The sequence below is a fragment of the Saimiri boliviensis genome, chromosome 1 (assembly GCF_048565385.1).
Source record: "Saimiri boliviensis isolate mSaiBol1 chromosome 1, mSaiBol1.pri, whole genome shotgun sequence".
In the NCBI taxonomy this organism is placed as follows: domain Eukaryota; kingdom Metazoa; phylum Chordata; class Mammalia; order Primates; family Cebidae; genus Saimiri; species Saimiri boliviensis.
In genome coordinates, this window is record NC_133449.1 from 46,769,224 (window position 1) to 46,841,312 (window position 72,089).

A 72,089-nucleotide genomic window follows, 5' to 3' on the forward strand; every position below is an offset into this window, starting at 1 on the left:
GTGCGTGTGTGTGTGTGTGTGTGTAAAATCTCCCTCTGCCTCACTCTGATAAAGACATTTGTGATTGCATTTAGAGCCCACCCTGGAGCACAGGATAATCTCCCTATTCCCAAATCCTTAACCACATTTGCAAAATTTCTGCCATATAAGGTAACATCTATAGATTCCAGGCGTTAGGACATAGACATATCTTTGGTGGCTACTAATTAGCCTTCTGTACCACCCACATACAGAGAGCTTTCAATCAGCCTTGTAGTCTCTCACACTTAAATGTTAATGAGATCAAAAGATTTTTCACCTTTATTGGATATCTGAATTTCTTATTTATGAATTGTCTATTTCTGTCCTTTATCTGTTTTACTTTTTTGTTATTTTTCCTATAGATTGTTACGATAATTTTATAGATAATGCTATTAATCCTTTATCTGCTAGGAATGTTGAAAATACTTTTCCTAGTCTGCATTTGCCTATTAACTTTGCAGTTTGTTTTCTGAGATACAAAAAAATTTTTAATGTTATATAATTAAATCGAATATTTATTTTCCTTTGAAATTGCTTCCATTGCTATTATCTCAGAAAGTTTGCTTATCCTAATATTAGATATATACTCATATATTTTCTCCTGGTTTAATGGCTTTAAAAGTATCTAATTCTTTAATCAATATGAAATTTATTTTAATGTGTGCTATGAAGTGAGAATCTAACAGTTTTTCCAAGTTATTTAATAATAAGTTAACATAATATAACCTTTCCTTTCCCTACTGACTCATCATACCATCTTTATCAAATATAAAAATCTTGTATTAATATATTAATATATTCTAGGGTCTCTTTCTGAGCTCTGTTCAGTTATCTCAATTGTTTTTACAGATGTTTGCTATGTGGTCTTTTTTTCTCCCAAGTTGGTAATTACAAATAAATAACTACAGTGCATCAAACCATCCCAAAACAATTTTATATTTTCTTTCCTTTTTTTTTTTTTTGAGACTGAGACTCAATTGCCCAGGCTGGACTGCAGTGGTGCAATTTTGGCTCACTGCAACCTTTGCCTCCTGGATTCAAGTGATTCTGGTGCCTCAGTCTCCTGAGTAACTGAGACTACAGGCCCATGCCACCACACCTGTCTAATGTTTGTATTTTTAGTAGAGACAGGGTTTCACCACGTTGGTAAGGTTGGTCTTGAAATCCTCACCTTAAATGATCTGCCTGCCTCGGCCTCCCAAAGTGCTGGGATTACAGGCATGAGCCACCGTGCCCAGCCAATTTTATATTTTCTTGTTCTTTCAGATGATTTATATAATTATTAATTTTTTGTCACCCTACTGACTAGCTAATTATCTAAAAGAGTTCAGTTTTATCATCACTCATGGTCATGCATTTGGAAGTATTTAAAAGTAGAAAAGCATTTTCATATCCTTAAAAGGAAAGAAACAGAGATATGCTTCGTTTTTGTTAATACCATGATCTATTGAATATCTCTATCGATGTAATTATGTAATTCACAAATACTATGTGACAGTTACTTGCCTAGGTGCTAGGTATACAGGAAAGAAATCCCTGCCTTCATAAGCTTACATTCTAGTGAGGGAGAAAGATAAAAACAGGATAGGTACATTTTAAAACGTATTGTGTCTGACAGTGATGAAATGCTATGAAGTGAAAAATAAACCAAAGAAGGAGACAGCAAATTTGAATAGGTGACTTGCGAAGACCTTTCTGAGAAAGTGACATTTCAGTCAAGACCTAAAGAAAGTAAAGGAGATGAACATTTTCTTCTACAAGTTGCCACAAATTGGTTACTACTTTCTCATGTATCTTCAGATATACTTTATGTGCATCTTAAATCAATTGGATTAATCATTCAGAGCTTATCTACTACAACGAGCAAAATGTTAATTTTACTACAGCAAAAGGATTCATAGTACATTTTATTTTGAAAAGTTTTTACACTTGATTTTGGCTGAAAGGCAGAGAAGCGATATTTTGAAAAGTTTTTATGGCTACATAGTAGGTATATATATTTATGGAGTATGTGAGATATTTTGATAACAGGCGTCCAATGTGTAATAATTACATCAGGGTAAATGGAGTATCCATCACCTCAAGCATTTATCATTTCTTTGTGTTACAGACATGCCAATTACACTCTTATTTTTATTTTATTTTATTTATTTATTTTTGAGATGGAATCTCACTGTGTTGCCCAGGCTGGAGTGCAGTGGCGTGATCTCAGCTCACTGCAACCTCTGCTTCTCAGGTTGAAGCAATTATCCTGCCTCAGGCTCCTGAGTAGCTGGGATTACAGGCACCCGCCACCACACCTGGCTGATTTTTATATTTTTAGCAAAGATGGGATCTCACCATGTTGGCTAGGCTGGTCTTGGAACTCCTGACCTCAAGTGATCCACCTGCCTCGGCCTCCCAAAGTTCTGGGATTACAGGTGTGAGCTACCATGCCCAGCCAATTTAAAAATGTACAATAAATTACTGTTGACTGTAATCACCCTGTTGTGCTGTCAAATACTAGATCTTATTCATTCTATCTAACTTTATCTTTGTACCCATTAACCATCTCCACTTCCCCCTTCCCCATCCTCCACTACCCTTCCAAGTTTCTGGTATCCATCCTTCTGTTCTCTATCCACATGATTTCAATTGTTTTATTAATAATTTTTAGCTCCTACAAATACATGAGAACATGCAAAGTTTGCCTTTCTGTCCATGGCTTATTTCACTTAACATAATGACCTCCAGTTCTGTCCATGTTATTGCAAATAGCAGGACCTCATTCTTTTTATGGCTATGTAGTACTCCATTGCATATATGTACCACATTTTCTTTATCCATTCATCTGCTAATGGACACGAAGGTTGGTTCCAAATCTTGGTTATTGTGAACAGTGTGCTACCACAAACATGGGAGTGCAGATACCTCTTCAATATACTGATTTCTTTTCTTTTGGGTATATACACAGCAGTGAGATTGCTGGATCATATGGTAGCTCTATGTTTACTTTCTTGAGGAACTTTTGTACTGTCCTTCCTGGTGGTTGTACTAATTTACATTCCCACCAACAGTGTACAAGGGTTCCCTTTTCTTCACGTTCTCGCCAATATTCACTATTGCTTGTATTTTGGGTATAAGCCATTTAAACTAGAATGCAGTGACATCTCATTGTAGTTTTGATTTGCATCTCTGATGATTAATGACGTTGAGCACCATTTTTATACCTGTTAGCCATCTGTTTGTCTTCTTTTGAGAAGTGTCTATTCAGATATTTTGCCTATTTTTTTAAACGAATTATCAGATTTTTTCCTATTGAGGTTGGGCACGGTGGCTCATGCCTGTAATTCCAGCACTTTGGGAGGCCAAGGTGGGCAGATGGCTTGAGTTCAAGAGCACAAGACCAGCTTGGGCAGCATGGCAAGACCCCATCTCTGCAAAAAATACAAAAATTTGCTGGGTGTGGTGGCATGCGCCTGTAATCTCAGCTACTTGGGGGGCTGAAGGGGAAGGATTGCTTATAGCAGGGAGGTCGAGGCTGCAGTGAGCTATGTTTGCATCACCACGCTTCAGCCTGGGTGAAAAAGAAGACCCTGTCTCAAAAAAAAAAAAAAGACCTTTTTCCTATTGAGTTGTAAGAGCTCTTTATATATTCTGGTTATTAATCCTTTGTCAGATGGATAGTTTGCAAATATTGTCCCCCATTATGTGGGTCATCTCTTCACTTTGTTGTTTCCTTTGTTATGCAGAAAGTTTTAACTTGATGTGATCCCATTTATCCGTTTTTGCTTTGGTTGCCTGTGCTTGTGGGGCATTGCTCAAAAAATCTTTACCCAGACCAATGTCTTGGAGTTTCCTCAGTGTTTTGTTTTGATAGTTTCATAGTTTGAGGTCTTAGATTTTAAGTTTTTGTTTGTCTGTTTGTTTTTAACTAGAGACAGGGTCTCCCTATGCTGCCCAGGCTGGTCTCAAACTCCTGGGCTCAAGGGATCCTCCTGCTTTGGTGTCCCAAAGTGCCAGGATTATAGGCATTAGCCACCATACCTGGCAAGATTTAAGTCTTTAATCCATTTTGATTTGATTTTTGTAAACTGGCAAGAGAGAGGGGTCTAGTTTCATTCTTCTGCATGTGGATATCCAGTTTTCCCTGCACCATTTATTGAAGAGACTGTCCTTTCCCAAAAGTTCTTCCCACTCTTCCCTCCCCTCTCCTCAAGCAGGAGTCGCTCTATGGCCACAGCCACCCAGGCCTGTAGCAAGTACTGCCTGGATACCACTAATGTTCACTCAAGGCCCAAGGGCTCTCCAGCAAGCTTGTGGGGAATGCTGCCAGGCCTGGGTCTCTCCCTTCAGGGCAGTGGGCTCCCCTCTGGCCCAGCTGGAGTCCATAAATGCCATCCAGGGGCCAGGGCCTAGAATTGGGAACCCCAGGAGCCTATTTGGTGCTCTACTTCACTGTGGCCAAACTGGTACCCAAGCTGCTAAACAAAATGCCCTTTTCTCTTTCCTTTCCTCAAGCAGGAGTCTCTCCCTGTGGCCACCGTAGCTGGGAATGTGCTGGGTCACACCCGAAGCAGCACAGCGCTGTCTGGCTAAGGCCTGCAGTGAGTGTTGTCTGGCCACTGTTAGTGTTTATTCAAAGCCCAGGGGTTCTTTAGTCAGTAGGTGATAAATGCTGCCAGAACTGGGTCCTTCTCTTTAAGGCAGTGGATTCCCTTCCGGCCTGAGGTGTGTCTAGAAATGTTGTCTGGGAGCTAGGGCCTGGAATGGGGCACCTCAGGACTCTGCCTGAGGTGCCCTATTCTGCTGTGGTTGAGCCAGTATTCAGATTGCAAGGCAAGTCCTCTTTATTCTCTCCTCTCTTCAAGTGAAAGGAAGGAGTCTCTCTTGAAGCTGGAAGCTGTGCTGCCTGGGGATGGAGGATGGGTGCTACAAGCACTCCCTTGGCTGCCCCAGCTGGTGTCTCACTAGGTCTTATGCACCCTAAGTCTACTGCCTGTGACCCCAGCACAGCACCAGAACTTGCCCAGGAATTGCAGTCCTTGTGGCCTAGACTGCCTTTGAAGCTTATTTAGGACCTCAGAGCACTTCAGCCCACAGTGGTGGGGAGAGCTGGAACTCGGTATCTAACAGCTGGGATGGGCAATTCCTGTCTGGCTAGGGCTGTCTAAATGCTGCCTCCACAGGCAGCAGCTGAATTCTGCCCTGTGTTGATTTCCCTGTGACAGGCAGCACTGTGTTCCAATATAGAGTCCCACAATCACTGCGTTCCCTCTTCCCCAAGAGCAGATTCTCTCTTCAGGCCACATGGCTGCTGCCAGGGGATGGGGGAGGGTGGTGTCAGCATTCAACACTCTTTTCTACCCTGCCCTCTTCAATGCCCCTTTCCCTGATGCAATGTTAAAACCTGATCATTGTGGTATTGTGATCCCACACCTGCTTTTTGGTTCTTATAGAGGTGTTTTCTTATGTGGATAGTTGTTCAGTTTGGTGTTCCTGCTAGGCGGAACGATCACTGGAGGGTTCTTTTTGGCCATCTTGCCCCATTCCAGAAAGCACAGCGTATTTTAAACATCAAATTCATCATGAGTTAACTGTGTACATTATACTTACGGGAATAAAATATGTTGTTGGGAATCTTTGAACTGCTGAACGAAATGCACAGCTCCTATATTAAAAAAAAGAAAAATGATTTTCTGAATCTATTTTTTAAAGATCTTTTTAAAATTATTCCCTATCTTTCATTAAATATTTTAAAATGTTAATCTGCATATGAGGTGCATGAATGAAGTTTAAGAGCCATGAGTGTTGGCATATAGGTATGTAAACAGAAAGGCATGATAAAATGAGGGAAAGCAGTGTATTTAATAAGTGTATAGTTACCTGGAAGCATATTTGGGAACTGGTGCAGGAAGCACATTGTATTGCCCCGGAGAAAGCTGAAGTGACTGCACAGAATGGACAAGGACACCAACAGATTAACAGAGGTTGTAAACTCACTTCATTATCTTTCATCTATAATCTTTTATTTTATGACCATACAATATTGGATAATTCCTTCTTTAATAGTGGAAAAGGAAAAGGTATATTTCCAAAGGTGAAGCTTCAAAATATTTTAACACATATTCACTCTTCATGGTGAATTTTATAGACAACATGCCTGAGATGCTGCCTAGGAAAATGTCAAATTGATCACATTTTTTTCTTTTTCTTTTTTTGAGATGGAGTCTTGTTCTGTCACCCAGGCTGGAATGCAGTGGCGCCACCTCGGCTCACTGCAGCCTCCACCTCCCCAGTTCAAGTGATAGTCTGCCTCAGCCTCCTGAGTAGCTGGGATTACAGGTGTGCACCACCACACACAGCTAATTTTTTTATTTTTAGTAAAGAAGTGGTTTCACCATGTTGGCCATGCTGGTCTCGAACTCCTAGCCTCAAGTGATCCAATGCCTCAGTCTCCCAAAGTGCTGGGATTACAGGTATGAGCCATTGTGCCCAGCCACATTTTTTCTTTTTTTGAGATAGGTTCTCTGTCATCCAGGCTGGAGTGCAATGACATGAACATAACTCACTGCAGCCTCAAACTCCTGGGCTCAAGTGATCCTCCCACTTCCACATCCCAAGTAGCTGAGACTACAGGTGTATGCCACTGCACACATCTGTAACCCCAGCAGAGATTGTGTGTATGTGTGTGTGTAGAGATTTTTTTGGTAGAGATTTTGTTTTATAGAGACAGGGTTTCACTATGTTGCCCAGGCTGGTCTTGAACTCCTGAGCTCAAGCAATCCTCCCACCTCAGCCTCCCAGAGTGCTGGGATTACAGCCACTGTACCTGGCCTGATCACATCTTATTTTTATTTATTTAGAGACAAAGTCTTATTCTGTTGCCCAGGGTGGAGTGCAGTGGCACAATTATGGCTCAATGAAGCCTCGAAGTCCCAGGCTCAAGTGATTCTCCCATCTCAGCCTCCCAAATAGCTGGGAACAGATGTACACCACCGTCCTGGCAAAATTTCTTGGTTTTAAAAGAGATGAAGTCTTGCTATGTTGCCCAGGCTGGTCTCAAACTCCTGAGCTCAAGGAACCCTCCCTCTTTGGCCTCCCAAATCGGATGTGAGCCACCACGCCCAGCAGTGATCACATTTTAAATATACTAGATTCAACAAATCAATTCAACCGGGATAAAGAGCAGGACTAGTAATAGGGAATACAGTGGTTAAGAGAGATACAGCTCCTGACCAGCAGGAGTGAGACGCACCTACAGAAACAATTATAACGTAAACCACTGTCATCAGTGCTAAAAGACAGATTGAAGATATGGGGATAGGAAGCGATTAAACCCAACTCCATGACCTCAAGACGACAAAGGTGATGAGATTTGAGGGAGGCTTTTAAGAAAGGCAGGACTTCCTCCTGGAGCTAAAGCAAGGGTGTTTCAAGAAAGTGGGGCCTCACATCTAAGACTCTTTCCATCAGGAAATTGTTGCAAACAATCTGGGTGGCTCCATTACCCCCGGGTCTAGGAACATAGGCCTAAAGGTATGATATGAGAATGTCAGGAACTGGTTAAAATAGACCAGAAAGGCCAGGCACAGTGGCTAATGCCTGTAATCCCAACACTTGGGGAGGCCGAGGTGGGTGGATTGCTTGAGATCAGAGTTCAAGACCAGCCTGACCAACATGGTGAAACCCCATCTCTACAAAAATACAACAATTAGCCAGGCATGGTGGTGGGTATCTGTAATCCCAGCTACTCGGGAAGCTGAGGCACAAAAATCATTTGAACCTGGGAGGTGGGGTTGCAGTGAGCCAAGATCTTGCCACTGAACTCCAGCCTGGGCAACAGAGCAAGACTCAGTCTCAAAAAAAATAAATAAATAAATAAATAAATAGGAGGATATGTGAAAGGAGGGAAGAGAAGGAAGGAGAATGAGAAGCCAGGAGAAGATCCCCCAGACCTCCAGAGCTGGCAGGGAGGAGTTATATCATAAAATCCTAGGAAGAATATTTCCTGAAGTGAATAATCCCCTCCACCCCCTATTATTTTTACGTGAGATTTTAAGAAACAATACTGCCTTTGTTAAAAAGGCATCTACATCCTAGCACTACCTGGCACATGGAAGTTCACTACTGTATTTCGCCCCGCAGCTGTCTTTCCCATATTAGTACACAATTTTGATTGCAGAGTCAGCTTTTTGTGGAGAGCAATGATAACAGTAAATACAAATTTTATGGTGAAACAGATGCATTTTCCTGATGCACCTGTGCTTGCTGATTGCTCACTTAACACCACCAAGGAAACAAGGGTATTCTCGTGTCACTGTTGTGTCTTACAGAAGCACAGAAAGACAGTTTAAACGGGGCATTCTTGAGGGCCAGCACTGTCCTATTTCCTGATTTTGATGATGATTATATGGATGTTTGCTATTTTTAAAATGTACATATTTGCTTTATGCTTCTCTCTCTCTTTTTCTCTCTCTCTCTCTGACAGATATAAACAGGAGGAAAATAAAGATAACCGAAAAGAAAAAAAACTCTTAAAGCAGTTACGTATTTATACTCAGCAATCCATGTGAGAATTCCATAATGAAGTGCTCATGGAAAAACTCTTAGCATTAGTTAAAAAAATATATATTGGTTACCTGTAATGTCTATATTTGTCCTACTATACTTGGCATTTACCATACTTTGCTACTTAACATAGTTGAAAGGGGCACTGACTTCTTTTTCATAAAGTCTTGAATAGTCAGCTGCTTTATGTAGGAGACTGTTTTCCTCTATCTTGCTAAACTTGCTTCCATTTTCCCTGGGTCTAACGGGGTGTGTGTATGTGTGTGTGTCTGTATGTATATTTCTAATTCTAACACATGCTTTTTAGTTCTTCTTTTTTTCTTTTTTTAGGCAGGGTCTCACTCTGTCACCCAGGCTGGAATGCAGTGGCACAACCACAGCTCACTGTGCCTCACAAGCGATCCGCCCGCCTCAGCCTCCTGACTAGCTGGGACTATAGGCACATGCAGCCACACGTAGCTAATTTTTAAAATTTTTGTAGAGCTGAGATCTCACTATGTTGCCAGGGCTGATCTCAAACTCTAGGGCTCAAGCGATCCTCCCACCACAGCTTCCCTAAGTGCTGAGATTATAGGTGTGAGCCACCATGTCTGGCCAGTTCTTCATTTTTAAGGCTTAGAGAATCTAGACAAGATGCTGGTAAAAATATCTGATTCTCCTGGCCAGTGGTGGTGGCACATGCCCGTAATCCCAGCTACTCGGGAGGCTGATGCAGGAGAATCACTTGAACCTGGGAGGAGGAGGTTGCGGTGAGCCAAGATTGTGCCATTGTACTCCAACCTGGGCAACAAGAGCGAAAACTCCATCTCAAAAAAAAAAAAAATCTGATTCTCACTAATTAACATTTCAATCCATGCTAATTATGCACTCAAATTTTACAAGAGCTGGAATATGGCAGGATGATATTAGTGTGGATATATAATTCAGTTATGTTGCACCAACACCATTAATGTCAGAAAACTGAAATAATGTGGAAAAAGCCAACCCTACTTACTAGGCTCTTGGTGTGACTACATATACATATACATATACATATACATACACATATACATATACGTATACGACTTTATTTAGAACAGTTTTACGGTCATAGCAAAATTGCAAAAAGAGAGATTTACATATACCCCTTGCTCCCACACATGCATAACCTCCATTATCATCATCTCACACTAAAAAGGTACAGTTGTTAAAACTGATGAACCTAACTGACACATCATTATCACCCAAAGTCCATATGTTACATTAGGCCTCACTCTTGGTGTTGTACATTCAAAGGTTTTGACAAATGTGCAATGACATGCATCCACTGTTATAGTATCATAGAGTGGTGCCATGGCCTAAAAATCCTGTGTTCTCCCTGTTTATCCCACCCTCCCCCTAACCCCTGGCAACCACTGATCTGTTTATAATCTCCATAGTTTTGCCTTTTCCAGAATGTCATATAGGCAGAATCATACCATAGGCAGCCTTTTCAGATTGGCTTCTTTCACTTAGTGATATGCATTTATGTTCCCTCCATGTCTTTGTATGGCTTCATAGCTCATTTCTTTTTAGTGCTGAATCATATTCCATTGTCTGGATGTACCACAGTTTATTTATCCATTCATTTACCAGAGAACATCCTGGTTGCTTCCAAATGTGAGCAATTATGAATAAAGCTGCTATAAACATCCATGTGCAGGTTTTTGGGTGGGCATAAACTTTCAAGTCCTGTGGGTAAATACTAAGGAGCACAACTGCTGGATCTTATGTAAGAGCATATTTAGTTTTTTTTAAAAAATGGCCAAACTATCTTCCAAAGTGGCTATACCATTTTGTATTCTCACCAGCAATAAAGAGAGTTCCTGTTGCTCTGCATTCTTGCCAGCTTTGATGTTTTCAGTGTTTTGGATTGGGGCCATTTAGTATTTGTGTAGTATCTCATTTGCATTTCCTGGATGACTTATGATGTGAAACATTTTTTAATATGCTTTTTTGACATCTGTATGTCTTCTTTGGTGAGGTGTATATTAAGATGTTTGGCCCATTTTTAACTGAGTTGTTTTCTTACTGCTGGGTTTACAGAGTTCTTTGTATATTTTGGTTAACAGCCCTTTATTAGATATATCTTTTGCAAATATTTTCTGTCAGTGGCTTGTCTTTTCATCCTCTTGAATGTCTTTTGCTGAGCAGAAAATTTTACTTGCAAAGAAGCCCAATTTATTTTAATTATTTCTTTCATGGATCATGTCTTTGGTGTAAGATCTAAACTCAAGGTCATTTAGATTTTCTCATGTTATCTTCTAGAAGTTTTATAATCTTAATTTTTACGTTTAAATTTTGTAATCCATTTTGAGTTCATTTTGTGAAGGGTTTGAGGTCTGTGTCTAGATGCTTTTTTCTTCTTTTCTTATTTTTATTTTGGAGAAGGAGTCTCGTTCTGTTGCCCAGGCTGGAGTACAGTGGCATGATCTTGGCTCACTGCAACCTGCACTTACCTCAGCCTTCCGAGTAGCTAGGATTACAGGTACCCGCCACCACGTCCAGCTAATTTTTATATTTTCAGTAGAGATGGGGTTTCACCATGTTGGCTAGGCTGGTCTGGAATTCCTGATTTCAAGTGATCCACCCACCTTGGCCTCCCAAAGTGCTAGGATTATAGGCATGAGCCACCATGCCCAGAGCCTCTTCTTTTTTTAATGTGAATATCCAACAAATGGTGTTCTAGCACCATTTGTTGAAAAAACTATCTTGTATTTATTGTATTGCCTTTGCTCCTTTGTCAAAATTCTGTTGACTGTATTTTTGTGTGTCTATTTCTGTGTTCTCTATTCTGTTCCATTGATCGATTTGTGTATTATTTGCCAATATCACACTCTCTTGACTACTGTAGCTTTATAGTAGGCCTTGAAGTCAGGTAGTGTCAGTCCTCTAACTTTGCTATTCTCCTCCATCATTGGCTATTCTGAGTTTTTGCCTTTCCATATAAACTTTAGAATGTTTGTTGATAGCCACAAAATAACATTCTCTAATTATTATTGGGATGGCATTGAATTTAAAGATCAAATTGGGAAGAACTGACATCTTGACAATATTAATCTTCCTATCCATAGGAAATCTCTTCATTTATTGAGTTCTTCTTTTATTTCTTTCATCAGTTTGTTTTTTTCCTCATATAGGTCTTGTACATATTTGTTAGATTTATACCTAAGTACGTCATCTTTCGGCATCCTAATATGAAGGCATTGTGTGTGTGTGTGTGTGTGTGTGTGTGTGTGTGTGTGACTCTACCAGTAACATTATATTTCATAATGCAAATAATCCGTCTGTCATCATGAGTTTTGACACATGTAGTTTGAGAAGGAAGAGAAGTAAATTCATTTCCATCTAATCTTACAATTTCTAGCCAAATGTTTGGCTAGAATGGAAGAGAGAGAAAGGCATGCTTTTTGAAAGGTACTGTGTTTTAAAATTCAAATTCCACTTTTTCATTGCTGGTATATAGGAAAGTAATTGACTTTTGCATATTAACCTTTATCCTGCAAACTTGCTATAATCTGTTATTGGTTTCAGGAATTTTTTGTTGATTTTTTTGGATTTTCTACATAGACAATTATGTTTTCTGTGAACAAGGGCAGTTCTATTTCTTCCTTCCCAATCAGTATACCTTTTATTTCCTTTTGTTGTCTTGTTCCATTAGCTAGAACTTCCACTATAACCTTGAAAAGGAATGGTGAGAGAAGATATACTTGCCTTCTTCCTGATCTTAGTGGGAAAGCCTCTAGTTTCTCACCATTAAGTATGATGCTAGCTGTAGGTTTTTTATAGATACTCTTTATCAAATTGAGGAAGTTCCTCTGTATTTCTAGTTTACTAAGAATTATATTCATAAATGGGTGTTGAATTTTCTCAAATGCTTCTTCTGCATCTATTGACATGATTATGTGAGTTTTCTTCTTTAGCTCTTGATGTGATAGAATAGATTATTTGATTTTTTAAATATTGAGCCAGCATCACATACTGGGATAAAGCTCACTTGGTTGCGATGTATAATTTTTTATACATTGTTAGACTCAATTTGCCATCATTTTGTTGAGGATTTTTTACATCTATGTTCATGAGACATACTGGTCTCTAGCTTTTGTTTCTTGTAATGTCTTTGTCTGGTTTTGATATTATGGTGATTTTGGCCTCATAGAATGAGTTAGGAGGTATGTTCTTTGCCATCTATCTTCTGAAAGGGATTGTAAAGAATTAGTATAATGTTTTCCTTAAAGAATTTATTTTAATTGGATTGTAAAAGACCAAGACTTATTTTCACCATTTGATGCAAGTGATGAAGTCAGTTAGTAATCAGCATTTTCTAGAAACTCCCCTGCATCTTCACAGTGGTAGTATGCTACCTTTTTTTGGATTGACTGACCTTGTTCAGTAATGATTCACTGGCTATAGGCTAAGACAGTGTCACCATCTTCTCCCTGTCCCATTCACCGTAGATAGATTCTGGAACCATGCTCTGACTGGCACACTTTAAGCTGAATTCAGGTTGTCCTGAAGTTACCTTAGCATGTTGATTTCAAGCGTATACTTTAAACTCCTCCATGTATGTCACTAGATCCATGTTTCTAGTTGAAAATGTAAATGATATATTTCAATGGTAATGGACTTCTACTCTGCAAGGTAGAGTTGCAGAATAGGACAACCTTTCTGTAGGACTTTGGGCAATGCATCTGGAAAGACACAAGCTTCAACACATCCTTTCCTCAACAATTTCACTCTATGATTAACCACAGGGGATGGTTGAATATATTAGGATATGTCCATATAAAAGAACATTATGCAGTTATTAAAAATGATGTGTAGGGTGGGCACATACCTATCATTCCAGCACTTTGGGAGGCTGAGGCAGGAGGACTGCTTGAGTCCAGGAGTTGAGTTTAAAACCAACCTGGGCAACATAGTAAGACCCTGTCTCTACAAAATAAATAAACAAACAAATATGTAAAAATAAATTATGTGTAAAGAATACATGATGGTATGAAAAAGATTCATAATATATTTCTTTTTTTCTTTCTTTTTTTTTTTTTTTTGAGATGGAGTTTCGCTCTTGTTACCCAGGCTGGAGTGCAATGGCGCGATCTCGGCTCACCGCAACCTCCGCCTCCTGGGTTCAGGCAATTCTCCTGTCTCAGCCTCCTGAGTAGCTGGGATTACAGGCACGCGCCACCATGCCCAGCTAATTTTTTGTATCTTTAGTAGAGACGGGGTTTCACCATGTTGACCAGGATGGTCTCGATCTATCGACCTCGTGATCCACCCGCCTCGGCCTCCCAAAGTGCTGGGATTACAGGCTTGAGCCACCGCGCCCGGCGATTCATAATATATTTCTAAAAAGAAATTCTGGTTTCTGCAAATGACATCCTAGGTTATTTATTTGGGCAATTAACCTTCCCACTGCTGACAACTAGAAATGAAAGATATAATATTAAAAACAAACAAAAGAGTTCTCAAAAAGATATAAAAATGCCAACAATACAGTAGGAAATTATATAATCCTAAACTAAAAGTCAGCAAGAAGCCAAGGAGGTAAGTGGCCCAATTTTGTCTAGACAATGTTTGCTGGTCCAGGCTAAAGTCAGCAGAACACAGCTGAGTTTAAAGGAAATTCAGAGCCCTAGAAGAATCCAAGGGTCAAAGCTTGGGTCTATTAATGATATAGGGAGGAAAGAGTCTAGTGGGAGATACCCACTGGAATTTGAGACCCTAAAGGGTGCTTCCTGAAAGTAAACTCTCCTACCCCACTCCATTGCCAAACAGACTGCAGAGAGTAGCTTTGGTACTAAGCAAGAATTGGGAGGGAGAAGAAACCCACCCCTGAGAGATTATCACCATGGGCTGTCCCTTTCATGAATTCCAGTTCAAATTCACACTGCTAGGGTGATCCAAGAGGACATAAACACTGCATTTCGTGTTGTACCAGACTGGTAGCTCCCCTAAATATTAACAGAAGCAAAAGCAAACCTTAGGCCTTGGGGAATTCACAAAAAGAAATTTTCAAGAGTAGTGAGCAATACACAGTTAAAGATAATCACATACATGTAAGTAAACAAAATGAGTAAGGCCCAGTCAGATTTCAGGTATTTGAGTAAGCATTAATTCATTCATAGATTCAACCAATATTAATCATCAGACACTGTTCTAGACAGAGATAGAATAATGAGCAAAACAGATAAATATTCACGTCCTCGTGAAGCTTCATTCATGGGAGAAGACAGGTAACAAATAATCAATGTAAAACCCACATAAATTATATAATACACTTGATAGCTATGGATGCCAAGAAAAAAATATAAGAGCTGGGTATGGAAGATCTGAAGCATTGAGTGGTAAATTTAAATGGGGCTCGTTGAGAATATGACACTTGAACGAAGACTTGAAGAAGGACAGAGAGTAGGCCATGAAGATATCTTGGATAAGAGTATTCCAGAAAAAGGACGGTCAGTGAAGATACCTTGAGGCAGGAGTGTGAGTGGTAAGTTCAAGATACAGCCAGAAGGATAAGTGAGTCAGGAAGAAAGTGAGAGGGAGTAGTAAGACAAAGTCAAGAATGAAGCCAGTTCACAGTCTCCCTGTTGGCCTTAAGAAAAACCACTCAGAGATCACACTGACTATCACATTGCTTTAACCCAGTGATTCTGAACCAGGAGCATGGCAATGTCTGGAGACATTTTTGGTTGTTACAACTGGATGAGTAGACTGCTAATAATACTTAATGAGAAGAGACCAGGTACTACAATGCATAGAACAGGCCGCCCCCAACAACAAAGATTTATCCTGCCCAAAATGTCAGCAGCGCTGAGCTTGAGAAACCCAGGATTAGACATACAGGTGGATAAACCACAAAGGGAATTGGCCACAGTGACTCACACCTTTAACCTTAGCACTTTGGGAGGCCAAGGCAGGAGGACTGCTTGAGCCAGGAGTTTGAGGCCAGCCTGGGCAACATAATGGGATCCCATCTTTACCAGAAAGAAAGGAATTGGATATACAAGTTTGGAATTCAAGAAAAAAATCTAGGTGGCAGATATAAATTTGATAATCACCAACAAATAGATGGTGTTCATAGCGTTGAATGAGAACACCATCAAGGTATTGGATGAGATCACCATTCAGGGAATGAGCAGAGATGGAGCAGAGGTCTGAGTGCCTGGAGCACTCCAAGATGGAGATTAGGGAAGGGCAGAGATGGCAAAAAATGGCTGAGAAGAAAAACCAAAAACGATGATGGAGGAGGACGTGTAGGAGGTTTCAAAAGAGGGGAGAGTGGCTGGGTCCGTGACTCATGTCTATAATCCCAGCACTTTGGGAGGATGAGGCGGGAGGATCGCTGGAGCTCAGGAGTTTGAGACCAGCCTGGGCAGCAAAATGAGACTGCCTCTTCTAAAAATTTTAAAAATTAGCCAGGCACGGTGGCTGATATGCGCCTGTAGTCCCAGCGGCTTAGGAAGCTGAGGGGGAGGACCGCTCGAGCCTGGGGAATCAAGGTTACAGTGAGCTATGATTGTGCCACTGTACTGTAGCCTTGATGATAGAGTGTCTGAAATAAATAAATAAATAAAATACATAAAGGATGTATACAAAATAAAGCCACCCAAGAGAGTGGGAAAGTAAATGGACTACAGAAGTCCACTCAGTGCCCATTAGAGGTAGAGAATTTAGCATGAGACCAGTCATCTGGCTACATGGATGCAGATATTAATACAAAGAGAGACATACCCAGGGTTGTGGCTTTGCCAAACAAGTAAAAGATGAGAAGTTAGGGGCAAGGAAATTGACAGTGTATGCAGAGAGTAACTATAATGATTAACTATGGGATTGGAGCTTTGCAAGGAAAACGGGTTGAGAGGTATTGAAAAGGTGGGAGAATCAATAGACTGGGATTATAGCCTGCAGGGAATGGAAAAAATGTTAGGATTGGATATTAGTCAGAGAGGGGAATTCATGTAGAGATTGCAAAATTCTTGGTCTTGAAAAACATCTAAGGAGTGAGTGGCTGAGGTAGAGGAAAGTTCAAGAAACTGAGAAGCCAGGTTGTTGGAAGATCATCTATGCGTGTGCTGAAATTACAATATAAGCAGTGAAAAGAGTGACAGTGAAGGAAGGGGGCTAATATCGAGGAGTAAGGGGAGTAATTCAGGGGTCAGCGGAGGACTACAACACTAGGGGAAAAAGTAGGTTATAAAACTGTACATATGGAGAGAAGTGGTCCCATTTGTGTACATATATTCTACAATGAGGATATACTATTTATCTGTTAAGATAAAGGTCATTAGAAAAATTACAGGGCCACCTAAAATATTCTTTGGAAAGGGGCAAATATAGATAAGTGTATGCACACACACACACACACACACACACACACACACACACACATATATATATATATATATATATATATATATATATATATATATACATTCCTTTTTTGAGACAGGGTCTTGCTCTGTCACCTAGGCTGGAGGGCAATGGTACAATCTTGGCTCACTGCATCCTCCACCTCCCTGTTCAAGCAATTCGCATGCCTCAGTCTCCCAAGTAGCTGGGATTACAAACCTGTGCCAAGATGCCCAGCTAATTTTTATATTTTTATTATAGTAGAGATAGGGTTTCACCATGTTGGCCAGGCTGGTCTCGAACTCCTGGCCTTAAGTGATCCAGCTGCCTCATCCTCCCAAAGTGCTGGGATTATAGGCATGAGCCACTGCACTTGGCTCATGCCTATAATCCCTTAAGACTAGTAAGACTAATAACACTCTTCACTAGGGGTGAAAGGATAGAAAAACTAACCATTGGGTACTATGCTCAGAACTTGGGTGATGGGATCAATCGTACCCTAATCGGCATTATGGAATACACACGGGTAACAAATCTGCACATGTAGACCCTGAATCTAAAATAGAAGTTGAAAAAAAAAAGGCTCTTCAATATAGATTCTTGAGTTGAGTTACATGCTTCAGAATAAAGGTATTAAAAATGGTGAAAACTATTACAAATAAAAAGCAGCCACTGAAAGATACAAAATGGATATTCTGTGAAAAATTAACAAGTTTGAGAATGCTGTTCTAGCTTAATGAATAACAGTAATACATACTATATCTACCCCAAATTCAAATTATTCTACTGAGTTCTGCTACTAAAATATTGGAATTATGAATTGTACTGGTGAGTAAACAATGTTACATCTGAGTATCTTTCCCCTTGTGAACATATATATCTTTGAAATAGAAAATTAGAAAAACACTGAATTTTTCCAGTTTGTGGAGTTTAATCCTTTGTGGGAGGTAGAAAGGAAAGAAGAACAGGAAAACTATGTTTTCAGAAGTTTTATCCATCCTCTTGAGTAAGCCAAATTCTTTTGGTGTTTTAAAACTTTTAGTTTTGCATAACTACAACATTGTACACTTTCTCCTTTCAACACTGGGCCTTTGGCTGATTTTCAGGGACTCGTAAAAGCTAGAAGAGAGGAAGCAGAAAAGGAAATGGCCGAAGAGAATAAGAAATAAAGACTTGGCCGGGCGCGGTGGCTCAAGCCTGTAATCCCAGCACTTTGGGAGGCTGAGGCGGGTGGATCACAAGGTCAAGAGATCGAGACCATCCTGGTCAACATGGTGAAACCCCGTCTCTACTAAAGATACAAAAAATTAGCTGGGCATGGTGGCACGTGCCTGTAATCCCAGCTACTCAGGAGGCTGAGGCAGGAGAATTGCTTGAACCCAGGAGGAGGAGGTTGCGGTGAGCCGAGATCGCGCCATTGCACTCCAGCCTGGGTAACAAGAGCGAAACTCCGTCTCAAAAAAACAAACAAACAAACAAAAAAGAAATAAAGACTTTGCATTTGAGGTAGCCAGAACAATTTCACACGTAGCCTGGTTACCTGATAGCAAGCCGTAAACGTGCTAGTATAATTTAGAGTTTGTATGCCTCCACTGAAGCAAACAGAATAAGATTTACCCAATGAACATTTATCATTCTGTTCTGTTTCAAAGCTATAATTTGCAAAGTAGTAGAAAGGTCTACATGTTGGGTTTGACATGTGTTCAGCCTGTTGAAAATTTCGTGTCCACTTTAGTAATTACAACCCCTTGTACTTAATTCAACCTCCAGCTGCAATACATTTCTCTCAGGTTATCACAATAATATTATGATGAAGTTATGAAGATATGATACTATTATTAGCTTCTTTATAAATGGGAAATATTAATATACAAAGAACTGAGACAAGTACCCAAAGTCTCAAGTAACAAAGTCCAACTATCCCTTGAACGCTGTCCCTTGAACAGACCATGTTCCTGCCATTTCCATGCTTTCAACAATGCTGTACTCCTCCCTCAAAATACCTCCTTTGGATTCCATCAGTCCAAACCCTGCTCCTTATTCAAGGTGAGGGGCACATGAAAAGAGGACTAAATTTTGGTGCAGAAGCCCTCAGTTAAAAGTGCTGCTTCACCTACTTAAGTATTAGCTATGTGCCTTTGGACAAGTTACTTAGTCTCTACTCACCTTAGTTTTCTTGCATGTAAAATGGAGTTAATAATCTGTTCTACCTATTTCGGAATACTTAAGAAGGAAGCAACTAAGAGAATATACATGGAAGCCCACAGTAAACCATTAAGAGCCACATAAAAGACATGTATTAGTGAAGGTCCAGTTAAGTCCTACTTAAGCCACAGAGCTTTCCAGCCTTTTAATCCAGCCTACTTGAACTCTCCTTTGGCATTTTCAGTTCCACTAATTTATCTGAGCACTTGATAAACTCTGTCTTGTACTGTTGGCTTAAATACCTCTGGGTCAGGAACATCTTCCTTCCACAGAGCCTAGTGCAGGGCTAGGAGCACAGTAGTGCTCTTTATTGTCAATGCTACAAATGAACTGGTGAAGCTGAGGGTAGAAGCTGACCCTCCTGGGACCACGTGCTCACTTCTTTTCTTTTTTTTAATTAAAAAAAATATTTTTAGAGACAGCATCTCACTCTGTCACCCAGCCTGGATTGCAGTAGCATAATCATAGCTCACAGCAGCCTCAAACTCCCAGGCTCAAGGGATCCTCCTGCCCTGGCTTTCCAAGTAGCTTTTTTTTTTTTTTTTTTTTAAAGAGACGAAGTCTTGTTATATTGCCCAGGCTGGTCTCAAACTCGTGGACTCAAGCGATCCTCCTGCCTCAGCCTCCAGAGTAGTTGGGACCACAGGCATGCGCTACTACAGCCAGCTATTTATTTTTTGTAGAGATGGGGTCATTTCTATAAGAAAAGTTTTTAAAAGCCTCCCTGTGGTATGTAGTTATATTTATGCTCTAATATAACTCACTGAGAGGCAGGGTTTTCTCTTTAAAAGAAGAGGGATCACCACATATACTGCTTAGAGACCAGAGCATGGCCCAATGACAGATAAGATCCCAGGGGCTCCCCAGGCTAGGGTAATCCTGCTACGAGTAGCTCAAGAGGGAAAAATTTCTCCCTATGTACTCCCCCGCTTAGGTTAAGAAGACATTACAGCCGGGCACGGTGGCTCAAGCCTGTAATCCCAGCACTTTGGGAGGCCGAGGCGGGTGGATCACGAGGTCAAGAGATCGAGACCATCCTGATCAACATGATGAAACCCCGTCTCTACTAAAAATACAAAAATTAGCTGGGCATGGTGGCGTGTGCCTGTAATCCCAGCTACTCAGGAGGCTGAGGCAGGAGAATTGCCTGAACCCAGGAGGCGGAGATTGTGGTGAGCCGAGATCGCGCCATTGCACTCCAGGCTAGGTAACAAGAGTGAAACTCCTCCTCCTCAAAAACAAAAAAAAAAAAAAAAAAAAAAAAGAAGACATTACAGGGAAAAATCTTACTGGACACATTTGCAAATCAGGCAGTCCTTGTTTGATTTCTATAGGAAATAAGACATCTTAAAGGTTCTCCATTTCTCATGGGGGAAAATATACTCTCTGTATAAAGAATACTTTCCTCAGGGGCTCTTAATAGCTTTCCCATGCAAAGCAATCTGCTAGTAGTGCTTTACCTGATCTTTGTCAACTAGCGTGCTGGGGCTTGGCCGTGGTTTGTCTTTGAATGAGTAAGTAGCCATTTGCTTCTTTAACAGGTCCAGGAAGTCAGGAGGTATATAGTGCGGAAGATCATTTAGAACTGGATTGTTTCTTTGCACAAGAGGTGGCTTTTTCCTTCCTTCATTTTTAAAATTGTAGGTTGTTATCACTGGATTTAATAGGGATTCTTCAATGAAAGTTTTCAAGTGGTAAGTGCCAGGTATAGGAGTATTCTGTGGAAAATTGACATCAGTTTTAACATCATTGTATAAACATGTAACTTCTCCTAAAACACCTTTCTTGGATGGGAAGATCGCAAGTAACATTGCTCTTTGTTTTCAAGTTTAATAAAATTATCTCAAATACAGTAAACACTCTTGACAGAATAGTCTTTCAAAATGATTATGTTCTTTCTGAAAAAATTGCTGAATTATAGCAAATGGGTTAGAGTTGAAATTTAACTTTTTAAAAGGCAAATTCAGCGATTCAACTTTGGGATTCAACCTTGACTATGAATTTCAGGCCTCTAATATATAGAAAAAAAATGTTTTTTGACTAACTTAGAAGCTATCCTACACTTCTACTTAGCCAATACTATGTTTCTCTCTAGTCCTCAAGTGGGCTAATAACATGAGACCAGGATAAACTGGCGGAGCATATGCTCTAGTTAGTCCAGTAAGAGGTCTAGCACTTGCAAATTACAACCAGTGTGGCTGAATGCCCAGAACTGAAGGTTTGGTCATTGCTACTTTTGTGGCCATCTTTCTGCTGAGCACTCAGCTTAGTTCTGCCATTAAAATTACCTCAATTCCAAGAGGCTTTGACCCATGAAGTCCCTCTATTATTAAAGAGCATTGATAGAAAATATGTCTGTATTATAGAAACTCTCTGGAGGGGAGCTTCTGGTCATTTTTCTTCCATATATTACCATTTTGTTTTCATATATTGGCCATATTAAGAACCATCTGCATAAGGTCTGTATCATATAAGAGAAAAACTGAAACCAAAACACCTTTCCAGAATGTATGCAGTCTCCCCCAGATCATAAGATCATAGGTTAGCCTTATCTAGATAGTCTGTAAAGCACCTAGATTTCTAGAGTTGTTTAACTTTCCCAAGCTTCTACTGCATTCAAAATTAAAAGCTAGTCGGCCGGGCACGGTGGCTCAAGCCTGTAATCCCAGCACTTTGGGAGGCCGAGGCGGGTGGATCACAAGGTCGAGAGATCGAGACCAACCTGGTCAACATGTTGAAACCCCGTCTCTACTAAAAATACAAAAAATTAGCTGGGCATGGTGGCGCGTGCCTATAATCCCAGCTACTCAGGAGGCTGAGGCAGGAGAATTGCCTGAACCCAGGAGGCGGAGGTTGCGGTGAGCCGAGATCACGCCATTGCACTCCAGCCTGGGTAACAAGAGCAAAACTCCATCTCAAAAAAAAAAAAAAAAAAAAAAAAAAAAAATTAAAAGCTAGTCTCTCATTCATATGTTGATACTAAACTTCTAAGTATGAAATGAGGTCCATGCAGATCTGAACAATCACTGTTTTCTTACTATTAAGTGTTAGTCTTAAAAGGTATAACTGACTAAAATATTAATGAAATAGGAATAATGTGAATAGGAGAGACTGAACAATGTACATACTGTTAATGCTATTCTCCACCATCCTTCTCTTTCAAAAGAGGAAGTCTTTCGATCTGGTTTCTGTTAACAAACACAAAGTATGCTTATTCATTTGAGAGGTGATCCCTTGAAATTAAGTATAATTTGTAAAACATTTGCTTGAAGAAATTAATACCCATACCCAACTGATAAGCCTTTATTAAAATAAAAGCTACATAATGATATATTTTGCCCATTTCCTTAAATTGCTATTTTATGATCTTAAGTGCTTTCAAATAACTAAATTCCCTTTGATAAAATGAGAGTAATTTTCCTACTGACTAGTGGTGGTAAAAAAAATTACAATAATAAAAATAAAAGATAAAAAGATAAAATTAGAGTAATAAACATCCCCATCTCACAGAGATGTAAGTATATTTGATGTGACAAAATGTGGTGTTCTTAGGAAGAAAAGAGTTGGGCTTGAAGCCAGACAGTCTTACGCTGGAACCCAGCCCTGCCACATACCAGCTAGGTACACTGAGTGAGCTATTCAACCCTCATGCTTTCTCACAGGAGTATAAAAATAAGGCGCTATCAGAGTTGGCATGAGAATAAAGCATTGCATGTCAGGCATGGCGGCTCACACCTGTAATCCCAGCACTTTGGGAGGCCAAGTTGGGTGGATCACTTGAGCCCAGGAGTTTGAGACCAGCCTGGACAACGTGATGAAACCCTGTCTCTACTAAAAATATAGAAAAATTGGCCGTGCATAGTGGCACACACCTGTAATCCCTACACAGGAAGCTGTAATCCCTACTCAGGAGGCTGAGGCACAAGAATTGCTTTAACTCAGCAGGTGGAGGTTGTAGTGCACCGAGATCACGCCACCGCACTCCAGCCTGGGTGACAAAGTAAGAAGCCACCTCAAGGAGAAAATAATAAGATATTGTACATATAAAGATTTGCATCTACAATCAGTGCTCAATAAATGGTAGCTTTAATTATTTTTTTGAGATGGAGTTTTGCTCTTATTGCCCAGGCTAGAGTGCAATGGTGCAATCTTGGCTCACTGCAACCTTTGCCTTCTGGGTTCAAGCGATTCTCCTGCCTCAGCCTCCTGAGTAGCTGGGATTATAGGCAGGTACCACCACACCCGCTAATTTTGTATTTTTATTAGATACAGGGTTTCTCCATGTTGGCCAGGCTGGTCTTGAACTCCTGACCTCAGGTGATCTGCCTGCCTCGAATTCCCAAAGTGCTGGGATTATAGACATGAGCCATGGCACCCTGCCAGTAGCTTAATTTTTAACATCTCATCTGCCAGGTTAAGAAGCAAATTATTTTGGCATTCTTCAGTTTCCAAGGAATCTCGTCTTCATATTTAGTACTCTATACCCATCTATCCATTATTCTTTCTTTCTTTCTTTCTTTTTTTTTAAAGACGGGGTTTCACCATGTTGGCCAGGCTTGTCTCGAACTCCTGACCTCGTAATCCACCCACCTCAGCCTCCCAAAGTGCTTGGATTACAAGTGTGAGCCACTGCGCCCGGCCCCATTATTATTTCATATTTATTTTAGCACACTGTCCATAAAACACAAGTGTTTAATATTTTCCTTTTGTTTGTCCTAGGTAAAATCATTAAAATGTTGAGTTCTACTTTCCTTCATAAGGCCTTTATTATTATAAAATATAGGTCATCAAGCAAGACTGCAATAAATGTAATAATCTAATCAGTAAAACTGATATAATTCATTCTTCCTGTCTAGTAACTTAAATCTACTTTACTTAGAAGTACTACTGGGCTTTATTTTACTATGAAATATGTACATTTCTCTAAATAACATTGTCTCATGCACCCTGCTAAGGCTAAGCTTCTTCCTTGATGCTTCATCGTGAGATTTATGTTGAATCTTCTCTGTTGCACATTTATAGTCACAGAAATAAAACCTTCTTAGGCAGGTCAACACAGGCCTCCCACCCCTACCCCAGAAAAAGGAAAATGAAATAGGAAGAAGTAAACAAGATGAATCTGATGGAAGACAACTGGCAGCTGCTGTTTTGTTTGGCCCAAGACAGGTGATCTAAACTCCACCTATCTACTATTTTAAATTCACTCTAAGGGGAAAGATAAAAAGATTAGGCTAAGCAGCCCTCACCCACATTTATTTTAAAACGTAACAAAGGCCAGGCATGGCGGCGCATGCCTGTAATCCCAGCTATTTGGGAGGCTGAGACAAGAGAATCCCTTGAACCCGGGAGGCGGAGGTTGCGGTGAGCAGGTCATGCCACTGCAGTCCAGCCTGGGTAACAGAGCGAGATTCTAAAAGAAAACCGTAGCAAAGGTAACTTCAAATATTTCTATAAATACTAAGCGGAACAAAACGTGTCTAGTAAGACTACAGAAGGAAAAGCCCAGGCTTCTGGCAGATGGAGGGGAAAGGGCAAGAAATCCAATCACCATACTAAAGCAGTTGCCCAGTTTACTTCGTAATGGGAAGGGAAAAACACCGAAAACAAAGGGCGAAGGGGAAGGATAAGGGAAGCAGCAAGGGGAAGAGAAATAAAACAAACGAAATACCCAATAAAGACCAGGAGGGAAGGTCCACAGGTGGAGACTTACGTGAGGGCAGAGAGAAAGGTAGGAAGAGGGAACCGGAGGGGCACGAAGGCCTGGGATTTGAGAGCGGTGAGAAAAGGGCAGCGGGCCTGGTGAGGGAGCAGGAACCAGGCCAGGAAGGGGAAGACGATCTTACCAAGGCTGTACCACGCACCAGGTTTTCTCTTACTGTGATGGAGGCGATGGCGATGGCTGACTGATCCATGGTGGCCTCCTCTCGCCCTAGGCGGAGCCTGGCGTCCGGTTGCTAGGAGGCGCGTGTGGTCCGCGGGCTCCGGAGCGCGGCGCCGAGACCCGCCAGGTTTATCTGTAGTGCTGGGGCAAGGGAAGCAGGCACGCCCTTCGAGGCCCCGCGCGAAGACCAGCCCAGAGGAAAACCCTCAAAAAGAGACAGTTATGAATGCATGTGAGAAGAAAATCTAGAGGGCTCTGGAGTTGCCAGAGAGCCGTCGGTAAGGATCTGCGAAAGGGGAGGCTAGTTAAGCACTTGAGCATACCCACAATCTCCGTCAGTCCCCTTCTAATCCACCCCACATCCCACACCCCAGGCAGAGAGGCAGTGTGCTTGGTAGACATACTTACAGAAATCTGCCTTAGCACCCACTTTCTAAGATTGTTTCTAAGCTCCTCCAAATAGAAGTTCTGGGGCTGACTTCTCTTGCCTCTGACTTGCAGGGTGGAGTGAGCACCAGTCACAGTAGGTTTCACCAGCTGTGAAATCACAGACCACCCCATTCTTCTCAGTGTAGACCCTTTTTACTGTCAGCCTCTTTAGGCTGTAGCTTCTTCTCAACCTTTAAAAACAAACCCTCCACAACCTTAATTTTCATTTTATACAGTATCTACTGTATTCCAAGGACTTCACACATATTTGTCTCACTTAATCTTCACACCAACCCTGCAAAGTAGGTATTAGTCCCATTTTCTGGATGACGAAACAAAGGTTTCCTTGGATGTTTAGCACAGCTCACTCAGCATCACACACAAGTGGCACTGTCAGAATTAAAATCCAAACCTGACTCTAGACCTCCACTGCCCTGTACCGTGAAGCTTCTGCTTCCCTTTACAAACTTTCAACAGTCATATGGACTCAATTCTTTTCTCACTTCCCATATACTTTCCTAAAACCATTTTAATCTGGCCTGCGCACAGCTTTCAATTAAAATTGCACTTAAACTCACCAGTGATCCAACTGCCAAATCTAATGGGGATTTTCAGCTCTTATCAAACCTGGCCTTCAATTTTCATTGCTGCATTGATTATTCCCCCATGCTTGAATCACTCTCCTCCCTTGACTACCAGGACTTGGACGCTGGTTGCATATGCTGACTTACTCTGTGCTTGTTTCCTCATCTATAGAGAAGGGGATAATAAAATTGGTACCCACCCACATAGGTTATAAAGATTAACTTGAAATTCAGAACCATGTCTGTCTGGCACAGTGCAGTCAGTAAGTGTGAGCTGTCACTACCTTTAGGACAAAAGCGACATTTACAATCCAATTTCTCACTTCTGGAGTGCAGTGGTACAATCTTGGCTCACTGCAACCTGCGCCTCCCGGGTTCAAGCGATTCTTCTGCCTCAGCTTCCGGAGTAGCTGCAACTACAGGTGTGCACCATCACGCCTAGCTAATTTTGTATTTTTAGTAGAGATGGGGGGTTTCACCATATTGGTCAGGCTGGTCTCGAACTCCTGACCTCATGATCCGCCTGCCTCGGCCTCCCAAAGTATTGGGATTACAGGTGTGAGCCACCATGCCCAGCCACTTCTTTCCCTTATTAAAATGACATGCTCTGCTGTATCATACTTGCAAAAACGCCAAACATGCCATCTTAACATTTCTGTCTCGTTAGCCCTTCTGCATGAAATGCTATTCCTTTCTTTGACCACCTGGAAAATCTCAAGGGTCAACTCCTCTGAGTAGACCTTTAAGCCGAATCCACCAAGTCCCAAAGGACCCTGTGCCTATCATTGCTGGAAGATTCATGTTATGACAAATTGTTTCTCCTCTAATTTTAAACATACCCAAAACATGGGGTTGTTTTTTGAGACCTTTGAACACAAGGACTAAAATATTTGTTGAATAAACCACTGACTGGTTTTCCACTCTAAGTAAACCAGAGAAGATTACAACACTGCTTTACAAAAATTAAAATGCATACAAAACATCTGATGATCTTATTAAAACGCAGATTGATTCCAATTCTGAGGCAGGGCCTAAGATTCTGAGTTTCCAACAAGTTCCTAGGTGATTCTGTTACTTTTTGAGGAGCAAGAGACTAAAGGACTTAGTCATCTAGTTTCTTAAAATACTGAGATTCTAAATTCATTTAACATAGCCTTAAACAAACAAACAAAAGCAAGGCACTAGGTTTAAAATGAACAACTGAAATTCGAAAGCGAAGAGGCAAGTAAATACCAAAGTTCTCACAAATGTTAAGAGATTAATCAAGTCCATTCCCTGTGCCTCATTTCATTTTCTTATTTTGGCTGAGCCTGTAAAACTGGCTCAGCAGTCTAGGGACTGGTACCCTAGAGACTAAAAGAATATGAAAAGTACAGAGAAGTCCAGAAACCCATACAAGGTGTGACATTAGAGATGGGAACATCTAGATGAGAAAATAGTTTAAGTATTTCAAAAATAGAAACATGGGTCAGTGACTTCAAGGACTATCCATAAAGCAGATTAAGCATGTAAGATAAACAAAATGTTCTTTTAAGAAAACATTGTCTTATATAGTATCACTAAGATTTATTTCCAGATTATCATAAGGTTCAAAGAGGGGGAGAAGCATTTCTCGTGAGAATACAAATCTATAGTAGAGCTCAACAGTGCCTCTGTTATGTATCAGATCTTTAAAATTGCTACTATCTTCTAAAAATTTTAGGGAAATATCTTACACCAAGGGTCATATTTAACTGCAATAGTGATGTTTATTGGGAGAGTCGTCTGGGAGCAAACAAGCCACAGACAGTATTATAGTTGGTAGTTTCCACAATCCTAATATAGCACTAATAGTTTGGTTTAGACTTGAAGGTGGCTCGGGCACGGTGGCTCACACCTGTCACCTCAGCACTTTGGGAGGCCGAGGTGGGCAGATCACAAGGTCAGGAGTTCGAGACAAGCCTGGCCAACATCGTGAAACCCCATCTCTACTAAAAATACAAAAAAATTAACCAGGATTGGTGTAATCCCACTACCTTTAATCCCAGCTACTGGGGAGGCTGAGGCAGAATTGCTTGAACCAGGAGACAGAGGTTGCGGTGATTCAAGATCATGCCACTGCACTCCAGCCGAGGCAACAGTGCCGCAACTCCGGATCGAAAAGAGACGAAGGTGGTATCACAGTTCTGGCCTCAAATATGATTATGTTGTAGGAAGCGCTGGAACTGAAATTTGAACCCAGCTCATTATGACCACAGTTAAATTGTATAATTGTTATAGACTTGTTTCCCGTAAAATCAAGATGCCAAGACTTTGTGACTTTTGTAAACATTTCAGTAGAAATTATGACCAATTACGACATACCAAGAGCCCTAAAAATGTTTCTCCTTCTACCTTTGTTGTCCTTGTTATCAATTTATATAAACCTCAGTTGATACTGGAAAAATACCAATCAACTGCCCAATTCCCTCATTTTTCAGGGTCATAACTGGTTTCACAGCATAGTTAACTGAGCACTTAACGCAAATGCAAAAGACAATGCTAAATGCCTTACTTTCATTATTTCGCTTAACTTTTTAAAAAGTCCTGCTCCTGATCCCAGCACTTCAGGAAGCTGAGGTAAGAGGATCACTTGAGCCCAGGAGTTCAAGACCAACCTGGGTAACATAGTTGAGTCCCTGTCTCTACAAAAAACAAACCTTGATTTCCTTTTGAGAAAACTTAACTACATCCAATTAAGGGGAGTAGAATGCACACCTAAAATTTCCCTATTTAACTGATTACCCTGAGTATGTGATACCATTAGGATTATCAACACCTGTAATTTCCCTTGCTCTAAAACATACTAACCACGCTTCACTAACCATCCAGTTTTCTAACAGTATAATAGTATTAAAATAGTCAAAGATGCAGGGCAGTAACCTGCCAAATAGTGAATTACTCCTGGGAAATTAAAAGACCTTGTGGCTATAATAACCAGGTAACAATTATAATCAATGTTTTAATCTTGGCTCTGCTTTGCTATGGAATCTTTCATTAAGCATTTAAAACGTAGTTTAAAAAAACAAAAACCCTGATAACCACCTTTGGAGTAGCTCAAATTATAGAGAAAGCAATGACAGAAGCCAGCAAAAGCTAAAACAAGGTGTAGTCACTGCCAATTTACTCCTAAGGACATCTTTTTTTGTAAAATATTGCAGATGGTCAAGCTAAAATTCTCGTCTTATAAAATTAAAAAGCACAATGAATATTAGCTAATAGAACTATAGAATGCTCACCCCAACTAAATTTTTTTTTTTTTTTTTTTTTTTTTTTTTAACATGCAAACATTTAAAACATCATTGCACAGCCTAAGTCAACATGGACAAATGCCAAAGTTGAAAAATGTAAAGGTAGGAAACAGTAAATACCTAACTTTATGCCAATTCCCATGCTAGGTACACTTAAGTTTTTGAGTTTTTCATTTAAACTTTTTGAAGGAAGTGGTCATTTAAACACAATCTGGATAAAGAAACAGAAAACGTGCCCCTATTTTCTCATAACTGCCACCATCTTGTTCTGTGGGCACAGAGGGATCCCACACAGGTGTTCTGGGCTTAACACAGTGGCACAATATGACAGGCATGGTGGTGGTGGATCTTGTGGGCACGCATGATGGCAGCCCCCAAAAGGCGACCACATTGAGACAGCCCCACAGATCCTCATCTTTTTGGTTTTCTGCCTTAGTCTCTGTTACATCCCTTATTTTGTTCCTCTTTTCTGTGCTTCTCTCCCTTTTCCAATCCTTTCTTCTTCCTTTCCCACCTTCACTATTTCTGCCACCCATCTCTATTGCTCTTCCCCACACGAGAAAAATTACCTGTATTATAACAAGCAGAAACCAACACCATATTTTATTTTCCAAATCATTAGACTTCAATAGTTAAATGACTCAGATGCAGAGCAACCATTGGGTAAGTTGTAATTTTTTTATTGGAAAACAAATATACAACTTGGAATGGATTTGAGGCAAATTGTGCCATAAGCAGATTTTCTTTAAGTGGCTAAAACAAAGTTTAAAAAGCAAGTAACAATAAAAGAAAATGTTTCTGGTACAGGACCAGCAGTACAAAAAAATAGTGTACGAGTACCTGGATAATACACCCGTTTTGCAATAGTGCAACTTTTAAGTACATATTGTTGACTGTCCATAGTCCACGCAGAGTTACAACTCCACACTTCAACAACAACATGCTGACAGTTCCTAAAGAAAACTACTTTAAAAAAAGGCATAACCCAGATGTTCCCTCATTTGACCAACTCCATCTAACTTCAGATGTGCAGAAGGGCTTAGATATATCCAGAGTAAGCCACATGCAACATGTTACTTGATCAATTTCCTAAAATAAGGTTTCAGGACAATGACAGTAAGATAAGGGAAGAAAACATGGAGGAATGAAGTCCTAATTACTATACATGCATATTTTTTTTGACAGTAGGGAGAAACCTTTTACAGATAAGTTACAAACAAAGAAAAGGCAAATAAACAATTTTGTACAAGAAATTTAACACATTCTGTACAAGGTCTTCACTTTGCTGTCATCATTTGTACAAACTCTGAAAAAGAAGAAGTACATAAAAAATTTGAGTCAACAGCAAAAGACTGATTTTAAAAAATTGCATTTACTCAATCACTGAATATTCTTTCCATTCCTCTTTCTCCTTCCTCAGAATTAAGTACAGAGGAAAGCTGGTTTATTGCCCAGGCTGGAACTTCATTAACTGTAACTATTCAGGATTATTAAGAAGAGCCAAATTAATACTTTAGATAAGCTAATATAAAAAGGGCATTCTTGGCTCTTAGTTTAGACTTGAATACTGCTGGGTTACAAGTCAATATTGTAAATTCAGTGCTATGGATCAGGTTTAATTTTTATAATATTGAATTTTATGCTGTTTTCTAAGTAGTAACATCATGAAAAAATACAAAGTTTTACTGAAAATCCTTCCGTTTCTAAATGCCTTCCTTCATGATATGGCTATCTCAAAGTTAACAGTCAGATATGATACTTTTGAAGCACATGTAAACTTCAGTTTCAGACTGAAGCCAATTAGAGAAAAAAATATAATACAGTGGGGGGAAAAGAAAGTCACATTAATTTCATTTTGGGAAACTCAGAATAAGTGTGCTTTCCACATTGTTCCACAATCCAAAATGAAAATTGTACAGTGCTTCTCACTTAACATATAAATCACTCAAGAATCTTAAAAATGCCGATTCCAGGTGTAGGGGTAGAAACTGATGGTAAATATTTCTAAATTAAGTTCTCAGGTGAGAGCAATGTTGCCTAGTCTGCAGACAACACACTGAATTAACAAAATGTTAAACATAAGTAACTGTTATAGAATCCTAATCTGGGGGGGGGGAAGTGTCACTAATTCTGATCAGATACCTAACAAGCACCTCTAACTTAAAAAAGTGAAGAAGGTAGTGAGACTAAAGATTTACCTTCATAGTTTACTTGACCATCACCATCAATATCTGCTTCCCTGATCATTTCATCAACTTCTTCATCTGTTAATTTCTCTCCAAGGTTTGTCATCACATGGCGAAGTTCTGCAGCACTAATATAGCCATTGCCATCCTAGAAAGAAATTTAGTATAGTTTCTGAGTAAAATTACAGACTTAGAGAGTTGGAATGGAAATTCAGTAAGTTTACTACCAAATTTCACATTAGGGGAAAAACATACTTTAAAAATGCATACAAATCTACACAGTTGACCTACAAATGTCATTAAGAGCCAAGCAAAATGTCCTATACTGAAATCACTATTTCCTAGTCCCAAAGTCAAGTGACAACTCCTTTGACAAGATTAATGCAATACATATATTAGAAAATCTATACTAAATTCTTAAAAACCTTTTGCTTGATGATTAAGGTATGTTGGTAAATCATCAGAAAAACAAGGCTTCATGAGTCTTGGTATCTTCATTTCATTCTCAAAATCTGACATATCCAGTCTTTGACCTACCTTATCAAACACACGGAATGCTTCTCTAATTTCTTCTTCACTGTCTGTGTCTTTCATTTTTCTTGCCATCATTGTCAGAAATTCAGGAAAGTCAATTGTGCCATTACCTGAAATGGTTTAGTTGAAACATCAAAATCGAGTATCATTATCATTTCTTCATCTCCTCCCACCCCCCAAAATTAAAGACTTACCATCAGCATCTACTTCATTAATCATGTCCTGTAACTCTGCTTCTGTGGGATTCTGCCCAAGAGACCGCATTACAGTTCCCAATTCCTTTGTTGTTATAGTTCCATCACCATCTTTGTCAAATAGTGAAAAAGCTTCTTTGAATTCTGTTTGAAAAACCACAATTCAAATACACAGGTTAGCAATAAAATGTAACCTAAATGAAATGTATTAACTCTTACAGCCTACTCACTGGTGGGATCGTGCCAGTGAATAGCCACTGCACTTCAGCCTGGCCAACATTTAAGACCACGTTTCAAAAATACCCAAAAAACTTTTAAAGCAAAAATACATATGGAGACATCATCTGAAATATGACTGATTACTAAACAATTAGGTAGCAAAACCTTATAATATTTCAAACATTTTTGGCCAACGTACCACTGTATTTTCATGTTGATCTACCAAGGAATTTTTCATTAAAAATCTCACAGGGAACTCTAAAATCTCAACCAGATAAAAATAAAATTATCCTAGGTTTACAGAGGAAAAGAACCAAATCCCCAAATTACTGGCTTCTCTGTTTTTCACTGAAGCTGCCCTGTGGACCATAAATCAAAACTACAGATGTAACCTAAGACTACTGGTACCCAAATACAATCCACAGAGTAAATATACTGTTTATTATGTACTGTGTTTAGTTAGCCAGTATGTCTGTATCAATCGCCTACTAAATTAAAAGAGGCTACTTTCCCCTTCTAGTAAGGCAGGAGAAGGGACTATTAACAGTCTGTAATAACAATGGACTGATCAAGATTTGAATGTCCAGTTTTAGTTAAATGCATGTCACTAGAACAAAGATCATTTTGAGCTTTCTTCGGAATATTAAAACACCAACCTTGTAATACAGGGAAACAAATTATTCCTTAAGATCTTCTTGTGATAGTATGTTCCTTCTAATACATCATTAGATTACATGGAAACTTGCTGCTGCAACACTCCAGACTACCTGGCTTCATTCACCATGTATGGATAAAGAAACTAAAACAGGCTGGGTGTGGTAGGCTCACACCTGTAATCCTAGCACTTTGGAAAGCCACGGTGGGCAGATTGCCTGAGCTCAGGAGTTCGAGACTACTCTGGGCAACACAAGAAACCCCGCTCTACTAAAATAAAATTTTTAAAAAGAAAGAAATTAGCTAGGCATGGTGGCGAGCACCTGTAATCCCAGCTGCTTGGGAAGCTAAGGCAGGAGAACTGCTTGAACCTGAGAGGCAGAGGTTGTAGTGAGCCAAGATCCCATCACTGCACTCCAGCCTGGGCAACAGAGCAAGATTCCAACCCGCCTAGGGGGTGGAGGGGGGGCGGGAAAGAAACCAAAACAGACTAACTTTGATATTGCAAAATTATACCAGTGAGTAAATAATAAAACTAGTATTTTCCACCCAAGTCTTTTTCCAGAAGATATTGGACCCTATCAGCAAACAAATACAAAGTTTCCAAGTTCATGGGACCATTAAGCTTCCCCAACATAGCCATACATTTGAAAATGTATGAGACATAATGTTTAGGAAATGGTATACCTTCTTTTCAGTCCAAGGCAAATTTATTCCCTGCCTGTTTATCCCTACTCCAATATGCATACCTTCCAATTTCATTCCATCTTATTACTCCTTCTCTGTACTCAACTATTCTTCTGCTAATTTGCCCATTACCACATAAATAAATTCGTATCTCTTACCTTAAAACTAAATTGAAACCTTAGTTATATTTTAAGTGCTTGCCCTTATCCTTCCCCAAATTTTGGAAGGCACCACTGGCTCACACCTATTTCCTCTCTCCTAATAATCCACTATTAAAATGCTACACAGCTTCAACTCACCCCTGAAAATGCTGAGTTTATCAATGACCAGTAGTCAGTCACCCAACCCGCCAAGTATGTTTCAGTGTGAAGCCATATGGCATTAAAAACTAAAATGAAACTTTGTAACTTTACTACTGGGTTAGAATTTCCTAGCTCTGTTCCTTCTCCTGGCAATGTCATCTGGGCAAGTTACTAAACCTTTTCTGCCTCAGCTTCCTCATGTCTGTGAAATAGCATAAATGTGCCCAATATGTGGGGTAACACAGTATACTATGCCCACAAGGGTGTTCACCTGACCATCCCAACAAAAATAAATAAATAAATATGTGTGAAACACTTTGAACTACGTCCAACAAATAAATACTTAATAAATGTCAAGATAAAGATGATCTCATTTTGTTGCAGCATCCAGAACTGCATGGAAAAACTCCCGAAACTTCTACTGGTCTTCATAACAGTACTTTGATTTTCCTCCTACCGTACTCTGACAAAGGCTCTTACTCCTGTCTCTTATATCTAGATGTGACCAACTTTTTCCTTTTTTTTTTCCTTGGCCATTTCATCTATACCACTTACAATGAAGATTTCTTTAGTCAACTCATTTCGCTCAATAAATACCTTTATTTCTGGCTGTCTACAGGATATATCTCCCCTGGCTGATCACAAGCAAGACATATGAAAATGAATTCTATACTCCCAAGCAACCCTAAGGATACCAGCAAAAGCCAAACAGCCAACTCTTTCCACCTGAAATCTGTCAACAAGTCTTGAATTCTACCATTTAAATACTGCCTGATTTTTCCTCCATCTCTACAACCAGTATTTTGGTTCAAAGTCTCCATCATCTTTTGCCTGGCTATTACAATTGCCTCCTAACTACCTTCCTTCTTATTTCAGTATTACTTGTTTCTAGAGAAATTCATCTAATACCAAGCAGAAGTTTAGTACCACACTAATAATTGATTCTATACAAATAGTATACAGTGCTAACCTACATCAACCTAATGACAAAAATAGATCAGGGAGTCGCCACCTACAAATAGCATGATTGACCTACAAATAGCATGATTGATAAAAAGACATTTCAATTTTACTAAGTTTTAAACAGAATGTAGAAATATCTAGAAATACATATATTACCATTCAGACACATTGCATCTAATATAGGTTACAAGAAAATTAAAGGACTTTGAGATATTTGTTTATATTACATTTTCTACTCTAAGCATCTTTTAACACTGCATTTCTTTTAAAATTAAAAGTTTATTCCAAATTTCTACTTGTATTTTTACACTAAAAAGTAAAAAATACCTACAAGAACTCAAAATAATAACACCCAAAGTACAATTTCAATTCACCTGCCTTTACAGTTTACCTGTACTTCAAAACTAGCATGTAATTCTAAACACTAACTCCCAGGTATGACTTGAAATATAAATCCAAGAGTCAAAACCTAAACACACAATAAAGAGAATGGGCCCTGAATGTCACAGAACAGCTATCTTCTACATAATTCACAGGTATAAAGAACCTAACAAGATCCATTTTAGCTATGACCAAATTGAAACTTTCAGAAAAATCTATTACTCAAGTTTTATTTGTTCATTAGCAATCTCAGGGCCCATCCCTAGTTTATTACCTAAAAGTACAATTTTATTAAAATAACATTTAAAAAATTTTATTGAAATAGGTTATCACAAGATAATTATAAAATGAATCAAATGACTGTTGATTAACTTTTATTTCTTCACAAAATTCTGAATTTAATAATCCCTTAAAGATCATGTATTGGAACTCTTCGGCACTTCTTGCAATTTTTGCTATACATTGAGTAACATTAGTATTTTTATCAAACAAATTTGGACCTTGAAATGAAAGTTTAGGGATGGATTTCTTAAGGAAAAATTACTATATATTTTTCCTATCAGTCTCCCAAAGGTCAAACAGCACAACTAATGACATCATGGCAGAGTTACCAACAAAATGAACTTGTTAGTGATGTCATACTAGACTAGAATGCGCTATATGACCAGGTAATATAAAAAATTTTAGGCCCGGCACAGTGGCTCATGCCTATTACAATACCAACATTTTGGGAGACCAAGGTGGGTGGATCACCTGAGGTCAGGAGTTCAACACCAGCCTGGCCAACATGGTGAAACCCCATCCCTACCAAAAATACAAAAACTAGCCAGGCGGGGTGGCACAAGCCTATAATCCCAGCTACTTGGGAGACTGAGGCAGGAGAATTGCTTGAACTCAGGTGGTGGAGGTTACAGTGAGCAGAGATCGTGCTACTGCATGCCAGCCTGGGCGACAGCAAAGCTCCATCTCAAAAAATAATAATAATTTATTTAGTAACTTCAACTGAAGTAACTTTAGTAACTTCAACTGAACAAGTATGTTTTTCTCTAGAGTAAGTTTTTTTAAAAAACCTGTATTATCACATGATAAAAATAGCTTTAAAAGTACCAGCGTATATTCAATATTGCATTACATGTTTGAGGCTTTTTAGTTTTGGTGGTGGGGACAAACAGATCCTCTAAGATGTTAGTGGTCACCAGCACTTTCAATTTAAAAAAAAGAAAAAAAAATTTTTTTTTCTTTTGCCTTTTTTGACACAGAGTCTTGCTCTGTCACCCAGGCTGGAGTGCAATGGTGCAATCTAGGCTCAATTTAACCTTTGCCTCCTGGGTTCAAGCAATTCTCCTGCCTCAGCCTCCCCAGTAGCTGGTATTACAAGTGTGCGCCACAACACCTGCCTAATTTTTGTATTTTTAGTAGAGATGGGGTTTCACCATGTTGGTCAGGTTGGTCTCAAAACTCCTCGTTATCCGCCTGACTCTGCCTCCCAAAGTGCTGAGATTACAGGCGTGAGCCACCATGCCTGGCCATTTTTTTTGAGACATGGTCTTACTGTGTTGCCCAAGCTGGTCTTGAACTCCTGGGCTCAAGCAATCCCCCTGCTTCAGCCTCCCAAAGTGCTGGGATTAGACGTGAACCACCACCAGCAACCAGCAAATACAACTTACTATATTTAAAAAACTGCCTTCATCTCAAAGGTCAATATTAAAATATACCAAATTTGGGAGGAAGAGACTAAGAGAGCAGGCAGAAGAATTCTTAGGACAGTTGTGTTCTAGAACTTTACGTTACTCTTTGAGAATAAAATTTATTCAATGATTACTATGTGGCAGGTACTGGGCCTACAAAACAGAACAAAAAGATCCCAGACTTCACATAATTTTTATTTTAGTAGCATAAAAGTTTTGGTTCCTCTGTCCTAAATCCTAACTAAAACCTGGGGGGTAGGGGCAGGAGGTCCCAAGAAATGGCTTAGAAATCTGTGGTCTAGGAAAAGGCAGAGTAAGAAGAGAACCTAAGAACAGATTTTTCCCCCCCACTCTCATTGGAAATCTAATTTTATGATGAAAGCCAACAAAGACAGAATTTATCTTAAAGACAATAAAGAGAACAGGTCCCAAATGTCACAGAATACTTGATGAACTACAAGTATTCTTTATAAAAATGCTATCAGGCCGGGTGCAGTGGCTCACACCTGTAATCCCAGCATTTGGGAGGCCAAGGCAGGCAAATCACCTGAGGTCAGGAGTTCAAGACCAGCCTGACAAACGTGGAGAAACCTGTCTCTACTAAAAATACAAAATTAGTCGGGCATGGTGGTGCATGCCTGTAGTCCCAGCGACTCAGGAGGCTAAGGCAGGAGAATCACTTGAACCTGGGAGGTGGAGGTTGCGGTGAGCCGAGATGAGATCGTGCCACTGCACTCCAGCCTGGGAAACAAGAGCAAAACCTGGTCTCAAAAAAATAAAAATGCTATCAGTCACCAAAGATGGATCCTCTTGTATTAATAGATACAAACTTTTTTTTTTTGAGACAGTCTCACTCGCGCGATCTTACCTTGGCCTCCCAAAGTGCTGGGATTGCAGGCATGAGCCACTGCGCCCGGCCAACAAAACTTTCTTTTTAGAGAAAGTGTTAGGAGAGCAGTAATGACCATCAACCATGCAATAAGCCACATTAAGTAACAATTTTCTACCCTAACATGAACATGCTGTGCTGCATACAGTAGGTACAACTACCTGACTGGGAATATTGAGAAATGAAAGGCAGGTATATTAAAGAAGGTCAGAGTTTAAGACTGAAAGTATTAGCCTGAGATAGTTTGGAAAAAAAAAAAAAAAAAAAAAAAAACGAAAAACTATTTCAGAAAAACATTTCGATGATACATTTATTTTTCTTTATTTTGCAGCAATGAGTGTCTCACTATATTGCCCAGGCTGGTCTCTGGGCTCAAGTGATCCTGCTGCCTCAGCCTCCCTAAGTGCCAAGATGACCAGCCACCAGGCCCCAGTCTTTTTCTTTTGAGACATGTGATCAAATCGGTGATACATTTAAAACAGTGCAACTCAACTAAAAAAATTATTCCCAAAACTGTTTGCTTCAAAACACTCAATACATGTAAATTTACCAACCTCAAAAAGTAAAAACTAAGTTTAAGCCAAATTACACAATAAGTAAAAATAAAACCTGCTTAAGTTTATCTTTAATACTAATAGCTTTCTACCTACAGTCCTATTAAATAGCATTTGTGATGAATATTTGAGGTGACTAGTATAATTTTGGTATCCCCCAAATTTCTACATTCTTATGGAAGAGGGGAACTTGCTTTAAACGGGCTATATAGCTGAGTTCCAATTGGGCTTCTCATTTTCTCCAGCATTAGAAAAAGTGCTCAAATGTTTTTAAGCTCTTATCAAACCCTTCCTGCTTACTGTGAAAACTCTGGCAGATAAACTGCTTGGTGCTCATACTAATAAAGTCTCCAATGAAAACAAAGGAATAGTTTGCAAAGCATTTCAACACTACAATTTAAAAAAACAGCAATAAACTTCAGTGAGGAAAGAAAAAACATTTCCCTAACATTGACATTAACCAGTCATCTCAAAGTATAATTATAAATCAGAAATATTAATGTTCTACAGGATGGCATAAAGAGAACATGACATACAATTACGTAATAATTTCACATACTTCCCATAGCAAACTAAAGGGGACAATATTTAACTAGCTTCAATAGCTGTCACTGCTTTTTAAAAGAAAAATCCATATTGCTACAGTGTATTTATAAAATGGAATGTCAACTTCTTAAATATGCAATTCTTAGGTTGAAATATTAGCTAATTTTAACTAGGGTAAATTCAGTGTTCCTTTTTGATTCTCCATTTCAAGTTGCCTTAGTTACTTCTTGGCTCCTTTTCTCTTGTGGAGACTGATTTGACGTTAAAGTGTTAACTAACCCAGAATTCCTGTTTTATACTAAGGTAGTCTTCAAAAATAACAAAACAAAGACTACCACACTACTACACCACAAGGCTCCAAAGTATATCCACACAGACTAAAATACATGTATTCAATTACAATTAGCCCTGCCCATCTTTCACAGGCAACTTGACAATCCCATTTGCCAAAGCAGGTTGAATTACTCTTAAGATATTATGCCCATATTAGTATCCATGACATATACCACAGTTAATTCTTTCATATAAGTCTCTTATTCTGAAGTTGGCTATTCAATTTAACAATCTAATGGGTACAATCTAGCTAAGTATTTCTCACCTGCAATCTGCTCTTCAGTCAGTTGGTCAGCCTACAGAGATCAAAGAGATAGGTTAGTGACTTGAGAGCATGTAGATTAGCAGTTACATAAACAAGTTTAAAACCTTTCAAGGGTTACCCAGTACTGTTTCGTTTAGTTCCAGCAACAAACACATCTGGGTAGAAAATGCACACATCTGGTTTATCTTATCTTCAAAGCTAAGCTGTCTTAACTTCAAGTTTAAGATACACAAATACTTTGAAATATTTTTCAAAGTATACTTTAGAATCTAAAAGAAACATTGCTCCCTTTTTCAACATTAGAATAGCTAAACTTAAGTTTACTTCTATGCCAGAAATAAAGCACCAGAAATTCCCACTGAATCAAAATGCTTCAGGATCACAAAATGAAAGTTACTCCCACAAATGGTTAAACACATCATTTTGAAAGTGATCTTCCAAAACTTAAAAAAAAAAAAAAAAAAAAAAAAAAAAAAAAGAGGTGGGGGGAGGTCAATAAGGTTTTATTCCCTCTCACCCAGCAGGCAAACGCAAAGGATTTAGAGTTCTGAACATCTGAACTACAATACTTACCAAATGTTTAGAAATTCAGCCATCCATTTTCTCTTGGTTTTTAAAATCCCAAACTAAGGCTAATAAGGCTTGTGATATTTTTTTAATAGCACTTAGTTTTCTTCAGAAAATATTTTCTGGCATTTGCTAAAACCTATTATAAATTTTATCCTTATTCCATCTTAACAATAACCTTATAATGGTAATATCCCCTATCTTACAGACTAGGAATGAAGCTAGGGTTAAATGGGGTGGGGAAGACAAAATTAGCAGAACCAAGATAAAGCACTAAGGTGTCAGACACACCCAGTAACTTTTAGCTTTTAATTCAGACCACCATAATATATAAAGATGATTGCAAAATATCCAGACTCCTTGTTGCATTCTTTGAACATGTACTTTTTTCAATGCTTATTAGTATATACATCCATGAAGCAACTGCTTATGGAGTATTGAGAAATACAGCCAAGAAATAGCCTCCTATCTAAAATCCCTATCAACATGGGAGTCAAATATACAATGATTAATCCATTCATTTATTTGTAGTAAAAGAAAAATAAACATTGCCTGGTTTCATTCTTTTTAAATGAACACACCCCTGGGAAAAGTAACACCTTAATGTGGAATAGCCTCATATGTTCTCTAGGGCACAGCATGAGAAAATTCGAGAAGGAATTCAGAAAGTAGTTTATTTTCCCTGCTCAACAATTTTTATTTGACCCCGATGTAAATAAAATTCATTTTTTAAAAAAGCTGGTAATTTAAAATTGAAAAGCCAATAATTAAGTTCAAAGAGTTTGTAAAATAAAAATGTATCATCCACTTTTATCCCTAAAGTCCAAATCCTCCACCAACAAATACTTAGTGTGAAGTCAGTCACAGATTGTTTTCCCAAAGAATAAAGTTTAAAATCCAGTAAATCTACTGAGTTATTTACTTTGTTACAACAGAAGCTACATTACTTCAGTTTATTGCATTTTGCAGGACTTCCATCATTTCTGAAAGGAAGGACCACCTGGCATGGTGTGGGGGTAAAACAAAGTTCTGAGTCACAGTTAGGCTATCCCATAGTATCCCAGCTCTGCCATTTAACAGCTGTGTGACCTTGGACATGGTACTCAACCTCTCATGGTCAACTTCATTTGTAACACAAGAATAACAATACTTACCTTGTAGGGTTGTTGTGCAAAGGGAGATGCTATGTACAAAGCTAGCCTAAAGAGTTAAATGGTTAACTATTATTTTACACAAATTAAAGAACCTACAATGTTAAGTATCAACCTGACTAGCTCAATTTCCACAAAGAATGTAGACATGCATGGCATTTATTAAGGCCTTTATGGTAAGCCTACTCCATTCAATGTTAACTCTAAGCCGAGAAAATTCATGCAAACTAAATCTACAAGGTCCAATCCAGGGACAGATGCAGCAGGTGACATCAGTTTAAGACTAAAAAACGTTGAGCTAAATGTGTGGCAGACACTGCAGCCTGTGTGAAAGTTGAGGGATCCTGTACTCTGTACAGTGAGACAGGTTTGTTCTCTCTACATGATGGAGGGTGTTGGGGGATGGGATTTTGGGAAGGCTCCTGTATATAAAACATGGGAGGCTTTAGGAAGAAACGAAGATGTTAGCAATTAAAGAACCACTGTCCAATTTTGTTTGGTAAGTAAAAACTTTAGGGACCTTATACCATCTTGTCTAACTCCCTACCTCAAAGCAAATGCAATCTTGGAAGAGATCACAAAAATGAGCTTCAAGGAATCAACTAACCACCCAAGAGACTAAATTACTCACATAACCTTAAAGTTCTCAATTTTGCTTGGAAGGTTGAGAACCTTTTTGTATTTACTACTTATCCAGAGTTCAAGGTTTTAGAATAAACTTTACCAGCAATATCCAGATTAAAGCCTACTATAAAGCAGGACGACTTCCTAGCACTAACTTTCCCAACTGCTACAAAAGCAAATAAATTTGGTTCTTCCTTCTGTTTCCATTGAGTGTCATTTTCTTAGAAGAACCACAAGAATTATACTTTTGGGAAAACTCAAGCTCATTAACATGTATGCTTATCTCACTAAAGTGAAAAATAATTCACTAGAGAGATGACTTGTTCTTACTGTTATTTCTGTAGCTATTGATTTAATTCTTCCCACTGCTCTCGCGACTCCACAGATTCCTAGGCATCAGTGTGCTACTCTCAAGTTCCTCCCTAGACCTCTTGGACTAGAATGTGCATTTTGGAGAACCGTAAGTGATCTGTCAACACTAAGAAACACGAACCTGTATTACATTAGTGACCTAAAGTGAACACATTATATATTCCTACATGCCAGTTTATTTAGTGAAAGGTGGTTAAAAAAACAATCTGAAGTTCTTATCTGAATAAATGTGTGAGCCCACAGGTTTGAAATGGAACACAAACTGGCTTTCATACATTCCTGTCTGCTCATTCCCCTGATCAGGTTCTACAACGAAAGATTCATATGGTTCTTCTACAATTACAGATTGTTTTACCTACGCCAAAAGCAATGCAAATTATTTCATTAGGGTAAAAAGACACCTAATTCTGAAGAACAGCACTCACATAGCATCTCTCACCAAAAGATCACTGGAACAAAATGGCTTCATAAAAATTAGGGCTATTACTAAAGGCCTAAATTCTAGCTGAAGCTAGAACTTTCTATATTTCAAAAGAGCCAAATCTTTTAATCTTCTGAACCTAGCAGAAACAGGCCTTACCAGAATAATTACTTAGACCCAAGTGACAAAAATTTTCTACCTTTATCTTTTACTTACCTAATCACCCTGGCCTCAAAGTCCTCTTTAAGCAGTCCCATTTTCAGTGAGCATATACTGACTACATGTAAACCCAAGAGGAGTTATATGAGCAATCTTACTTTACCTTCCGTATCAAATTTTGTATACTTTAACTTGGAGTTCTAATTTTCTTGTTTTTTGAGAGACAAGAGTCTCTGTTGCCCAGGGAGTGCAATGGTGTGATCACAGCTCACTAGTCTCCACCTCCTGGGCCCAAGATGATCCTCCTGCTTCAGCCCACTGAGTGGCCAGGACTACATGCACAGGCCACTATGCCCAGCTAATTTTTTTTTTTTTTTTTTTTTTTTTTTTTTTTTTGGGAGTCCTAATTTAAAAGCTCAGTTTTCTATTATATAGTTATCTGAAGGCAACTTTCAGGTTTACTAACGGTATCTGTCAGCTTTTATTAAGATTTTTTTTCCCTGATTTTGTCTCTTCTAATAAGAGATGTCAAATTTATAACAAAACCGCCAAAGCACCAGTGATGGAAACAGTAAGTACAAAAGCTTAACACTGGGCAAGCGACCATAAAAGCGTAGATACCAATTTTACCAAGAAAAATCTATTCGAATTACTGATTCAATTATCAAAACTGATTGAGAAAACCTTACCCTTCATTTATTTTTAAAAAGCTTACTACTCCACAACCCATAATGTTGACTACATATGCCAAGCGTCCCCAAACTACGGCCCGAGGGCCGCATGCGGCCCCCTGAGGCCATTTATCCGGGCCCCCAGCCGCACTTCAGGAAGGGGCACCTCTTTCACTGGTGGTCAGTGAGAGGAGCACAGTATGTGGCGGCCCTCCAATGTTCTGAGGGACAGTGAACTGGCCCCCTGTGTAAAAAGTTTGGGGACGCCTGACATATGCCTATAATAAATACATCTTACAAAGAGCCAATGTAACCAGCACATTCAAATTCGGAATACTTAAAAGAACAAGATGAAGCCAACCTATCCAATTTCAATGAACGCTAGTTTTATTTAAAATGAACTCCTCTCCCCACCCATACAGGCTGGAGGTTTCAGTTGGCAAGGATCCCCAACTCCTGTTTAAGATGTCACCTTGCCTCCTGGACACACCCATCGCTGTAACCACTTGGCAGAGGAACCACAAGTAAGTATCGCAGATGACCGCCCTCGTTACAATTTTTTTTTTCTTTTTTTTTTTTAAGGAAATACCACGATCTCCAGTCTGAGGTGACCGGAAAATGCTTTTAAAAATTTCCTGCTCCTCCATCACAGGATTTGACAGGAACCACACAAACGAAGTCCACGTTAAGACGACCTGGCAATTTCTACACGGAAATTAGGGTCGTTTTCAAAGCAGCAGAAGGGGAAAAATGTTTTACGTGGTCGTGGTTCTTTAACATTAGGACTGCACGTTGAGTTTTCAAGAATAGGACAGACAGGGGCTCTTCAAAGACACCCTTTCAACTGTACGAGACCAGACGGACTTTCAGAAGGCAGTCACTCCGGAGCTTGCTTTTCTCCGGCGGGGAACAGGAAACGCCTGTAGATCCCTAAGCTGGAGCCGAACACTTTCCCTAACAAGATGTATATTGCGAAGAGGCGCCCCTGATTTCAGGGGTAAAGCTCATTTCTTTCTACAAGCGACACTTGAGAAAAAAAAAAAATTTTTTTTTTTAAAGCATCCGGCCTGGGGTGGTGGAAGACGCCCCAGGGCCCAGATGGAGCAGGAAGATTAAGACTGCCGGAGGGGGATGGGAAACCGCTGAGGGCCCCCCTCCCCCCGCTCATCCCCGCCAACGGCCCCGCAGCGCCGCGGAGATCTCCGCAGTCCTGCAGGTGCCAGCACAGCAGCTGGAGCTCGGGCTGGGCTGAGCGGGGCGGCGGCTCCGGGGCTCGCGCGGCGCTCGCCCGCCCCGCCCCCACCGGCCGCTCCCTGCGCGGCGCGAGCTCGGCCCCCACAGCGCGCCGCCCGCCAGCCCACCCGACCCCAGCACGCGGAGAACGCCGGCTAACGGCGGCGCCGGCGCTCGCCCCAGGGCCCCGCGCGCTCCTCCCGCCCCCTGGGCGCATGGCGGCCGCAAGCGGACAAAGGCGCTTCCTGGCGCCCGCACTAACCGTCCGTTGGGGATTTGAATCCGGCCCCAGCCTGACCTTTCGAGACGCCCGACCGAAGGCGCTCTGCGCTCCCTCTCCCCATTCCTTCCACTTTCTCTCCTCTCCGTACACCGGGCTGTCTCTCACGCCAGACCCAACCTCCTTCAGCCAAGCCCCCAGGGAGCTTCACGACCTCGGGAGCTGTGCGTCGGGCCCTCAACTCACTAGAGGAAGCCGCTCTGAGGAGAATGGGGGTGGGGAGCACCTGCGACACAACCGACGCGGGCGTCCCCGGCCTCTTTCGCGCCATCCCCCTGGCAGAGACCGCTCCTTAGAAGTGTAAGGGAGGCGAGTTTCCTTTCTTTAGTCAATTCGGTCCAGCCTCTTCCCCCCCCAGGCCCAGCGCCGGCAGCTCAACGAGGCACTCACCATGCTGCAAGCGCTACCGGTTTCCGAGACGCGACCACACAACCACTCGACTCGCTCGCTTCACTCGGACTAATTCTCCTCCTCCGCCCCCAGCGCCTCATAAACACCTCCCTCCGCCAGATCCCTCCGCCGCTCCAGATAACGGAACATCACAAACGAGTCCCGGTCAACCCCCTCCCCTCAAACTCTTCTCAGGACCTCTTTCTTCACAGTTATTTAGTCGACAAGGCAAGAGATCAAGTAAAGTGGGCGAACGGATGACGTAAGTGGGTTTCATTCCCTAGCAAGCCGTTAAATGACCGGTGGAATGGCTCCTGTGGGGCGCTACTTTGCGGCGCGGAGGAGCATTGTGGCGGCGACGCGTGACGCCAACGGTCGTTGAGCCAGCCGGTGATTGGCTGGTTCGTACCTGCAATGCGTCACCCGAGTGCGGCTTCTGCCGTTGCTGCTCCGGTCGCGCTGTCCTGGCAACTGCGCCAGGCGGCAGAGTCGCTTGCTTTGCGCTTGGCTGGAGCACCTTCCTCCTCCACCCATCCTTCCCTGCCACACTCACACGCTTTCCCGCCTCTTATTGAGGGATAGAGGAAAACATCTTAAGCTGATAATGAAGCTGAAAGCTTCCCATCAACGCGTACCCCGAACTCAGCTTTTTTGCCTAGTGTTTCGGCCTCCTGGAAGCCGCACGTTTCTCGTTTCACTCCCTCACAAAACCCATGCCAATCTGGATACGGGCGAACGCAGCTGTTCAGCTGACAGGCTAATCGCAAAGGGTCTTCCGTTTATACTTCCTCTTCGCGTTCTTTGCCAGGGGTAATTTACCAGAAAAGAAAAGTCATTCAAAAGTCACAGTATCCGAGCTTCAGTGGGATGAGCCTCTCCAAATGGCCCCTTGTTATCGTAGGGTAATAGGGTTCTGAATTGGACAGAGCTAGGCATGAGTTAGTTGGGTCCCTCTCTCAGATGTATGACCTTAGATGAGTCATTTAATCATTAGCCTCACTAGTAAAATACAGGCAATAAGACCTATCTCGAAAGAATATTGTAGGAATTAGAATTATGCAAAGATTAGAATTAATGTAAAATATAAGTAACTGGCACAGGGTAGGACTCCAACAACTGGTCACTATAATATGCCTTCTTCCCCTTCATAGCAAATTTGCCCTTTTGGATTTCTGACTCCACAGATTTAAATGAATATTTTTAAAACCACATAAAATCTAGCTCCTTGGTCCCATCCAAATAAACAAAGTTGTGCATAACCTGAGATATTTAACAGGTGGATAGTGAGCACCTACTGTGTGAACTCGATTTGAATATAATTGTAACTATAGAGGGGCTTAGGAGATGCGGAGGTGAGGACCTTAGGTCACTGTAGAGGTTCCGAAGGATTCCTGGAGAAGATAACTGCCAAATTGTCTGATGTTATAAAATGGGCTAGGAAAAAGCAGGGAGGAAAGAAGGAAGCAAGTTCTGGGTACAGCAAGTAACAGCCAAGGTCCAGAGGTGTGCAATTGCATGGCTTGATGAAGAAGCTGCAAGAAGACAGACATTACTAAAGTCCAAAGTAGACAGCCAGTCCTGTTAGGCAGAGAGGACGCTGGGAAATTAAAGAGGAATAAGGTTTAATGCTCAAAACGCAGTTCCTCAAGAAGATTGTTGGTGGATTACAGCCCAGAAAAAAAATCACCACAGGCCATGTCAAGGTCTGAGAAATTTCCAGTAAAAAGCACAAGCACATGGACCCTTAAAACCTAGTGAACAGCATTTTTTACAAGCCAAAGTGAAATCTTGCCTACTGAAGACAGCTCCCTACAGAACATTGCCCTGTCTGCACCCACTTGAAAGGCTTCAGTGGAATTTAACCTCCTTTAGCCAAGTTAGCCATTTTCTCACACCATCAAAAGTCTTTTATTTGCAAGGCCAGAGGTGGGTCCTCTTTCTTTCAGTCATGCAAACCAGGCATTAAATGCTCTTCCAATTAGCATTGGCCACCCTGTGACCGTCCTTTTCCATGAATGACCAGTCAGTGCAGACTCAGGACCCTGTGCTTCTATTGTCCTTGCGAAAGTGGTGACGTAATGATGGTGGGGGAAAAGGAGATTTAATTAACTTTATACTGCGAAGGAAATACCGTTGAGATAGAGTGTTACTTAAAAGCGGGTACCTCTGCTTCCGAATCTGAGCTGAAAAGGGAGCCCTAAGGCCTCCATTTCATTACTATGCATTCTGGTAGCTTCCAGATCTTTCAAAGGTATTCCTCAGAAATTTGTCTCTGATTCCTCCTCAAATCCTTAGATGGAAGAGCCATCAATGATCTTTTCTTTCAGTTTAGTCACTAAAAATATTCTCTTTACACAGTACCCCCATTAGTATGCAGTGATTTCACTGCATGAAATTTTTAATGATGGGAAATTGAATGACAAAATGAATAATCACCTCCTCTAGAAAATGATTTTTTAAAAGGATTGATGTATAGCATATAACAAGTGAATCGTTAAGTCTGAAATACAGGTGCATGCTCAGAGATATATGTATCCATCTCTGGAGTTTAAAGACTCCCGGAGCTTTTAAACAAATATTTAGGAGTGAAAAATGTTTGTTACAGCTGATACATAGAAGTCCTCCCGGGTTTCTTAGGTTGAATTTCTGTAAGGCCTCTCTCACAGAACTTTCCTTGCTGACCTCTCTTAGAAGAGAAAGAAAATGAGAAAAAAGTCAAGAGTTACATTTAAAGCCATTGTGGTTTATGTGTATTTCAGACTGTTTCAAGTCAATTTATTTACAGAGCATTTGTCTTCCACAATATGACATACAGTGCTGCCTGACTTTGGCAATTGCCACCTGAGAAAGTTGGTGATGACCAACACGTCAAGGCCTAGGAGGTGGTTGTCTTTGAATTTTCCTGTCCTGACTGGTAAGACCTTACAGCTCTCTACCTTTGCCCATGTTGGGAAAGTGAGAATGTACTTCCTCTCCAGACCTCTTCCTCAATTTGCAGGTCAGAGATAACAAAAGCTCTGTCCTCTGACACTTCCTTCCCATAGCTTCCCTCCTCCAGCCACCTGTGCTAATGACCAAGGTCAAGGGCAGAGGGACAATAACAGTAGCATTTTTTTTTTCTTTTAGAGACAGGGTCTCACTGTCACCCAGGCTGGGGTACAGTGGCGTAATCATAGCTCACTGCAGCCTCACTCTTGGGCTTAAGTTATCTTCCCAGTGGCTTGCTAAGTAGCTGGGACTAAAGGCACACACCACTGCGCCCAGTTAATTTTTAAATGTTTTTGTAGAGACAGAGACTTGCTTTGTTTCCCAGGATGGTCTTAAACTCCTGGCTTCAAATGATCCTCCCTCCTCAGCCTCCCAAACTGCTGGGATTAGAGGCATGAACCACTCACTGTGTCTGGCCCACGGTAGCATTCTTGATTTTAGGGCCTATGTGTTTCTCAACAGATAAAAGAAATAAACCCTAAATATCCTAAGGCATCAAATTAGGTAATAAATCAACTTCTCCTGTGCATCTAGAATGGTACTAGTTATGTACCAGCCTTGAGAGAATAGTACTGAAATCAATTTCTTGTTTCGTGGTTCAGATAAAGAGCCCTGGTTGAGAAAGTTAAACTATCCTTCCTCCAGGATTATGGGGCAAAATGGAGCTTCCTAGAGAATGTGATCTGTAGGAATTTGGGTAGAGGTGGAGAAAGAGGAAAAGGGTGTTTGAGACAGAGAAAAGAAATGCAAAGGCACTGAGACCTCATCATTGCCGTCTCCATTGTTAACATCATCCTCAGGTCCACTCTCCACACTACACCTCTAGGTGCACATTCCTAGGAGAGTGGACCCAAGGAAGAATCCTCCACAGGCCCTGAAAGCAGGCACAGGCTGTTTGAACAAGGATTCCTGTGGTCCTGGGGGCCTGGTATAGTCTAGAAAGGGTAGGAGTGTGTGGGCTCTGGGGCGAGGAAGTCCCCTTGGCCTGTGTGGTTGGAGTACATACATCTGGAGGAAGGACAGAACAGGGCCCTCTAAAGGGAGGCTAAGGGAGCTTCTCTCTTGCCCAGGTCTACAGGCAGTCCTGAAAATGCCTGCTGGCAACTCTTCCTAGAGGCCCTCGAGCATCACATCCAAAACTGAATACATGATCTTTTCACCCAGACCCCTTCTCCTCTATTCTGATCTCATTAAAAAGTGCCTCCCTCACTCTGTTACCAAAGCTACACTGAACCACTCCCATGTCTATCTGGATGTGCTGTGCACTTTCCCACTTCCATGTCTTTGCGTGTGCTGCTCTCTCTGCCTGGAAAGTCTTTTCCCTCTTTTCCACTGCCTGCTGAACATCTGCTTATCCTTGACTCAAGCATCACATCCCCTATGATGTCTTCCTAACTCCACCAGCGACTCTCCTTGTGACCCAAAGTGATCATCATTATCTCTCAAAATATCCTTAAAACTTGATGGTACTATTTCCTTATGGGTTGGTTGCCCCCACTAGGCTGAATTCCTTGAGGGACCTTATTTATGTCTGTACCCTTACCACCTGACATGATGCTGGGACACGGCTGATGCTGAATACATCTTGTTGAATGGCTAGGTAGATGAATGAACAAAAATATTATCATTTTGTACATGCCTTTTTCACATGGCTTTTAATAAATATAAATATTTAATATAAATATAAATATTTAATATAAATATAAATATTTAATATAAATATAAATATTTAATAAATAAATAACCTGTGTTTATAAAGCATAGGTTGTCTTAAAAATAATGAATTTTTTTTTTTTTTTTTTTTTTTTTTGAGATGGAGTTTCACTCTTGTTACCCAGGCTGGAGTGCAATGGCATGATCTCGGCTCACCGCAACCTCCGCCTCCTGGTTCAGGCAATTCTCCTGCCTCAGCCTCCTGAGTAGCTGGGATTACAGGCACACGCCACCATACCCAGCTAATTTTTTGTATTTTTAGTAGAGACGGGGTTTCACCATGTTTACCAGGATGGTCTCGATCTTTTGACTTCATGATCCACCCGCCTCAGCCTCCCAAAGTGCTGGGATTACAGGCTTGAGCCACCGCACCCGGCTTGAAATATTTTTTTAATCAGAGAAAGTAGCTAGCAGGGCAATTCTAATCTTCTCATGGAAGTTATTATTTAAATCAACTTGAAAATGTTAAATACATGCTTGTTCAAATATAGCTTTCATCGTCTTTGGGTTTTTGTGTTATCATACAATAATTCTTTATACAATGTTTTAAATTGTGGTTTTTCTCATCTTATTTAGAGAATTTATGGTTCAGACCATATTAGCTCCAAGAAATTATGAATTAAAGCAATTAACCACCAAATAATTAAGCTGTAAAAATTTTGTACTTCCGTTCTGAATGGATTCACAGAAACAAGGTGATTGATGTTTTGGGGTATTGTTGGCAGCATGGAAGGCTATATGGAGCTGTGAATTTTTGCAAAGGTACTTCAAAGTGTAACTTCATTTTCTTCATATTGGCTTGCTTTTTTAGTATCTTTTGGCAGTTTGACAGGTAGAAATTGGGATGCCCATTCTCAAGGCTGGGAATTTGGCATTGTTGAAGACCTCTCTGTCCTTCTCATTGTCTTCCATTCCCATTTAACTAGCCATCAGTATTTCTAGGCTCTGCTTACGGACCTTGGAGTAAATCATTGCCTGCTTTGAAAGATTTTTTTAAATGTTCTAAATGAACTACCTACCCATCTTCCTTCTCTTCTCCATGTTTCAATATCCTTTGTTCTGTGCTCAGGATCACAGTATCTATTATATCTTCCATAGAACTCTTGGTAGCAATGTCAGTTTGGAAGGTCATCCGCCATTTTGCTCTCTGTTTGAGATGCACTTACCTCTCTTTTGAAGGAAAACCAGGAACCAGGGGCCAGACAGTCCGAGAAGGCAGCTGTCACCTTGATGAGGGCATGGGATCAGATGTGTACCCTGTTAAGGCTAGATTGGAAGGATATGGATTAATTCCTGAACGTTGTAAATCCCTCAAGTTATTTGTTTTTATTTTTGGTGCTCTGAAATCACGTCAATACAAGAAAGTATATTTGCTGGGGAATTTTCATCTCCTGTCGCTTTAGAAAATCTGCAGAGGGCCTTTCCTGGAAGGGAAGAGCTTAGTTTCCCCTCTGTATGAGGAATGGGAGTCACATAGGAAATATATCTTTCTTCTGTATAATAACAGAATTAATCGAGAATGAAAGAGCTTATATTTTGCCAGGGTTTTTTTGTTTTGTTTTGTTTTGTTTTTTAAAGTAGAGACAGAGTTTCACCATGTTGGCCAGGCTGGTCTTGAGCTCCTGACCTCAAGTGATCTGCCCATCTTGGCCTCCCAAAGTGCTGGGATTACAGGTATGAGCCACTGCACCTGGCCAGGGGTAAGTTTATTTATTTATTTATTTATTTATTTAGAGATGGAGTCTCTCTCTGTTGCCCAGGTTGGAGTGCAGTGGCACAATCTCGGCTCACTACAACCTCTCCCTTCTGGGTTTAAGCAATTCTCATGCCTCAGCCTCCCAAGTAGCTGGGATTACAGGCACGTGCCACCATGCCCAACTAATTTTTGTATTATGAGATTACAAAATCCACCTAAAGATTGGATTTTGCCATGTTGGCCAGGCTGCTCTCAAACTCCTGATCTCAAGTGATTGCCCACCTTGGCCTCCCAAAGTGCTGGGATTACAGGCATGAGCCTCCACGCCTGGCCAAGGGGTAAGCTTTTTAATGACCAAATGTCAATTTAGTTTTCAATTTAATTTGAAAGATTTCAAATGTATGAAAAGTTGAAAAATAGTATATTAACTACTCGTATACTATTCACTTAGGTTCAACAATGGCTGACGTTTGCTACATTTGCTTTACTTTCTTTGTCTCTCCCTTTCCTTACACACACATACACATACACACCACATATAGACATCCATGTTTTTTGAAATGGATCATTTGAAAGTTGTAGACATCATACATCAGCCACAAATTCCAGCATATTTCTCCTAAGAACAAGGATATTCTCCTGCAAAACCACAACACTGTTATTATACTGTTTAAAACATTGCGTATCAGCTTGGCACAGTGGCTCATGCCTGTAATCCCAGTACTTTGGGAAGCCAAAGTGGATGGATCACCTGAGCCCAGGAGTTTGAGATCAGCCTGGGCAACATGGTAAAACCCCATCTCTACTAAAAATACAGAAATTAGCTAGGCATGGTGGTGTGTGCCTGTAGTTCTAGCTACTTGAAAAGCTAAGATGGGAAGATCACCTGAGCCTGGGAGGCAGAGATTGCAGTTAGCTGTGATTGCACCACTGCACTGTAGCCTGGGCAACAGAGTGAGACCCTGTCTCAAAAATAGAAATAGACTCCATATCATCTTAGATCCCATCTATATTTAAATTTCCCTGATTGTTCCCCAAATGCTTTTATAGCTGTTTTATTTTCTCTAACTCAGATCCAACAAGGGTCATACTTTGCAAAGTTATCTTTTTAGACTTTTAATTAATTAATTAATTTAAGAGAGAGCTCTGTCACCTAGTCTAGAGTGCAATGGCATGATGCTAGCTTACTGTAACCTCGAACTCCTGGGCTCACGTGACTTCCCTGCCTCAACCTCCCAAGTAGGTGGGTCTACAGGCATATGCCATTACACCTAACTGATTAATTTTTTTTTTTAAGGTGTAGTCTCTCTCTGTCGCCCAGGCTAGAGTGCAGTAGCATGATTGATCTTGGCTCACTGTAACCTCCACCTTCCAGCTTCAAGTGATTTTCCTAAGCCTCCGGAGTAGTTGGGTACCCACCATGACACCCAGATTTTTTTTTTTTTTTTTTTTTTTGAGACGGAGTTTTACTCTTGTTACACAGGCTGGAGTGCAATGGCGCGATCTTGGCTCACTGCAACCTCCGCCTCCTGGGTTCAGGCAATTCTCCTGCCTCAGCCTCCTGAGTAGCTGGGATTACAGGCACGCACCACCATGCCCAGCTAACTTTTTGTATTTTTAGTAGAGACGGGGTTTCACCATATTGACCAGGACGGTCTCGATCTTTTGACCTCGTGATCCACCCGCCTCGGCCTCCCAAAGTGCTGGGATTACAGGCTTGAGCCACCGCGCCCGGCCTGACACCCAGCTTTTTTTTGTATTTTTAGTAGAGATGAGGTTTCACCATGTTGGCCAGACTGGTTTTGAACTCCTGACCTCAAGTCATCCACTCACCTCAGCCTCCCAAAGTGCTGGGATTACAGGTGTGAGCCACCATGCCCTGTCTAGACTCTTAATTCCTTTAATCTAGATCAGTTCTCCCACTTTTGTTTGTTTATTCATGATATTGATATTTTTGAAGACTCGGGACAGCCTTTTTTTAATGTTTACAATTTGAGATTTGTCAGATTGTTTCCTCCCAGTGTCATTTAACTTGTACCTCTATGCCTGCATTTCCTATATAAAATTTAGTCCAAAGGCTTGACGAGATTCAGGCTAAAGACTTTTGGCAAAAATACTTCACAGGTAATATTTGTGTATTTTATACTGCATAATCTCAAAAGCATCTAATAGTAATTATTCCACTGTTAGTGATGATATATTTGATCCCTTAGTTATGATGGTGTTTATCACACCTCATCATTGTAAAGGTACATTTCCCACTTTAATTAAGACATCTTATTAAGTCATCTGTGGAGCAAAGCTCTGTCTTTGTGTGAATATTCTGTTCCCCACAAATCTTTACCTAGTGATTTTATCACCCATTGATGATCATTGTCTAAATAAATAATTACATTGTAGGTTGAAAATTTATCGTTTTTCTATTCTGTAATCCCTTCTACATATACTAGCTAGCATTATTTTTGTAAAGAAGTACTTTCTTTTCCCTTTCTCCCTTGTTGTAAGCATTACTATTGACTGGCAGATTTTTTTTCCAATTCAGTGTATTATCATCAATTACATTCACTTTAATTTTTTGGTGCTCAAGTTGTCTCAAATTTGGCCAGTGTGAGCTGTTCAAGCAGCTCCTGTGTCTCTTGTCTTTTTGATATATCTCCATACATTTTTGGGTATTTTCTTGCTTTCTGGCTCAAAATGTTCCAGACTCACCTTGTACTTTCTCTGCCTGGATTCAGGATCAGCATTTTATTTAAGGATGCTCAGAGACTTTAAATGCATCTGTTTTTTTATTTTTCATTCTAAACTTTAAAAATGTCAGCATTCTGTATTTTTTGCACTCATCCTGTTTATAAACACTTCAATGGCTCTCTGTAGGTCTTCAGAGACATTTCTTCTCAATGCAGCCTTTATCCTGCACCCTTACTCTTAGCACTCAGTTCTTCATGCCATCTCTATGTAGCTCCTTCAGTTCTTCCCCAAGGTTTCGTATTTGGGGGTGTAAAAAGTGAGCACTGGATCAAACTGGAATACGGATAATATCATAAAGCTCACTGGGAAGCAACAGGTGAAAGACTGAGATAGGCAGGGCCCGGACAGGAGAAAAGCACGGACCCTCAGCCAGCAGGATGCAATTGTAACTGCCTTTGGCAGGGAGGCCATATCTTCCCGCAGCCCCCACTCTCATTCTCACACTTGCTGCTGCTGGTGGTGTTGCTGCTGCTTTGTCCTGCCTTCCAGGGAGGCAGAGAAGTCTGGGGGAGAACAGGAGCTTTGCTTTAGTCTAAGAGTTCAATTGTTGGTCTCCTTAGGGAGACCCCAAGGTCAGGAGGGAAAAAGAGTGACAGTTATTGCCCCAGTTCCTCGAAGACCATTCCAATATTCATGCAAACCCATAAGACTATTATTTTGACTGTTTGTATAGGAATTGCCCACGTTAATTTTTCTCTTATGTTCAAGTTTCTTTATTTGAATGTATTTTTTCTTATGTACAGCCATTCCACCCTGAATACACCCAATCTTGTCTAAATATATTTGGTCCAGATTTACTGTGTCTCTTAGTACTAAGTAAAATTACAATAATTTTACTTGCCAGTGATTTTTAGTTAACTTTATCATATTAAAACCTTTAGTTGTGAACAAAAGGCCTCCTTCAGAGATGTCCTGCTGTTTCTAGTGAAGTTATCTCCAGCAAGCCCTGCGCTCTGTTTCCTCTCCCCAGCAAGCACCTCATGGGCTGTGCTCTCTTCTGTCTCCAAGTCATTTGACATTGTATAGGGGACCTCTGTTGCACAGGGACTCAGGAAGTGAGGATTTGCATCCACATCACCACTAACTAGCTCTGTCATCTGGGGTAAGTCGCATAGCCTCTCTAGGCCTCAGATGGCAAGTCTGTCACCTGATCTCTTGATTTAAAGGAGATCAGTAAAGTCCCTTTGGATAGTAAGAACCAGCATAATATTAAATTTTCTTGCTGTCATTTAACAATTTTTTTTTTTTTAAGAATGAAGAAGAGGAAGAAAGAGAAAGAGGAAGAGGGAGAGAGAATGGGGGTATTGCTTTATTGCCAGGGCTAGAATGCAGTCTAAATATGGGTATGCCTATGATTGTCCTTAATAATGGAGACATAAAATAAAATGAGGGAAGAGAATAACAAACAAGGAGCCAACCAACATTTCGTTTAAACTTCTAAGTTGATATGATGTGGTACTGATAAGAGTGTATATTTTGTATATTTAAAGTGGAGAGTTTTATAAATGTTAATTACGTTTACTTGTTCCAGATCTGAGTTCAAGTCCTGGATATCGTTGTTAATTTTCTGTCTCATTGATCTGTCTAATATTAATGTTGAAGTCTCCGACTATTATTGTGTGGGAGTCTAAGTCTCTTTATTAGTCTTATATGTCTGGGTATTCCTGTATTGGGTGCGTACATATTTAGGATCTTTAGCTCTTCTTGTTGTTGCATTGATCCTTTTATCATTACATAATGTCCTTCTTTGCTTCTTTTGATCTTTGTTGCTTTAACAACTATTTTATCAGAGGCAAAAATTGTAACTTCTGATTTTTATGTATTTATTTTAGCTCTCTGTTTGGTTGGTAAATCTTTCTCCATCCCTTGTTTTGAGTCTTTGTGTATCCTTGAATGTGAGATGGGTCTGGATGCAGCATACTGATGGGTTTTAGTTTTTTATCTAAATTGTCTGTCTGTCTTTGGATTGGGGGATTTAGTTAATTTAAATTTAGAATTAACAATGATATATATGAGTTTAACATTGCCATTTAATATTAGCTGGCTATTTTGTCCATTAGTTGATGTAAATTCTTCATTATATTGATGCTCTTTTTGGTATTTTTTAGAAAGGCTGATACTGTTTATTCCTTTCTATGTGTAGTGGTTCTTTCAGAAGCTCTTGTAAAGCAGGCCTGGTGGTGATGAAATCTCTGAGTGCTTGCTTGTTCACAAAAAACTTTACTTTTCCTTCACTTATGAAGCTTAGCTTGGCTGGATGTGAAATTCTGGGTTGAAAGTTCTTTTCTTTAAGGATGTTGAATATTGGTCCCCACTCTCTTCTGGCTTGTATGGTTTCTGCTGAGAGATCTGCTGCAAGTCTGATAGGCTTCCCTTTGTGGGTAACCTGACCTTTCTCTTTGGCTGCCCTTAGTATTTTCTCCTTCATTTCAACCCGGGTAAATCTGACGATTATGTGCCTTGGAGTTGCTCTTCTTGAGGAATATCTTTGTGGTGTTCTCTGTATTACCTGGAGTTGAATATTATCTTGCCTTACTAGGTTGGGAAAATTTTCCTGAATAATATCCTGAAGCGTATTTTCCAGCTTGGATTCATTCTCTTCGTCACATTCAGGTACACCTATCAAGCGTAGATTAGGTCTTTTCACATAGTCCCATATTTCTTGGAGACTTTGCTCGTTCCTTTTTATCCTTTTTTCCCTAATCTTGTCTTCTTGTTTTATTTCATTGAGTTGGTCTTCGACCTCTGATATCCTTTCTTCTGCTTGATCAATTCGGCTGTTAAAACTTGTGCATACTACACGTAGTTCTTGTATTGTGTTTTTCAACTCCATCAATTCACTTATATTCCTCTCTAAATTGTGTATTCTTGTTAACATTTCGTCAAACCTTTTTTCAAAGTTCTTAGTTTCTCTGGGTTGTGTTAGAACAAGTTCTTTTAATTCACAGAAGTTTCTTATTATCCACATTTTGAAGCCGCTTCTGTAATTGGAACACACTCGTTCTCCATCAAGCCTTGTTTTGTTGCTGATGAGGAACTGTGATTCCCTGCTGAGGGAGAGGCGTTCTGATCTTGGGTATTCTCAGCCTTTTTTGGCTGTTTTCTTCCCTTCGTTGTAGATTTATCCATGTGGTCTTTATAATTACCGTCTTTGTAATTGGGTTTCTGAGTGGACGTCCAACTTATTGATTCTCAGCGCCGAAATCTGAGCAACCCACTGTGCCGACTAAATCAGCGGCGTTAAGACTGATGGTGCTTTTCTGACTCTGCACCAAGAACCAACGCTCCGAGGCGCCGGCAAAACCGCCTCGCCGGTCAAAAGAGTTGCGCTGGCGACCCGTGGGGCTCCTCCGCTGGGAATCTCCTGGTGCGTGCGCAACAAGAATTCATGTGAAGGTGTGGCGTCCTCTCCTTCTTTGCGCTTTCACTGGGAGCTACAATCCCGAGCTGCTAGTGATCAGCCATCTTGGATCTCTTCCTGTCCATTTAACAATATTAATTGTTTTTGTGTAAGAACCAGGTGTTTATTGGATTACATTTAGAAAATTGGCCTGCTTGCAGTCTCTCTCTAACTCTCTCTCCATCTCTCTCTCTCTCACACACACCCTCACTAAAAGCAGCACATGCACACTGCTAGGAATCCTTTCCCTCAAATTATAGATTGTTTGAATGGGAAGAGATTTCAGAGGTCATTTAGTGCAACCCTCTAATGAGGACATTAAGATCCCAAGATCCTGCATAGCTGGAAAAAGAGTCAGGTCTAGAACCCATTTTCCTGGCTCCAGTCTGGTCTCTTCTATGATATGCATGACTGACTCCCATTGCTACCCTCTTTAAAATACTGCTAATTTTTTAACCCAGCCATAGCAATTGCAGTAACCCCCACCTCCCACCCTTTTCACTTCTTTGTGTGTGTTTTTATTATTTTGTTGTTGTTTCTTGAGACAGGGTCTTACTTCAGCTGTCCAGGCTGGATTGCAATGGCATGATCTTAGATCTTCGTTCACTGTATCCTTGACTTCCTGGGCTCAGATGATTCTTCCACCTCAGCCTCTAGAGTAGCTGGGACTATAGGAGTGTACTACCATATTGGGCTAATTTTTTGTGTTTTTAGTAGAGACGGGGTTTCACCATGTTGCCCAGGCTGATCTCAAACTTCTGATCTCAAGCAATCTGCTTCAGCCTCCTAAAATGCTGGGATTACAGGCATGAGCCACCATGCCCAGGCTGTTTGTATTTTTAATCACTTCTTGTTATGCTAATAGTAACTAACATTTTCAAACACTATATCCACTATGTTGTAGGAACTGTGCTAAGCATTTTACATTTAGTGTCACATTGAATCCACATGTGACTTATAGGGTCAGTTCTGCAACCACTCAAGTTTATAAATGGACTAGCTAAGGCATAAAGGATTTACATAATTTGCCCAAAGTCACACAGCTAATAGGTCTCAGATTTCTGTCTCATTTCTCTCTGAATTCCAGACTCAAACCGTGTACTTTTCTGCTTGGGAGCACTTGTTTTCATTCATTCATCCATTAATCACACAGGTTCTTCAGTACCTACTAGTGACCAACACTGGACTAAGCACTATGAGAACAAAAAAAGAAATAGAGGTAATGTGGTGACTCACACCTGTAATCCCAGCACTGTGGGAGGCTGAGGCAGATGGATCACTTGAGGTCAGGAATTCGATAACAGCATGGCCAATATGGTGAAACCCTGTCTGCTAAAAATCCAAAAATTAGGTGGACATGGTGGTATGCACCTGTAGTCCCAGTTACTCGGGAAGCTGAGGCAGGAGAATCACTTGAACCTGGGAGAAGGAGGTTTTAGAGAGCCGAGACTGTGTCACTGCACTCCAGCCTGGGCAACAGTGAGACTCTGTCTCTTAATATATAATTAAATATCTTTTCTAACTGGAGATAGAAAAATCCATGAAGTGGCTAGAATACAATTCAAGGCAACATGTATGATATAAAAATTCCAAGTAGTTATTTTTGATGTCTAAAACTTTTATGAGTAAAATCTTTCTAAAGGCAAGATTTAAATCTGTGGTTTCTAGACCAGGCGTAGTGGCTCATGTCTGTAATCCCACCACTTTGGGAGGCCAAGGCAGGCAGACCACCTGAGGTCAGGAGTTTGAGACGGGCCTGGCCAACATAGTGAAACATTGTTTCTACTAAAAATACAAAAAATTAGCGAGGCATGATGACCCATGCCTGTAATCCTAGCTACTTAGAAGGCTAAGGCAGGAGAACTGCTTGAACCCAGGAGGCGGAGGTTGCAGTGAGCCGAAATCATACCACGGCACTCCAGCCTAGGTGACAGAGTGAGACTCCATCTAAAAGAAAAAAAAAAAAAGAAAAAAAAATCTGTGGTTTCTAGAATATAATGGCTGCAGACAGAAATAATTCTTGTTAGACAGAAAATAGAGATTGGAGTTAAGAAAGCAGATTTATACACTTAGATCTTGCCACTTACGACTTAAAAAAAAAAAGGAAAGCAGGTTTACTGCAAAGAGGCAAACTATAGTCATGGGTTCATATAGAATTTGCAGATCCCACTAAAATTGTGTTAACAAACAATCAGCAATAAGAAAAGTTGAATACCTACTATATGCTAGGTGCCAGATCTCTTCATTGGAGACTGCTTCACAGTTACTGAATATGGAGTGAACATAATACCGTCATTAACAGTACAAAATCATTTCTTCCAATAACAATGTTGGATAATGACTTCCTCTCCACTAGAACTTTGCATCCTTCATTCTTGAGTTTTATGATGCAGTAAAATAAAAGAAACTATAACAACAACAAATAGAGTTTCCTGAGGAGAGGTAGAGTCTTAATTTCTCAGACAATTAGCTTTTCTAACTCTTTAGACATTAGTTTTAATACATTAAAATATGTCAACTAGCCTTGAGTGGATTAAAATATATGCCCTCCCAAGGTTCTTCCCATTCCCAGCCTTCTGAGATACTTTACCTAGGCATTGATTCCCTTTTCAAAGTGTTTTCATTTGTGCAGTGTGCGTTTATTCCAGTAAGCACTGGGCTGTGAAAGTTACACAACCCTTTTGCAAAAGGATTGAAGTTGAACAGGTTTTTACAATGTGGCAGGCTTCTGAAGGGCTATCTTACCAGAGGTTCCAGCTCAACCAACAAGCTGCCTCTTTTTACAAGGGTCTGTGCTATGTAGTTTTATAAATTGAAAGTGGAAATTTTTCCCCCTGACTTTGAGGGCAGTGTATTTGTAGTTCTGTGGTATGTGATGATCTAATACCCTGAAAGTCTGTTACCATGCGACAAAAGCTGAGGTCAATTATGATTCCCCATCAGTGACCCACAGCATCTCTCATGCCTTTCTCTGCAGTCTATTTTGAAGAGCAGACACTGTAACATTTTTTTTAAGGGAACCAGAATTATTATTCCAATGATAAACTGCTACACAGACAGACATTCTTTTATGATTCATTGAAGTGCAGGTCTTAAGAGGTTATGCATTCTGTCTCAGTGTTTATTAAAGAGAGTGAAGACAAATAGATCAGAGAACAAATCAAATGCCATGCATCAAAGATGCCAAGCACAACAGAATAATCCTCCAATATTAATATATGGGCTATATAACCCCACTGGGCAAAAACATGTTTTATTCAGGAAAACCACAAATCAAGTAATCTCTCTATAGAAAGCCATTTACAACTTATTTGGAAATTGAATTTATAATCTTTAATAAAGCCTGTTTATACCAAAGATGAAGGAGTTTCAAATAAATAAAACAGAAAGCAATGATAAATTAGCTTCCTAGCCTTTATATGTTTATTACATTATAATCATTCAAACCCACTGAAGTCAAATTTGTTTTACCAATTTCCTAAATTCAATCCAATGAGCTCCTGGTTCTTACACAAAACCAATTCATATTGTTAAGTGACAGCAAGAAAAATTAATATTGTGCTGGCTCTTACTATCCAAAGGGACTTTACTAAATGTAAATAATAGGATTTTACCATCCAGAAATCTATTATTCAAATGTAAATTTTTAGCACATATTCTGTTACCTTTAAAATGGCAATGAAATAAAAAGCTGACCCTGGGGAACATGTCATACCCAACATGTTAAATAGGATGCCTAGAGCCTTGGTTAAAAAATAAAGAGTTGTGCTATAATTGTATTGAAAAATCATGATGACAAAGCCCTTTCCATTTAAAAATCACAGTTCATCAACATCATCGAATCAATGGCTGGCAATGAATGGAGAGGTGGTCTCATTCGGCTCTCTGCTTGGCACCTAGCTTTGGATAATGCATTCATATCACTAGCTACAAATCAGGCCAGGAGACTCTGCTCAGCAAATTCCCTAAGACAGCAGGGTTTCTCCTCGGCAGAGGCCCAAGCTGGGCTGAAGCCTCCCTGCTGCTGCCTGCTGCAGACCTTCCTCTCCCTGATCCACCATCAGCCTCTGGGATGCCGGTTCTCCCCAGGAAATAAAAATTGCTTTCCCTTGTAGGAGCTTGAACACACGCAGTCTTTCTCAACACTGGGGCTGCAAAGGCCTTAAAACATTTACTTCTCCCAAGTCTGCCTTATAAAAGGATGTGTGATATTTTTCTTAACTGGGATTCTCTGATAGAGGTTGCTGTTTGAAAGGAGACCTGTGGCCATGTGGGGCAGGTCTGAGACAGGCTCTATTTAAGCCAGGCACTTCACATCATTCCACTCTGCCTTGTTTTCAGTCAAGGGAAGGCAGGGATGATGATTCCTCTCAGGGGAATGTGGGAGGAAAGGTAAACAGTGCACGTGAACTGCCAAGAGCTGCCTAGAACCAAGAAAGGCACATTCTCTCCTTCCCATTCATGGGGCAAATATTTACTGAGCCAGGACTCTGCATAGCGTTGCATGTGGCTGGGTAATGCCTTCACAGGCCCCAGAGTTTTAGGAATATGGAGGCTCCCTGTTTTCACCTACCTAAGCTTGTATGGGGAATGGGGAAAAAAATATTTCAGAGACAGGCAGACCTGGTTTAAATCTATAGCACCACCTAATAGCTGTTGCCTTTGAGGGAGTCACTTGGCCTCTCTGAGCTTCAGTTTCCGCACTTGTACAGTGCAGGATAATAGCATCTGTCTTGGAGTGTTGCTGTGAGAACGAGAGTTAGTGCATGTCAAGTGTCTAGCTTAGGGCCTGGCACTGAGTCAACACACTTTCTACCATCCTGCCCTCACTGTTTGCCCCCTCCCCTCCCAGACCCCTTATCGAAGGGTTGGATGCATCCAGCAGTGCAGCCCTTAGTCACTCTCCTTTCTTGGGCAAGCCTTACTTCCACATCAGAGTTGCCAGGTCTTTGAGAGCAGCGGCTGCATGCTGCCCAGCTCTGCGTTCACCCCAGGACCTCACGGTGGGCGGTGCTGGAAAGCCTGCTTGCTGGAGAAATGGAGAAGCCAGTCTCCCTCTCACTCTTTCTTCCTCTCTCCTTCCTTCTCTGTTGTCTTCTCTGCTGCAGTCAGGCCTGCAGCCAGAAAAAGCCTGGATCTCCTGCCATTGTTTCCTGTAGCCTCCACACTCCTGAGCAGCTGAGGAGGGAGAAGACCAAGGCTGTTAACAGGGGGTGCTTCTTTAGCTTCCTGAGCCAGCCCACATTCCCAGAGGGGAAGCTTTTAGGGGCATGAGGGAAGGGGAGAAGCCATATATCCAGGAGCTCTTAGAGAGTTCCAAGCCACTCCTCAATCTGTTTCCTCCCCCGACATTAAGTCAACACGGGGTGTCCCCAAATTCACAGCGCCCCTCCTCCTTCTGGGTGAGATTAAGGGAATTAACTGCCTTCCCTGAGCACTACTGTAGCCTAGGCACTATGCACGATGATTTACAGTTCAGCTTAGTTCATTCTCTAAACATGGGAATATAGAGTACATCTTATTAGCCATGTTTTTACAAATGAGGAAACCGAGGCTAAGAGAGGTTGAATCGCTCCCCCAAGCCACAGCCAGAAAGTACCTTGGCTGGGGTTTGAGGGCCCCAGGCTGTCTGACTCCAGAGCCCACCCCCTCAGCTTCTGCAGGCTGCCTCCCTCCCCACCACCTGCTAGGGAGGCAGCTGACTCATGGCTTTTGATTCATTCAGCTCTCTTTTCTGCATTAACATTGCTTCAGCCTAATGAACAAATACTGCATTGTGCATTTCTCACTTTGCAAACATCTACATGAGGCTGCTTGCCTGTAAGCCCAGAAAGTGACTGCATTTTCAGGTGACATATTGACAGGCTAGCTTGTGGGTAGGTTAAAAAAAGAATCATAGAACGTTAGAGCCCTTAGAGATGGTCCTAAATCAGAGATTCTTCAGCCAGGGTTCATAGGCAAACCTCAGGGGAGTCTCTAAAGCCCTGAATTTGTACATATATGTATTTTTCCTAGGATAAAGGTCCAGTACTTTCTCAGATTCCCAGAAAGGTTTGAAGTCCGAAGGGATAAAAGCTGTCCACAGTTTGTCGGAGCTAGGACCTCACATTCCCAGGCGTGCTGCTGCCATCGTTGCATGAGGCAGCACAATTTGTGATAGAGAAAACCCTGAGCTCAATGCCAGAAGCAGAATCTGAGCTCTGAATCTTCTGGCAAACATTTTAAAGACTCATGAATTATTAAAATGGCTAATTAAGTCAACCTTCACCAGAGAATATTTGCTTTTCCCCCTCATCATTGAGCTCACTGTGAAACTTGACTTCACTCCACGGTTTGCTTAAGCACAAGGTCGATTTCTTTCATTCCTTCTTTGCTGGTCTCGGACGGAGAGCTTGAGGTGCCTGCTGCGCTGTACGGTAGCAGCCTGCTGTACCTCAGTGTACACAGCTGGGAAGTTCTGAACCCATTTTCTCTTCTCTGCCATCCATGATTCAGCTCCATGCAGCCTATCGCCCACCATAAGCCCACACTCTTTATTCTGCCAAGTCACTGTCCTCGGTGGTTCACATCTGCCATGCCTGTTCCTACAGCTTCCCCTCCTACCAGGATCACCCTCCCCTCTAGCATGCCGTAATTAGCCTTGAAGCAAAAAATATACCACGATCATCGAGTCAGCCTACACCTAGCCCTACATTTGGCAGTGCATTAACCAGGTCTCTTTTCCCCCTTCCCCCCACACCTAAATCCTACTTTCAAGACCCTGCCTCCATTCTACCTACTTTGTGAAATCTCATTATTTCATCTCTTTTGATTTCATCTCTTTTCAACTGGTTTATAAGCTCTTCAAGGGCAAGAACTTATTTGCCCTTCTTCTGATGTATCTACCAATAGGTTATATACCAAGCTAGATGCCATTTATCAAGAAGTAAACTCTTCTCCACCCTGTCTCATTCCTAGTCTTTGAAGTTGACCACTTGCCAAGAGGATCCATTGCAAAATGAAAATGTAGGGTCCTAGCCGGGGCAAGAAACTCAATCTCCTTGTTCCCATAGGCCCACTGTCCCAACCCAGGGTCAATAGGTGATTCTCCAAGAGACAATCGCCTCCATGCCAGGGTGCAGCAGGTACTTGAATAAGGGATGGGTGAAAGGGCTCCATCAAGTTACCAGCCAAATGCACTGTAGCACTACCAATCGAGGACAGGGATCGCTGCTACCTTGCTCTACCCTGCCATGCCAGGGGGTGCATACCCAACCGTCCCCATGCCTGTTCCCAGGCCCCTGCCAGGAACAGAGGGCAACAGTGGAACATAGGTATCACCCACTAATGCAATCTGGCTGTTACCCCAGGTGAAGAGTAACAGCAGTCACAGGGCTAGAGTAGGGAAGGGGAGGCTGGGTGGGGAAGGGGAGGCTGGGTGGGGAAGGGAAGGCTGCGTGGGGAAGGGGAAGCTAGGTGTGGCCCGGTACCCCAGGAAAGAGAGGGCAGACTGTCAGTAACCCATACTGGGGAGATGAGAAGGCCTAGGAAACCAGGATGGCAGGACAGTCAAGGTTTCAAGTCCTCAGGCACATGCTTCATTATTCCATTGAACTTCGCTTACTGAACACAAACTCAAAGATACAATTACTAAGAATTTCGAGATGGCAACTGCAGAGCACTAAATGCTAAGTGCTGCATCAGTGGGGGTTGGCCTGTGTTCCATTATTGCCCTCTGTGGGCCCCTTTTTAGTGTGAAGCCCTGTGTGACTGCATTGGTCACAGGCCCATGAAGCTGGTCCTGCTTCCCAATCTGTTTCCTGAAATCTCTGGCATAACTCTACCTGTAAAAATACAGAAGAACAATAAGTAATTCACTTAGGGAATCACAGAGCTGCCCTAATAGCTATGAGGATCACTGTTTGTCTCTTCTAGTCTTACAGGTACACAAGAACTCATGACTTGGAAATATACATGTAAGGGAAGGAATAAAATTGGTCAGTAATATTAATATTGTAATAGCAATATTATTTAATATTCAGCAATCAGATATACAGCTTTGGTAGAAAATTCTGTATTTTTTTTTTAAGTAGCCATACTTACCTCTCCTATCCCCACTGAAGTCATTCTCCTTCTTATCATCTACAAAACTCAAGAATCTTTCATGTTTGTCAGAATAGAAAACGTTAAAACAAATTTTACTCAATTTCTTTTAGGCCTCAACCAGAAGATTAATGCAGCATCACACTTTGGTTTTAAACTCAGTGTTAACCACTGTAAGTATGTACTATTTTTCTCTCTCACACATCTTTAATTCATGACTATAGCTGTATATTTATCCTAAAAAGATTTTTAAAAGGTTGATTGATCCAACTGGCACTGGCCTGGATTGGATCCCATGATGGATAATTTTTTTTTTTTTTTTCAATACAAGTAAGCAATGCCTTTCCTCAACAGCTGAAATCTTGATAGAGTGAAGCAGCCTTCAAGAGCTGAATTTCTGATCATGGCTGGGGCAGGGCCTGCTGCCTATTTGCACTGATAACATGAAGTCTTCTCCTTATGAAGAGAACTTGATGCTCAATTGACTCTGAATTTCTTCTTTTTCTTTTAAGCATCCTCAGACTTTTGCTGGATATGTGTGCCTTGTCTCATACCCAGCTGGTAGGTTAACATCTGTGCACTGCTAATTAGTTGGGGAGTTCTGTAGCCCACAGGAGTGAGCTACACTGCCCAGTAAATGTAACAGAACAAGAGTCTAAGAATGGAAATGAGCTGCTGGGGATGTTGGATGGTTTTTTCATATTGATGTCCAAATCCTGGGAACAAGGTCCTTTGTGGTTACTAGTTCCTACTCATCTGCAAGCATTTCCAGGGACTGAGCCGGTTTTATTTATCTCCTAGTGTCTACTGCATAGTTGGCACTCAATAAATAAATAATAAATTGATGCAACTCCACCTTTCTTCTTTCTCTCCATCTCACCTCCCAACTCTTCCCCTGGAATTAATATTATTATCACTGGTCAGGTCTTTGTTAGGAATTTTTCCTCTGAGTTTAGTTACCTGGTCTCGTGAAGCAACAGCACTTTTTTTTGGCATGCTTTCTGGACCAATGAGATTCCAATGGATGGCTTCTTTTCTAGACTTCCATACCACAGAAGCACCATTGAATCCCAGGATTCCCTGGAGAAATGACAAGTGACTCCTTTCCTTACTAGCTCAAGAGATCACTGATAGGACCTATCGAACTTTTATCTGTGGGTTGTTTCTCTAGAGATGAAGAATTAAATTACAGATCCAAACCCTCATTAAGCCAATGTTTATTTTCCTCTTCTTTCATGGAATGCAGTAATAAATCTTCATTTGCAGGGCTTTTGCCTCCTTATTCAGTCTTTTGGCTAACAAAATCAAGGCGTTTCCTGAAATTAGATTAAATAATTTGACTCTCTTCTTTCTGGAAGTTGTAGACCTCTCACTGACCTTTCTTGAAGAACCAGAAATTATCTTTTTTTTTTTTCTCTCTCTCAGTGGCCTGTGAATACCCTGTCATTCAAAAAGCAAAGGTAAGAAGAAGGGGTAAGATGTTAAAAAAAAAAAAAAAAAAGGTGGGGGAAGGGGGAAGAAAACTGAGAGTTTCCACTAACTAGGACCATGGTTCTAGAGTCTTTTGGAGCTCCAGTTTCCTTTTTGTGAAATTCAGGACTCAGATGAAAAAGCTACCTTTAAATATTCATTTTTGGCTCTGAAAGTCTAGGTACCTCAGAGGGTTGTAGGCTCCATAGATAGACTGTAATTCACCAGGTTTAAGGAAATTGTTGTCTTTGCCACAGAGTAATTTTTTTCTCTTTCTTCCTCTTTTTCTTTTTATTTAACAGAACAGAACAAAATGAGCTCATATCATAAGTTCGGCTGATTTCTTTCTAAACCACAGGATTCATTTTCTGAAATTGCTGTCTTTTCCTTCAAAAGCCTTCCACAGACTTGTCAGCCAGCTCCTTCGCTTTTATATTAGATCGCTGTGAAATAAAGAAGCCTTTTAGAGTAGGCTTGGAATGCAAAACAACAGGGCACAGGTGTGGCTGAAGAGGGCCTCTGTATGAACGCCACCCCCCCGCCCCGCCCACTGACCTCCGGGAAGCCAAATTGGCTTCCCCTCCATCATTTCCTAAAATCCAGAACCCTATCCAGAATCTGAATGCACAAAATGCTGTTTGTTAATCAACCCATGGATAATTATTTTTCAAGTGACTATTAAGTGCATGAAACTCTTGATCCTTATATTTATAACCCAATAATTATACAAGCCTCTGTTTTCAAAATCAGAAAAAGCTTTGCTATTGAGATTTAAAGACAACATTTTCCTAAAAGGAGGTCATCTCAGAAAACATTGAGATTAAGACTTTTCAGTAGTCAGAATAGGTCCAAGTTCTAGCCCTTCCATTTACTAGAGGGGTAAGCTTTCAGTTCCCTAAGCCTCAGTGTTCTCCTATGTAAAATGGAGATAATAAATAATACCCTCCTCATAAGGTAGGGCAAGGAGTCACTAAAATAAATTCTGAAAAGGGCTTAGCATAGTGTCCAGCACGTAGAAAGAGTGCTCAATAGGTTCAGTTATTATTCATCATGATATAGCATTAATAATACATAAGATAAGAGACCTCTGTTGGACCCAATCTGTGGTCTCAGGCATCATATGCCCTTGTGGATTTCTCTTGGGCCCCTGAAGCAAAGGTAAAGTGGGAAAATGCTAATATGTTCCAGTCACTGAAAGTAATGGTCAGGCACAGAAAGACAAACTTCACATGTTCTCACATATTTATGGGAGTAAATTAAAATAATTGAACTCATGGAGATAGAGAGCAGAAGAGTGCTTACCAGAGGCTGGGAGGGGTAGTTGGGGATCAGGGGAAGTGGAGATGGTTAATGAGTACAAAATAGAAAGAATGGGCCGGATGCGGTGGCTCACACCTGTAATCCCAACCCTTTGGGAGGCCAAAGCATGCAGATCACCTGAGGTCAGGAGTTTGAGACTAGCATGGCCAACATGGTGAAACTTCATCTCTACTAAAAATACAAAAATTAGCTGGGCATGGTGTCAGGAGCCTGTAATCCCAGCTACTCAGGAGGCTGAGGCGGGAAAATCACTTGAACCTGGGAGGCAGAGGTTGCAATAAGCTGAGATCATGCCACTGCACTCCAGCCTGGGGGACAAGAGTGAGACTTCATCTCAAAAAAAAAGAAAAGAAAAGAAAGAAAGACTACTAGACCTACTGTTTGCTAGCACAACCAGGTTGACTATAGTCAAAATAATTTAATTGTACATTTTTAAATCACCAAAAGATAATTGGATTGTCTGTAACACAAAGGATAAATGCTTGAGGGGATGGATACCCCACTTCCCCTGATGTGATTATTACATGTTGCATGCCTGTGTCAAAATATCTCATGTACTCCGTAAATATATACACTTACTATGTACCCACGAAAATAAAAATAAATAAAAATTTAAAAATAATGGTAAATTTCTTTGAAATACCTCAAAATATATTTTCATGTAAAAAATTGCTTTCATCGGGGAAAGAGAGAGTGAATAAATAACTTAAACAACTAAAAGAATTATGAAGTTCTTTTTTTGTTGTTTTGTTTTTTGTTTTTTGAATTATGAAGTTCTTAAAAACAGAGTGGGGAATGATTTTTGGCCCTTTGTTGATGACACAGGCAAATTGGAACTCTCACCCTTGGTTGTGATTGGTGCTCTGGCTCTGGCCAATGGGAGAGAGAGTGAATGACAAGGAGAGGAGAGGAGAGGGAATCAGGACTGTCATGGGGCCATGGCACCATATGGCCTGAAACAGCCCAGGACTCAGTGATGTTTGTTGAACTGAAAGCCTCTATTCTTCTATCATCCCCAACCACTTTCCAGTCCCTGGAAATCAGATAGTGTTATAAACCCAGAGGGCCAAGGCAGATGTTAGACAGTGACTCATTGCATGTAGGGAGGATGGCCTGGGTGATACAGCAGTCCTAGTTTTTACTTAGGAATTCAGACCCATGTTGAGATGAAGCTCACAGTCCCTTAGGGCAGGGGGTGGCTCAGAAGGTGCAAAGGAACGTGTGCTCAGGTTTGAATCTGCCCTAGCTCCTGACTAAAGCCAATGTGGGGTCAACCACAGCCATCCATGGATCTCTAAGAGGGTTTGCTTATATTGCCAAATCAACAGCAGACTTCCTCTGGCTCCCAGTCAGCCAGGAATGGATAAACCACAGAAGTGCAGAATGGCTTTACCAAGTCTAGCTCCAAATTGTGAGATGTCTCAATGTAGCCCAAGCAACCCTTGGGACAAGCTGGTCGAGCTGGCTGACCAGATTCCGAAGGTGGAGATGACCTAAGTGAAGAGAGGAAAATTTTGCCCAAACAGAAGTGAAGAGAGCAGTTAGACTTAGCCAGCCAGCAGTACAGCGAGAGACCATTTGAATTGGAAAAGACATTTTAAAAAAAAGGTATGCAAATCATAACTAAATTGTTGGAGGGAAGACACAGCAGAACAGGAAATGTGCATGCAGATAAGTGAAGCCTCCATTAATGGCTTTACTGCATTTATCAAAGGGATTTCAATGAACATGATGAAGACCAAGGCAATCACAGTAGGAAGAAAAGATGAATTTAGGATTAATCTCCTCTGTTGTTTCCTACAGCAATTTATAAGGGAAATGCTTCAGGTGAGAGCGGAGTTGGGAATTAACCCAAAGATGATTAGAATCAGATCTGTTAACAAGGAGAGGAACCCTAAAGGCAGTGACTCCCAAACTTGGCTATACATTTGAACCATTTGGGGAGCTTTTCAAACTTCCAAAGGCCCCGGCCAAGATCAATTCTATCACAATCTCCAGGGTTGGGATACAGGCATCAGAATTTTCTAAGCTCCGCATTGATTTCAATGTGCAGGCAAATTTGGGAACCACTGTTAATGAGCAATATGCATGATGGAGACATGTTAGGAAATAGCTGTGAGGTTAGAGGAAAATACAGTCATCAAGAAATGGCAGTAGGCCTGGCAGGATGGCTCATGCCTGTGATCCCAGGACTTTGGGAGGCCAAGGTGAGTAGATGGCTTGAGCCCAGGAGTTTGAGACCAGCCTGGCCAACATGGCCAAACCCTGTCTCTACTAAAAATAAAAAAAAATTAGCTAGACATGGTGGTGCACACCTGTAGTCCCAGCTACTGGGGACGCTGAGGCAGGAGAATCGCTTGAACCTGAGAAGTGGAGGTTGTGGTGAGCCACTGAACTCCTGCTGGGGTGACAGAGCAAGACCCCATCTCCAAAAAAAAAAAAAAGAAAAAATAGAAAAGAAATGGCAAGAAATTCACCTGCCTTAGAACAGAACAGGATCTGTGTCTCTTGTTTTATTTGTAATTTTTAAAAGTGTTCATCAGTGTTCAAGAAAAATGGATGATGAAGAGACAGGGGCACTTTTTTTTTTTTTTTTCAATCAACCAGAGTTAAATTCAAGTAATTTTTGAGTGAGGACCTTGAACTTGATGTCTGGGAGTGGGTAGAAAACAAGGGAGTTCATTGTCACTATGGATAAAGCAATTTATATATTTTTGCTTCATAGAATGTTCACATCCATGACCTAATTTTAACTTGCATCTCTGTGAAGTAGGCAGAGAAAGTATTATTTTTCTCTCCCACTTCCACAGATGGGAAAACAGACAGAGTCTCATGATTTACTCAGCATTACAGAGCAAGCTAGTGGCAGGAAGAGGAGCAGAATTTGGTTCTTCAGAAATTTCAGTTGAATGTCCTTCCTCTAAACAGTGTTGCCTTCCTGCCCTTGATGAGCTCTGTAAGAGTGGGAAAATTTACAATGATAACTGAAACAAGAAAACATGACACTTGGTGAGCCAAACAAAAGAGATCTGCTATTAGGGGAAAAAAATCTAGAACAGATGCCAAGAGGCACATCAAGGTGGTGGCAAAGTGCTGA

General features: G+C 40.8%; 2 protein-coding genes across 2 annotated transcripts; both read right to left on the reverse strand.

The window, feature by feature from the left end:
- Positions 1-2,305: 2,305 nt before the first annotated feature.
- On the reverse strand, positions 2,306-29,886 carry STPG4 (sperm-tail PG-rich repeat containing 4). The gene is made up of 5 exons (XM_074396851.1): positions 25,011-29,886; positions 22,278-22,337; positions 20,610-20,867; positions 5,887-5,951; positions 2,306-5,671 (listed from the first exon to the last, which is right to left on the reverse strand). The coding sequence occupies exons 1-5, from the start codon at positions 25,059-25,061 to the stop codon at positions 5,587-5,589; spliced, it is 519 nt and encodes a 172-aa protein (XP_074252952.1). The 5' UTR covers positions 25,062-29,886; the 3' UTR covers positions 2,306-5,586.
- Positions 29,887-29,971: 85 nt separating this feature from the next.
- On the reverse strand, positions 29,972-45,683 carry CALM2 (calmodulin 2). The gene is made up of 6 exons (XM_003926741.4): positions 45,576-45,683; positions 39,708-39,738; positions 32,227-32,370; positions 32,036-32,142; positions 31,511-31,646; positions 29,972-30,618 (listed from the first exon to the last, which is right to left on the reverse strand). Exons 1-6 carry the CDS (start codon positions 45,576-45,578, stop codon positions 30,590-30,592), a joined length of 450 nt encoding a protein of 149 aa, XP_003926790.1. The 5' UTR covers positions 45,579-45,683; the 3' UTR covers positions 29,972-30,589.
- Positions 45,684-72,089: the final 26,406 nt, after the last annotated feature.

Excerpts from the sequence above, each read along its gene's own strand:
- STPG4 (XM_074396851.1), bottom strand. The coding sequence starts at position 25,061 with ATGGATCAGTCAGCCATCGCCATCGCCTCCATCACAGTAAGAGAAAAC. Across the intron at positions 5,952-20,609 it reads CGCTAGTTGACAAAGATCAG|TCACTTCAGCTTTCTCCGGG; the intron begins GTAAAGCACTAC and ends CATTCTGTGCAG. Across the intron at positions 5,672-5,886 it reads GTTCCCAAATATGCTTCCAG|GAGCTGTGCATTTCGTTCAG; the intron begins GTAACTATACAC and ends TTTTTAATATAG.
- CALM2 (XM_003926741.4), bottom strand. Across the intron at positions 32,143-32,226 it reads TAATGAAGTAGATGCTGATG|GTAATGGCACAATTGACTTT; the intron begins GTAAGTCTTTAA and ends AAACCATTTCAG. Across the intron at positions 30,619-31,510 it reads TGGTCAAGTAAACTATGAAG|AGTTTGTACAAATGATGACA; the intron begins GTAAATCTTTAG and ends CTTCTTTTTCAG.